The sequence below is a fragment of the Crassostrea angulata genome, chromosome 5, assembly GCF_025612915.1.
Source record: "Crassostrea angulata isolate pt1a10 chromosome 5, ASM2561291v2, whole genome shotgun sequence".
Lineage (NCBI taxonomy): Eukaryota > Metazoa > Mollusca > Bivalvia > Ostreida > Ostreidae > Magallana > Magallana angulata.
In genome coordinates this window covers 32,923,619-32,975,374 of record NC_069115.1, presented here as the reverse complement: position 1 = coordinate 32,975,374, position 51,756 = coordinate 32,923,619, and the positions used below count along the sequence as shown (strand labels likewise).

General features: G+C 33.8%; 1 protein-coding gene and 3 pseudogenes across 1 annotated transcript; 3 read left to right on the top strand and 1 right to left on the bottom strand.

The window, feature by feature from the left end:
• The first annotated feature begins 12,164 nt into the window (after positions 1 to 12,164).
• On the top strand, positions 12,165 to 19,387 carry LOC128183001 (uncharacterized). The gene is made up of 3 exons (XM_052851783.1): positions 12,165 to 12,439; positions 18,114 to 18,192; positions 18,332 to 19,387. The coding sequence occupies exons 1-3, from the start codon at positions 12,403 to 12,405 to the stop codon at positions 18,831 to 18,833; spliced, it is 618 nt and encodes a 205-aa protein (XP_052707743.1). The 5' UTR covers positions 12,165 to 12,402; the 3' UTR covers positions 18,834 to 19,387.
• Positions 19,388 to 25,090: 5,703 nt separating this feature from the next.
• LOC128183000 (uncharacterized) lies at positions 25,091 to 26,393 on the top strand (annotated as a pseudogene).
• Positions 26,394 to 27,219: 826 nt separating this feature from the next.
• Positions 27,220 to 28,348, bottom strand: LOC128185334 (uncharacterized; annotated as a pseudogene).
• A 5,255-nt stretch (positions 28,349 to 33,603) lies between these two features.
• On the top strand, positions 33,604 to 45,219 carry LOC128182997 (uncharacterized; annotated as a pseudogene).
• Positions 45,220 to 51,756: the final 6,537 nt, after the last annotated feature.

Below are 51,756 nucleotides of genomic sequence, written 5' to 3'. Positions count from 1 at the left end.
CAGAGTTTTGATCTGAACTGGGACTTACTCTACACGGTTTAAATGTACAATGAAAAGGCATACAAAAAGTTGAATATATTAAGATATCTCAAGCATACAATTGATAGATTATTAACACTTGTTAAAATTCGGCTTTTATAAGACCTAGATTGGAATATGGTGATGATGTTTGGAACAGCTGTATCAGGGAAAATCCGAATTGCTTATTAAACATGTACAAATTGAAGCAACCAGGATAGTGACAGGGATCAGAGTTAATTCTTTTAAAATCATTTTATATAGCGAGCTTAATTTTGAAACCTTGCAATCTCGAAGGGATAAACATAAACTAATTATATTCTACAAGATTATAAATGGATTAGCAACACAAGATATGTTAGATTGAATTCAATCATATTTTCTTACTGAACATGCATATAATCTTAGGTCGAATGAGCTTTTTTCCTATCTACCACCATATACTTATTACAATAGCTTTGCTCCGTCTACATGTAAATTATGGAATAATCTTCATGCAGAAAAGAAAATTTCATCAACTTTATATTTCTTTTAAGCCAAAACTTAAAAAACAAAATATACCTAGAGCTTACAAACCTTTCAGTTAAGACAATAGGAAATATTATTTTACGTCAATTACGGAATAAAGATAGTAAAGCTTACTTATTTAAGGATTTTTTTAACTGATGAGAGTCGATGTTAATACTGTGAGAGTGAATCTGATGGAAATGTGATTTTTTTCCCTGGATATCCAAGGTAAACTCAACAAAGAGACGAACTTTTTAAACAACTTATTTACATTAGTGTACCTTTTTATATGAACTATGTACTCTATGGTAGTTCTGATTTTCATATAGATAAAATTGTAAAATTATTTTTCATGTTTATACTTATATTAGAGCTCCAAAGCGTTTTTGATTCTCTTAATCAAATAGTTATTACATATTTAAAGGGATAATATGTCATTTCAAAAAATAATTATTTAAGTCTCATTTTTTACCCCCCCCCCCCCTTTCCCCCGCCGAAACATGTAAACATGCAAGTCTAAAGAATAAATATGTAAAAACTGATAATTTTTAATTAAATAAACTCAAAATCTAGTTAAACTCAAGGTTAATTTGTGCTTCGTTGTTGTTGAATTTTGAACCGGTTTCATGATCAAAATTCCACGATGCGGGTCAATTTTCAACTGATGAGGGTCTTTATTCAACACCTTTGGTCTCAATATTTAACGTGGAAAAATGACCCCGGGGTCAATTTTCAACCCGGGTCAAAATTCTTTGTTACACCGGCTTTATTGAATAAGTTTAAAAGCTGTTTTGATCTTGTCATTTGGTGTAAGGTACAAGCATCGCATACACAATATCTTGAGCAACGCTCATTACTTTCTTTTGTCTAGAGCCTCCCGGATGGTTTGCATCAACAGCACATTCAAAAACCTCTTGCCCACTGTAAAGAAGACTCAGAAACATGAGAACACTATCTGGAACACAGTTTATGGCATTCTCCTCACTTCCATTTAAACCTTTATGTCCACTTTACTCTTGCAGATCTGACCTTAGTCTCAATGCAACATGTACAAGTTCATGGAAGGAGTTGTATGGAGGTTTATAACATGGCATAGTTAGAAATTCGTCATCTACAATATCTTGCCCTTCATGTAGTGTATCTACAAAGTGAGATTCAGACCAAATATGTGCCACTAAAAGTGTTTCACGTTCAGACACTGCTCTGTTGAGAGAACGAAGAAACAGAAAGATATTTTGCAGTTTTAGTTGTAGATTTTCTTTGAATGTGGATCTTCGAGTAATGTAAAACTGGGGAATCTCAGATTCTATTTCTTCAACCAATCCACAATATCTGTTCCAAATATCAGAGAGCTGTAAAATTTAGTGCTTATTTGCTTCATATTCAAGTTCATGAACAAGAATTATCATGCCTAGATCTTCACATTTGGAAGCTTTCTCTGTTTTCTGCGTTTCATATGTGCAGGTATTTAAGCACTTTGATGGTACTTACCTTCTGCGTCAATCAAGTCGCATACATTTCCTAATTTAACACGAAGTGTATTATCATATTTGCATTCTTTAGGATCATTCACTAACAGAAAATGTTGTTATATTAAAAAGTTTCTGTCGATTCTGTTCTTGGCAAAATAAACATAAATCCCAATCTACAGGTTTAAATGAATTCCGTGAAGATCAGGTTGTTGACGATATAACGTTGGAGGCTGTAGAAGAGGATGGCATTTCACATTTATTTTCATTTGATCTGGTTGATTTGATGGGTTCAAGAAAATTGGCTTTCTTTTCCATTACTCTTATAGATTTTGGATGTATAAAATCACTGTGACATTTCCTGTGACACAGAACTCTATCTGATGTATTCAATTGCTCTATTCTATCAATAACCTCATAGTATTTTGCATCTTTAATTTTTTTACGACGAGATGCCCTATCCAATAATGTCCTTATTGAATGTTCGCTTTTAAGCTCTAAAATGTCCGACTTTTTGTCCTGGCATATTATACACATATCAATATTGTGCTCATGTTTTCCTTTTCGTCTTAATGATTTATCAGTCATAGTGAACTCTTGTCAATGACTTGCTCCTATTACGTACTGAACAGCTATACTGAACTGATTTTTTTTTTCGATGAATCAGAATTTGTTAAATCGAACCACGATTTTGTCATTTGCGCTTTTTTATGTATTATGGTGCATTATATTAATCATCATTCATTTTTATAGAGTTAATATGAAAATAAATAATTATAGCTTGCGTAACTAGAAACAAGGTCATAGAAAGTAATTGTTAAAGGCCCTCGAATCATTTCGTCAAAAGCGGTCCTAATTAAGAAACTTGTGTAATTTAATTGATTATTCCGTTATCTAAACATTTACCATCGTACAACAAAATAAAAAGTTATTCATTTTTGCATATTCAGTTCTTTTATTTGATTTATTTACCGCAATTCGACTCCGAATTTAGCAGCATGACAAATTTGCGTAACTTTTACAAAACTAAGCCTCTCCCACCCCCATCCCCACTTTCTGTACTTCCTCCTAGATCACCATATTCTACGTTTGCACTTGAACAACTTTAGGAAGTGTATTATTTTTTTTATTTGAAATAATATTTTAGAGCGACAGAAACGCGCAAAAAAATAATTTGATGTTTGTTTTTATTCATAGTGTACAAATTAACATGTACTCATATATTTGATAAAAAAGTAGCATACATTTCATTCAAATGTTCTTATTTTTTTTTATATTAACTATAGATTTAACCTGTGCACGCACAAATTGATTGAGTTAGATAAAAAGAATTTGAGAAGGGGGGTAGCTAAAGTGTTGACACAACCATGCCCTTTCTACCACTCTTTCTCTGCAAAAGATTATTCCAACAGACTTAAGAGGCAAAGATCATTAAAGAAAGCTCTACTTCCCTATGCTGGATGGTCTTCACATGGTTTAAAATATCAATTTTTGTGCGTTTGTGGGATATTTTCTCTTTTGACTTTTGCCACGCTTTTTCAAACTAAAATGATCCAAACACTTTTTATTGGTGTGACTACGCCACTGCAAATAGGAAAATAAATGCACTGGACTGAGATTGATTTTGTGTTTTAATGTCTCTTCCACTATTTGTTTAAAATGAGAAATAAACATATTCGTTCCGTGTTTTAACTCTAGTGCGCCCGTCAAACCAGGCTCTTAGGCGTGCACGTAAGGAAACCGCTGGTGCGCTGTCCTTGTTGTATTGCTACATTGCAGTTTTCATGTGTTCTATAATTTTATTTATTTTCAATACACTGATGACTTCAAGATCCTTTGTAGAACTTATATTCTTCTCTTATTAAAACAGTAAATTGTGGATCAGCCCCATGACAAAATTAATCTATTGTAAACCAGATACTCAGGTATTGGCGATTAAAAAGTTGAAATTTGAACGCTTCAGATTCCGGATTTCTCTATTTTTGCTCATAAATAATTAACACTATTAAAATATAGCAATGTCCCGATCGATACAGATAAGTACAATGTTTTTAATACAGACTAAAACGATTTACCGGTATTCAAACCCTGAAATCGAATGTATTATTTCAGTAGACGTAAAGATTATTTTTTGTCATTAGTTTCACATTTAAAGCCCGTGCCATTGGCGTGTAGGGCAGTCTCTCTTTTTTTCTGCTCGAGTTAAATCACATCAGGAATGAGCACTCAAAAATAAACAAAAAACAAAATGAGATTTGTTTTCATCAGAATTAAATGATATTTATACACAGAATGCAATATCTTTGCTACACATTAAGAATTTCAAATATAAAAGAAACCATTATAAGATTTTTAACATTAAAATTTCCAGAATATATGTCAAGGTCTATATCCCATTTTTACTCTTGTTCATTCGGATGTAGAGTAAATTTGAACTATGTCGATTTTTTACCACAATTTTATGAATACAAAATATGTTTATTGAAAATTTCATATGCAAGTTGAACCAAAAAATACGTTTAAATACCACGTGCACAAAGTAAAAAAAATGTTTAAAATAATTTAAAATTGAAATTATAACTAAATTTAGTGAATATGAATAATCAAAAGCAATCTAGGGCGACTTCAGAGCAGCTGGTATTGACACATATAATTATTTGGGAACATATTTTGTTTAGTTGTACATGTAAATACCTGTGTATAATTTATAATGCATTTTAATATCACTGGAAAAAAAGTTTGCGTATTGTACGTTCGATCGAATGACGAATGATGGGTTTGGTGTAACAACTAATCTAACAACACTCATTAAATATTCACAACCCTACTCGTAAAATATTCACATGTGGAAATCTGGTGCGAAAAACTATTTACAATATCATTTGTTTAGATAAAATAGTACATTCTTTAATAAATACACAGAGATGTATAACAGCTTTGTTTACGCAAAAATGTTAAGAAAGGCAAAATCAACAATCATAAGAATATTAATTGTGCATTTAGAGCTCTTTTCAACAATTGTTCGCCATGAAACATTTAAAGAACATTTTAAATGTTAACGGATCAGTGACATAAGGAGATTACACACATACACTGTACTGACTGGATTTTAAATGTGTAATCTGAATCCACGCGTGACTGATTTCGTACAAAAACAACCAGGTTCTAAATTTAAACTTGTAAAACCGGTAGTATGAAAATTTTGTTTTCAACTTCCTGGTTTGTGCGACTTCACTCAGTTTAAAAATGAAGGGTCTATTTTGTGTGATTGTGATCGATATGTTTTTGACAGCAAACGGTACGTTGATATAATGTTTCTAAAGAGCTAAATATTACCTAGAGTATGAATTAATCTGCCAGGGATTCTTTGTTTATCTTACATCTTTTAATTTTAATTAATGATAAACATGAGCTTTAGAATTTTACTTCCTTTCTACATTAATTAATTTATAAACTGTGTATCTATTTTCTTCATTATTACTTCCAGCACTTGGTTTGATGATTCGAAACAAATAACCTCTTAATGGATATCATATGTCACAGTATACATGTATCATGCACGAAATCGAATGTCAAACTAAAGCATGCGCGGATCCCATAAATGATTATTTATTCTTCGGAGGGGTCGAAGGGATATCTTGTTCGCCAGGTGGGACTTTGGGAGTTAGGGGGTTCAAGACCTATTATTTTTTTAGTATCATAACTATTGGTAGATAGGATGTTCTATCGTTAAAATGACAGATGTCCTACGGACTCGGTTTAACGATAGAATTCGTCCCATATACTCACTTCTTACCAGATTAAAAAAAAATTAATCGCGCTGTATCTCCCCTAAATTTTCATATGATTGGTCTAAAATACCTACAGTGTTGCTCTTTTATAATCACATTTTACCACATTAACTGTTTTTGCAGCAAAATCACTCCCGTTTAAACATCACGTTTGAAAATTCGCTGTTTACGGTCGCAATGTTATGATAAAACTCGAGACGTTCCGAGTGCGATTTCCAACAAAATGGCAGGCAAAATCAAACGTGTATATTAACAAAATGCCTTTAGTTAGTACGACATATAAAATGGATATTTTGTGGAATTAAATATATCTGCATGTTCAAAAAGGTTTGTAAAGAATCAAAATGTGTTTTCCCCTGCACATTCCTTTTAACAGACTTCGCGGCTGCTACATTTGCAAGTACATGTATATGGAACGAATTCTTACTGTGACCTGAGCGTAGCCTGGTCACGGTAAGGTTATTTTATCTAAACTATTTGATTTTCATAAGATTGAATTTTTCAACAGGGTAACGATCTGTGCAGTGAAAGGGTATTGCATGAGCATATTTAATGTAACGGTTATTATTATGTAACACGTTGTGTCGTGTTTTTTATTCCAGTCAGTAACAGACAATAAGTAATCATGATATCCATCGCGATGAAAATACAATGTCCTGATTTACGGTGTACTTATTGGTTAAGAATAACAAATTAAAATAGCCTTTAGTTAATAGATATGGTCTAATTTTTACCCTTAAAAATATGGTCACATGGTTCACCTACTGTTTCCAAAATCACAAACAGCCATATTAATTTTTATATTATCCATAAACCATGTGTTTCATTTTTTCTTTATTTTGAAATCGGTTTGCATCGTTTTTTTCTTATTGTTTTGACTTTGTTTATTACAATTTAAAAAAAGCAATCTATTTCTTGCTTATTATAATTTACTAGGGATGCAAACTGTACTCCTATAGCCTTGCCTTCTATGATTGTGATAAACGTAAATGTAATATTATGATAGTTACGTAATGATATTTAGTAATGTACACTGAACCAAAGTTTAAAGTGTTCACCCAGTATATCTTTACTTTTGATGAAAAAATATATTGTCCATAAACCTATAACCATTTTCAACTGTATGGCCATATTTACTCCGCCCTAGAACCTGACCCTCTGACCATGACATGTTCATAAATTTTACAAATTGTTTAGAAGTTTTCATCAACTTCATAATCATGCATTTAGTTGGGGTTTTTTCCTCCTGCGTGGGGGTAGAGAATATATATTTTTTTAATTGTGCCGTTTTGCTTATTTTGCGGAGTGAGGCGATCAATTTTACAATTTAAACTCTTTAAATTTTAGAAGGGTTTCAAACAAAAAATAACAACAGTTGCCGTTGTTGTTTCTAAGATGTTAAAAATGTAAAATCATTTATAATGACGGAAGACCCTTAAACAAACATTATTTATTCATAAAAAAAATCGTTGCTATGTTCGTATACTCTTATATAAAGATGCGTTGTTGCTATCTGTAGCTTACCACTAAATAGGTGTTTTTGAAAGAAAAAGTTAACCCTGATACCCAAAGAACAGTTTTTTAATTACTGATTTTATATTTACTTACTACAACAAACAGCAACTTCATTACTAATCTCGAATTATACCTAGAATTGGCAATAACTTATTTTAGACTTGTCAAACTTGTATATATCAGATGCTTCACTTCCCTGTTAGTAAATACAATTTGAAAGGAATTGAAATGAATGATTTTATTTGTATAATTGTGGCCAATGTTTTTCTTATGCCAACAAAAGGTAAGATTTGGTAGTACATATGGTTTATTTCTGCTGTTTATGGGAACTTCAGGTGTGGGTCTTCATTAGTTTTAGTTTTAATTTCTACAAGCAAATTCCCTGTGTTTATTTCTTAACTTAATTAAAGCCGAATACAACTGGTAAAATGCATTGTCTGGCATGTTTCACGCATAAAAGTTTTTTTCTCTAATTTTTGCTTCATGCAGGCTGCGGGTATGAAAGTAGCTCTCAATGCAGGAAAAAATTTGTAATTTTTTTGGGCGATGCAAGCTATTTTGATAGCCCGAATGATGCACCAAAGAATGCATTTTATTGTTTATCTTTACATCTTTCTTTTAAGCATCTAATCAATTATTCATTAAAAGTGAGTAAAAGTGCGTTAATTATTAATATTTATTATTGTCGTTCAAAAATGTTACATAAGTTGAGAAGGAACGGTCAATTTTTCCTTACATGTAAAGGTTGCCATATGAGTAACTACAGTTTATTTGGTAGTGTGATGTCAGTCCGTGGTTCAAATTCGCAGAGTTCGTGCTCTCAGTGTAGCTTTAGTTTCGCTCGTTCGCAAAGTAAGCATAAAAAGTATTAAGAAGACATTATTGAACGACGTGAAACTTATCAATTATGGTAACTTATTACTAAATTAAACTTGACATTTTTAAAAGTAAACAATGCATCTTTTACAATATTTGAAAATTAGAAGAATGCGTAATATTCTAACGCTGACAACTAGGTTGTTCTTTGGAGGGCGTAGATTTCTGTCTAGTCAGGCATCTATGAATTACGATCAATTTTCGTAAGAAATTCAGGTAAACCTAATAAGTGGAGTTGCTATTGCTATCATTTTAAACACCATGATTGATACATGTACCAGGAGGAGGGAAGTATTAAGAAAATAAATCAACTATTTCAAAAATGGTTGAAATGTTAAGATGTATGTGAAACATTTCAAATGTATGTGCGCAATGTTCAACCTATCTAACCATTGTATATGAATTAAAATTCGATATAATGATAACCTCTTCCATATAAATCCTACCTACATATTTTTAAAAAAAAAAAAAATAAATCGATATATTGAATAACTTCAATCTTTCTTTCATTTGTGTATTTATTTGTAAATATATACGCATGTTTATCTGTTAACGGTAAAAAACATTATGTTATTGTTAATATATATGTATTTAAAATTTATTCAAAATAGCCGTTATATGAAAAAGGGTGTCGATAAAAATTATTTGATTTTTTTTTATTCTTTTTCTTTGAAAAAAGGACAGTGTCCCTTTACTGGTAAGTAAAATTCATAATGTTTTCTAGTGTCTGTTCAATTTAAATATCAATATTGTTGAGAGTGATTTGACCATTTATATGTGCCGAATGGATATATTTTGTAGTTAGAAACACGTCAGTAAAAAATTGCGAAGGATCAATTACATATGGACCATCTATTTATATTGACTTCAAGGAAATAAACCAGCCATGTACTTGCACTGTGACTTCGTTTGGCGGGAATATAGTTATGACAGCAGCAGAACAACAAATAACATCGTGTAATACTTACGTTATAGTCGAAAAGACATTTAAGTTTGGCTGTCCAATTGAAATAACAGGTCAGACGCTAGGCAGTTCAGTGTACCTACAATCCAAATACGAACAACCTCAAACGTCTGGGACGTTTTATCAGTGTCTTGGATTTAAACAAACAGGTAACTTCAATTATTTATAACTATTTAAGATAAAATTTCCATAGTTTGGGAAATTGGCACACAGAACAACTTACTTTTAGACATGAATTCATAAAGAAATACAGGTTTTTTGGACCAGGTCTCCTTTGATAAACATATCTACATTATTACAGGGTTTATCTTGAAAAAACCTGTGTGGCTGGTGAAATGTATAATACTTACATCTAATAATCTTGACCGGCTGTAATGCTAAACCTTAGCCTTGTATACGTAGGTTCGGATGCTAAATGGGCTTTACGTTTTTGGAGCAGGTGCCATTTGATAACTATAACTAAGATTATACTTTTCCTATCTTCAAAATACTTCCATGGTTAGTTCATCGTGTTATACTTATTCACTTGACAAGCTAATTAAATTATGGTCTTTGTCATTCGTTTCGGATGCTGGAGGAGATTTAGGTTTTGTGCCGTTTGATTTTTGGTTCCTTGAATGAATGATGCATTTAGTGATACGTACTATGCACTCGACAGGCTTGGTTAATTTACAAAATCTAAATCATAGGTCACGTATGCCGGAGGCCATTTAGGTTTTTGGAGCAGATTGAGGTCACGTATTTAGGTCAATAATGATCCAAACTTATTCTTTGCATTGTTGATTAAGGAAGGAGTCTTCTCGTAATCAAACATACTTCTTATTGTAAGAAATTCATGAAATTTTGACACAGTCAAACAGATCATATTACCAAATGATTCTATCAGTTCAATCAAATTTGACCTTTTTGTTTTTTTGCATAGAGGTCATGTCGAGGTCACTACCTTTTATCTCAACGTAAAGGATGATTAAAATAAGTGTAGCTCTTTGTAGTTCTGTAGACATTTGTTTAAGATTTAAAGATTATATTCTTCAATGAAATGATAGAAAATCAGAATGTCTTACAGCTTATACTACTAAATTGGAATAAATATTTGTACTAACATTAATATTACTTAACCCGCATTTCCTCTATTTTTTTTATAAATTTTGAAGAAATTTTGATTATTTTTTTATGCTTCAAATAATAAAATATTTCTGAATTTTATGTATAATGAAGACTATATATAAAGATATAAATTGACAGAAAAGCTAATATATTGACCATTTAATAAGAGAGAAAATCTGATTTTAGTGATTTTTTCACAAAAATCAATGTATAGAATGGACGCTTTAAAAAGCTTATCAAAATGTAATATTACTTTTTTTTATTCAAAGTTGTATGATAATAAAAAAAGAAAGAAAAATATACTATCTTAATTTCCTTTCATCTTGATTTAATAAACAATTAATCAAATTTACGTTTGACAAGATGAAAACCAGAAAAGACTCCTTCCTTAAGCTTTGTTAATGAAGTACAGACTGAGGTAGTTTTAGGTCAAGTGTGATCTTGATTATTTTGACTGGAACTAAGGCATAAAATTGACATGGTTTTGATAAGATCGCGGCTATTGATTTTTTTCTGAACGGATAATTTACTTGATGACGTTCGTGGTATATTGGAGGGTAATGTGCGCGTCATCTCTTTGATCGCGGTAATAACTTTAGTATTTTAAGTTTGTTAAATGATATGTATTAGAATTTTATCATATGATGTATCCGAAAATAGAGTATATCATATGTAACACAAGTGAGCCATATAATGTAATATGATATTTAATGATATTAATCCTAATATACATCATATTGAGCTACATGTACATTAATCACCAAATATGATGTGTCTTGTTTCCAGGTAAATCATTGACCCGTATATTATTAAGATTTAAAGTTAAAGACATATAATTTCAGATAACTGATTATATGATTAAATTTTATACAATCGCGTTTTAACAAATACATCTATAAGACACATTTCAAAAAACATCATTTTATTAGGCACGTATTTTTGTCTTTCCAAAACATGATTTTGCTAAATCAGAACCGATGTTGGACGCCAATAGTCTTCATGCAGCTGTTTAAAAAAAAAATCATATTATTAATAGAGGCACCGTTCCCCGAACATACTCAAATTTACAGAAAATGAATCTCAAAAAAGAAACTGGTTAATATTATACAATTATTGCTGCTTTTTAGGTCAATAGGACGATTTAGCTACCCGAGAAGTACAATATTCAACTCGCCTTCGGCTCGGTAAATATTGTACTTCTCGGGTAGCTAAATCATCGTATTGATCGAAAAAACAGCAATAATTATTTTATTATATAATTCAGCGACAAATTGATACAAACATAATAAATTGCTTGTTATCAAGCAACGTTTTAGTTTGAATCCATAGCAGAACAAATTGAGAAATGCGACGTTTCATTGGACGAGCTATTTTTAGTCCGATGTAGAGAAAATCAAATGTTATATTGACCCCCCCTAGGTCACGTGCCTGTGAATATAACGTTGTTTTTTTTTTCAAGATAGTTGGATTTGAGCCAATCAAAGAGCTAGGAATTAATCATTCATATAATAAATTCATTAATTGCACAAACTCTAAGAAAAATAATTTGACATTTCCAATTTTATCATGTCGATAATTAGTATGACCGAACAGTAAACGAGTACTCCTTGACATCCTTAATATTGGTATTTGGTATTGTATTTTTCAAACAAAGGGCTAAATGTAACCACATGCAATAAATATGAATGACCTCTCAATGTCCGACAATTGTTAAATATAGGTTATTGTGATTACGAAGGTTTGGTTTTGGTTGTTTGTGAAAGGGTAAGGTGGTCGCCCGCTTAGAAACGTGGGTTTTCTCCAGGCACTACGGCTTCCTCCCGCATTAATGACCCCCTCGCGCTTACATCTGTGCAACGAGAGATATAAAGTTATAAAACTTGTTTTGGTATGGTTTTCAGGATTTAGCGAAAGTAATGTGAGTGTAGTATGCGGAGCTCCAGCAACAACATCAATAGCTACTACTCCAACTGCTGATCCTAATCCTAGAACTACTACTATCATAGCCTCGGGAAAAACTTTAACAGCAACAAAAACTGTAACTTTTACTAATGCAGGGCTATCGCAGGCATCATCAACCACTTTTGTAACACCAGAATCGACATCCTCAGATTTCACTCTATCAACAAAATTTTCAAATTTTGTTGCTTCGACAATGGATACGACGAAAGATGATCCAGAGAAAGCGATATGTAAATATCCATTTGTATAATCGAAGAGAAGTACAGCTTTCTTTTAAAAATTTTGGTTGGCATATCATTTTGATTGATTGAAGATTTTTTAAGAGATATATAGTTTTCATTGAAAATTTTGGTTGGCATATCATTTTAATTTTCATACAAGGCAAGTTAAACAAATATAATGTGGGTGTTGCATACAGTCGGATGAATGAAATCAGTCAACTAGATACTGTCATTAGACAGTAATACCCGCACCAAGTGTTTGCCCCTAAATAACACTGTTTTGTACCAATTTAAGTAAAAATGAATTCCACAAGTTCCGGTAATATATTGAAAAATCATAATTTTCATAAAGGATGAGATCCCTTCCCATATGATAATACACATTATCGGCACTTTATGTACAATTTGGGATTGAACTGTTTGCATGTTAATTTTAAGTTTATCAATAATCTTAACATGTCATGTCATAGAGAGTAAAATGGTCTAGTATATAATTATATATAAGCGGTTGCCGGCTTTTGATTTGCTGCTGTGTTTGTACATGTACATGTACATCATCATGCGCACGAATTTAGGAAAGGGATGGGAGTAAAGGGTCCAGACCCTCCCGCCCATCCAGAAATTTCATTTATATCAATACCAAAAATACACCTCTGACCACAATGCCCTTACAGACATGTAAATGTTCTAACCCATTGCCCTTCCCTGTAACTGTGGTTTCATCAATATGCGTTTAGTACATCTACCAATTTTCGTGGATTTCGTTGTCAAGTTGAACCACGAAATTCAATGTTCATTGAAGTTGAATTTCTACTCACACACTTTGTATTGATAGGGTCTTTGGCCACAAATTTACGTATCCTTGAATTTGTGATTTTCCCTTTATCTACGGAAATTGATACCCTTGAATATTTAGTAGGTAACATTATTTTAGGGGAAAATAATGTTACCGAATAATAATAATAATAATAATAATAATAATAGTAATAATAATAATAATAATAATAAAAATATGACCTACTACCTACTACTTTATACTTCATTGTTTATTACAATAGGGAGTATACATCACAATATGCAGGTGTCCTGTACCACCTTAAAGCTCAAATGTGTGCTTTACATAATTTTTTAATCAAAAAACAAAATAAAACAAGAGGCCCATGGGGCCACATCGCTCACTTGAGCAACATTGACTTTATATGGGCTTTCAAAGAATATTGTGCCATATGGCCCCTCGGTAGAATAACAAAATAAAAATACGTTAAAATATCCAAATTTTTCACTTATTTTTGCACTTAATCTTTGACATTGTACCTTTATGAAATACCATTTTTACTAAAAATACGATCCTATGCAAGATATTTAACTAATTTTATGGTAGAAGTTCACGGTTACCCCTGGTTTTCTTTATTTTATTCCCCCCCCCCCCCCCTCCAACCACTTTATAAAGAGATCAAAATATATGAGAGCCTATAGGTACATCTCCCTCATTTACTAACTAGTTATTGTATATCATTTTTAAAAAAATCCTATATCTGAAAGAAGAAAATTGTACCTCAATGCGCTCAATTCTCGAACCAAAAACATTCAAAAATGTAATTGGTCTTCTCCATTTGAAATGATTGTCGTTTACCTGGCGTGAATTCATTTCGTATGACATTTCATAACCTTACTCACTAAACTGATGAATAAACTATAAAACTGTACAATGTTGTCACATGATAATTCTAATCAATGTATTGACAGGCATATCGCTCTATTGTACATGTACTAAGACCCATCCATTTTTTTTCTCCCCCGCCGCAACGCGGAGCGGGGACATAGAAATGCCGGGCGTCCGTCCGTGTGTCCGCGTGTCCGTCCGTCACACTTTTTTGTAAGCGCTCTCATGCCTACAAATTTTGACGGATTTTCATTAAATTTTAACCAAATGTTTATACCACTATTACCTTGGTCAAGTTTGAAAATCAGCATTGGTCGATACTTTTTGTTGGAGTTACGTGAACATGTCAACGCATTGAAATATCAAACCTCAATTTACTTCACAAAATCGGCACAAAAACATTATGCAAGTTCCATATATCCATTTCGCACGTAAACTTTTGCAAAACGAGCAAATTCATGTTTGTCAGTTTGACACGTTTTCGTGCGTCGAACATGGCTGCCTAGTTTTCGATGGGATGGTGTAAAAGTAGTCCGGGACATATGTCGAATCAACACTTTTGGCGAAGAAAAACCGGCGATTTTAAACTTATAAGCGTTTCATATGAATCAGAAATGATACAATCGACTTAAACTAGGATGCTCTTTGATATCTGATTAATGGTATTCGAAAAAATAGCTGAAAAAAGTTAGACGCCAAATAGGAAATTGAGACAGCGCTGGGCATAAAGCCCAGACCACTTTTACACCGTCCCGTTTTCGATATACGAAATGCCGAACCCGAAGTTTTAAACTGATCGACCCCCTTTCTTTCTTAGGTATCATTTTTGTAAATTACTCATTTTGAAACAGAATTAGCCCTTGATTTTTGCAATTTACATTTTCCTTTCAATAAAAGTATTTAGGCTAAATTACGTTGAATTTGACTCCGTAGTTTTTTTAAAGAAGATTTTTAAAAATGCACCGCCTTTTTCTACAGTTTCGAGGTTTTCTCCGCTTTGAATAAAGATCGGTCTTTCATTTCTGCAATTTATATTAGAATTACATAAGGATGCTTTGTGTCAAATTTGGTTGAAATTGGCCAAGTGGTTTTAGAGAAGTTCAAAATGTAAAAGTTTACAGACGGACGGACGGACAGACAGACGGATGACGGACAAAATCACAGGATGAATCTCTGCCATTCAATCAATTGCAAGGTGACTGAAAGGTAACTGAAAAGTGACTGAATGGCATATTTGTGCCATTCAGTCACCTTTCCAGACCATTCAGTTATCATTCAGTTGACTGAATGGCAGAGCTTCATCCTGTGAATGTGATCAGAAAAGCTCACTTGAGCTTTCAGCTCAGGTGAGCTTAAACGTCATTTTAAGCCACTAAAAGACCCCCAGGACAAAATTGAAATTTCTGAAACCTTATTGCGCATATATAGAACACCCCTAAACATATTTCAAACGAAACCAAGATGGTTTGTTATTGTTGAAAATGTAGGAGGAGTTTGAGTAAGAAGGTTTTTTTTTTTTTTAGGAAAAACGTCTTTTTCCTAACTATTTGACCCCCAGGGTTACCAGAAGTCTTTTTACAAAACAACATGACACCCCCAATCAAACTCCAAGAGTTCAGTTTGCTAGTTTAAAAGATGTAAGAGCAGTTTGAGAAAGTAAAACGTGACAGAAGTACGGACAGACGGAAACAACAGTTTACTCGAGCTTTATTTAGAAAGTGCGAGTAAAATAATGGACATATTCCCTAAAATATGAATATGAGGGTCAATCAAAAAATACGAAGACAATGTGGCTGCCTATCATATATTTTTCATGAAAGTCATACTGAACATATTAATCTGTGCACCAACACTTATGTTATTGATATGCGAAGTTTAAGTCCATTTGAAGAAACGGTATTTTTATTACCCCTTTTGAAAAACAACATGTTTTTTTCACCACGGCGCACGATAAAGTTCAACACATGACGTCAAGATTAAACACGAACAGTTAATGAATATACCCCATTTGTATATCACGCTAAGTCTCTTGTACCTCTCTCCTTACAATTTAAAAAGGCACTGAACGACTTAACATCTTATTTGCACACATTTGTTCGAGAATCATAAGTTATTTCTTCAAAGTTTTCATTTTCTAACCGTGTATCTCTTAGTTTACAGTAAGGATAACCATGAACGTCGGTTGACGTTACTTTTTTTTTGGACCAAATATTTACAGATATTCTACTCTCTTTCGGACAGTTGATATTCAAAATACAATTAGCACCATCCCAACAAAATTAAGTACAGTTAAACACAAACTTGCATATAATTGTTGACTTAATTTTTACACCACTAAGCATTTTCACAGCATGTATCGACCTTTTCCTGAGTTAAATCCATTTTGTGTGTACTTCTCGTTGCGCCGTGACGTCCGGCGACGTCGATGTTTTTGATCAATTCTAAAGAGGACTATCTGTCTTTAGTTACTAATATCTGTTCGAAAAAAAACAATATATCCCGTCATTATTTGGAACATAGAATACTATGACTATACTTATTTTGAGGTTTCAATACTATTTGTTTTTAAGCCCAATCTGTAGAGATATTATTTTCAACATTATATGGTTAATTGTTAAAATAACACAAATTTTGACCGTGCGCCGTGACCTCATTTTTGCAGGATAAGATTTTAAATAATTCTTTGAAGTAAAAGAATGTATCAACTTTTTTTCTTGCAAATTGTTTCAAACTATTGCTAAATTATGTCTACCAGATTAAGTAATGATATGACGTTAAGTAACATAGCTAAGTCAAAAGTCTTCGTATTTTTTGATTGACCCTCGTATATCAGATATTTAGTTGTATTTCAATTTATTATTGTAGACATTGATCGATTAACAATATATTCATAAACTAAACAAATATACTATTTTAAAATTGAGTTTTATTCATCCTTTTAATAGGTTACTGTTGATAAAGCTAAATGTTATTTACTTAAATATAAAAAAAATGTTCTATGACGATTCTACTTTGGAACAATCATATAAATATGACGAATTTACTTTGGAACAATCATAAAAAATTTAAGAAATAACAACTTAACCAAACGGTTAAGTGTTTAACCTGATATATAGAATAAATTGAAAACTGCGATATTAAAAATATGTGAAATTTTTATCTTTCGGAACTAATATGTCTTCTCATCAATAATACACATAGAATAAGACAATACTGATTGACATTAATTACAAGAAATAAGTGATTTTTCAGCGCATGCATAATATAAATGGTAAATTTTAATATTAATATTAGTCTTTCGTAACAGTATCAAAAGTAAAACACTTAAAATAGGCAGAATGATCATTGAGGAGAGCCAGAACCGTGGGAATTTTGTTCATACCACGAGTTGAACTGATTTTAAATCTGCTGTTCATTTAGTCCTCGGTATTTTTATTTAATAAGCAATATAGATAAAAAGTTATCTTAACATAAAATTTCTCTTCTATAAATGTTTTGGCGCCTAAAGTAATCCAAAAGATCAGGGCAAAGTTAAAACAAAAGCGGAAGTGTTCGTAGTATCCATCGTATATCATTTGACGTAACAAAATAAACTTAAAATACTAATGGAGAATGAATTGTTTATCTAAACAAGCCAAATCGTTTTGATAGTTATTTCTATTTAATAATACATACCGAAACACAAAACTTATCTACTCTGGCCAAAGTTAGACTTATTGGATAATATTCAATAAAAAGACAAATCATTTGAAATAATTAAATAAAACTTAGATTGCCCATTCTTTTATATTTATATTAACAACGACATAGCGCCTATGACCATCAAAACTTTTACAGAAGGACAGTTTGCAGATTAATTTATACTGGATTCCATTTTTTTAATTCAGAACAGAGTACCTCACTATATTCCTTTTTTTAATCAATTTGCCAAACGCATTTTGAAAAAAGATTTCATTTAATTAAGGTATTTAACATATTTTTCAAGATTTAGTAACAAAAGGCTTACAAAATTTTTTTCAGACATTGTTGCTGGCTCTGTGGCTGGAGGCATACTAATACTTATTGTACTGGGGATTTTCATTTTCGTAATTCTAAACAGGTAATCATCTAATTAAATCAGGTCATGTTATTTTTATCAAATATCTTAGTTTCAGTTTTTACATTGACATGTATTGTTTTAACGTTATTCAGAGAAAAAAAGTGTAAGCCTGCTGTATAATTGTTATATCTCCATTTAGGAAGAGAAAAAGGCAAAGTAATGGTGAATCTCGGAACGAGGACATATCACATGCAAATAACGCCTTTGAAAACAACCAAGACTTGCCTGACAATCCTTTATATCTCTCTTCGCAACCTGTGGACGAATTAGGGTACAGTTCGGATCAGGAAAAGCAACTAGGTCTACCACCGACGGATTCAAAAACGAAGAAAAAAATTAACTCAGACTATGATGTTCCTCCTAACAATAAACCAATACCTGATGGTACGTCTTCAATGCCAGTCTATGCTGTTCCAAAAAGGAGTCAGAACCGTACACCTGAGGTTAGCACAGGCGATATGTATGCAGAGGTATGTAAACCAAACAGAAGCACTGCAAAGGATCCGGTAAGAAAAAGTAATGAAGAAGGTCTCTTGTACATGGAAGTTGAACAAGACACTGCTGCCACAAAACAAACTAACATCAATGACAAAAATAAAATCACTGAAGGTGTCTGTTATGCCGAAATTAAGCACACATAAGAAAAGTACATTTTATGACATTGTTTAATGTAGTGTTATGTTTTTCGTTTCTATATTTTTTTGTATATGCAGCTTTGCTATATCTGGTTCATGCAATATGTATTTCTGTAAAACTTCTATCAGTTGTAATCTTTATTGATGTAGTGATCCTCTAAAAAATGCACCACAACTAATTACTAGTCGCAGTTCTCGTGTTAATGAACACAAGAGTCTTATATGTTAACATTGAAATGAAAGTATACATATATCTTAAAATGTTTATCTAAGCACATGTATTATAGGATTTTCTCTATAACACTAAAGTATGTTTTTCATGTTTTTATCTTGAGCTTTGTCTTTAATGTCATACACGTATGTAAAAAAACCAAACTCTTCTTTTCATCAATGCAATGTCTACTTGACACATGAGAATGTATTAATAGTAGTCAATAAATGCATATTTTTCACGATTAATTATGTATGTATGAATTATCAAAATTATTTGTCTCAACATTCAAAAACATCAAATATTTGAAAATGAAAAGAAATAATAACGATAACTGAAAGCAATACCATCCATTATATAAAGTCGGCATTAGTAAAGGTACAGTGACTAGATATATTCAAAAAACGACGATAAGCATCAATGATTAATATGTTTCTTTTGAATGTTATAAAAATGTTGAAAATATAAAAGAAAAATATTAAAGAGGTGTAATTTACAGCTTTGCATAATATTTAAGCTGATTTCCGTTCGATACATTATAAGGTACCTGTTGTAAGAAGTCTTACTCATTTAACGAAATTAACATTAAACGATGTGTGTTAAATCCACTATATAAAAAAATGCCGAAATAAATAGATAAATGGTGCAAAATATACTTCCTTCTTTCAGCTAGAAAAAAATATCGTTTAAAGAAAAGAGTAATACATATTTTAGCATTCTTAAATCTCGTACCGTAATATAATTTGTACAAATGCTGCATTTTTGGATCTTGTTGCTATCTGAACAAGGAAATCCTCCTCGTTGTCATCAAACACTTTCAACAAACACATTTTTTTTCAAAAATCGCCGCCACTTTATCAGTTGATTACTTTATCAGATCGAGTTCGAGCTCCATTGTAAGCCAGACATGCGTAGTAAAAAACAGAAAGTTCTACTATAATGGTTTGAGTTTAGGTTGTATGTATTTTCCTTAATTACTTATTTTTTTAGAAACAAACCTGGGACTCAGAATGATACAAGAATGTTATATATTATAATGAACCTTCGAGGTGGGAATGAACGAATTGCCGAAATCTACACAGAACATGGAAATACGGTGTCGGGAGAAGGTTAAAACCAGTACGACTCTATCTCACGAGGGTATAATTATGTGAACACAAATATCTTATAAACCGTGTGTCGATTCTATCAGGAGCAAATTAATGCTGTTTTTCCTGCAAAATCAGTATTTATACATTTTAACGATTTGGATTTTTTTCTTTGTATACATGCAACGAGATATTTTCTTGAATTAAAAATAGGACGTTGTCATTCAAATGTACTGCCAGCTTATTCATATAAATATTTATTTCATTATCATTTTTGAATATAACAATTATATCATCATAAATAAATTGAAAGAAACCCCTTTTAATCTAAAACTAAATATTTCTAAAAACTGGCAGGAAACGTTGTGATCTGTTTAAAAAGGCCAAAATTATTTGATTTGATAGGTTTGCCTGAAATGGAAAAAAAACAGTTCTGTTTGGGTTTTTAATATATTTAATATAAAGGTGACATACCAAACTGCTACGATGTCATCTATGCTGTTTGTCTGTTAGAAACCAATATAACAAGTAATAAACTTTTAGAACGTGCATGTAAGAACGCAAAACGGTTAAATTTATTCACTAAATTATGTATGTGCTTACAACTCTCATCCAGCTTTCTAAGTTATAATAGGGAAACAAATCGTTCTCCATTCTTCTCCCTATTTGTGTTCTTCCTTCTTTTTTATATTCGTGTTCTTCCTTCTTCTCTCTAGTCATGCAAAAAGAAAAGTTATACATGAAATATAGACGATTAATGTGATCGATCGTCATGTGAATTTAAATCTAATACAAAATGCACAAACAATCTTATGAACCACCACTTCAATGATCTAGGCGGTTTTGACAACCATATTATTAATCTTATTCAAGTAATTGTCTTAATTTGTGCCTTTATAATTGTTTTAATCATTTGCTTTTCGATCCGTTTGGTATGCACACACCCATACCTCGGTTTTACACTTAATATTGAATGGTTTTTGTGTGTGTAGCCTTAAAACACACATAGTTGCTCTCATATAAAAACAACCAAGTTTTATATTTAAACTTGTTTAACCGGTATTATGAAAATACATGTATAAAATTTTGATTTATGCATGAACTTCCTGGTTTGTGTGTTAACGTTCAGATACAGTGATAAATGAAAGGCCTTCTTAGTGTGTTTGTTCTCACTGTATTTTTTGTGACAGCAAAAGCTACGATTAATTGATTTATGATTCCTTGAGCATTATATAATAAGAGGGATTATACCGTATAACGGGTATTTTCTGCGGCTTGAAATTTTTGCGGTTTAACCCCTAAAAAGTATCAAATTATATTCTGCGTTTTCAATTTCTGCGGTTACATTAGACCGCAAAAAAAAAATTACATATGTTTACTGGATTTTGATCGATCTAGGGGATAAACTTGCCGATAACTGTCCGTTAGGATTTGGAAGAATACTTCCGCGCTTTACACATCTTAAAATCGACATTCTTACCGTGTTCACGGTAAAATCAGAACTAACTCTCAAATGTTTTACAAGTCTACTAAATACTGCTTGTGAACTTTTCTCAGATCATTTATATTTCATACTCGACTAAACACACAGTCCTTATATCTGTTCAGCTATAATTGATATCGCACAGGTGAGATAATTAGGTGTGAAATACGACCTAATAACGGACTGATCACGTTTGAAAATTATAGCTTGTATTTTAAATAGTGTCAAAATTAGAGATTTTTTAAAAACAATATTTTGCGTTTTGAATTTTTGCGGATTTTTCTTATCCGCAAAATACCGCAGAAAATAAACAACCGCAGAAAATACCCGTTATACGGTATATCTCCCTAAAATAGAATTGTCCCTCTTTTACAGAAATAACATTCCCGTTAATGTGAGATACTGAAACATTTGTTCCTTTGATACATGTGTATTGCTTTCGTTAAACAGAAGAATATTCACAAGAATATTTTTACATTTTTAATGATAAGAACAAACTTCCAAGTCTGCTTCAAACATTAACATTGACAGCAGCTTGATTTAAATTAAAAGCTACTCAATGGACTTTTTACGGAAGCCATTTTAGGTCATAAACCAGCCCTCGGGCTAACATTATTTTTGTTTACATTTATTTCGATTTTTGAAATTTGAAATACAAGAAGTTAAGAAAATCTCGCATTTCATACGGGATAGTTTTATTTATTGTATAGAGGGATATTTCCCTTTTAGCGAGGATTTGATGCGTCCTATTCATTCTTTAACAATAGCCTTCAAGTTGTATTTAATTCAATCGAATAAAGAATAAACAAAATGAATTTGGTTTTACCTTGTTTGGTGCATCAATTTATTCCTGCGGGTATAAGGTTGCTAGCATTGCAGAAAATGCATTTTCCGGATATGCGGTTATATAAATCACTAATAAAATCACAAAAAATGTCATTGTTTTACTACTGTTGAATGAACAAACCCGATTCTATTTTTTTTTTTTTACGAAAGATAATTTTATAAAATTCTTTTTTATAATTTTACTTCTATATCAATTATTTTTAATTAGTAAGATCAATTTTTATATACCGGTCCGATTTCCTATGGGGGCCTTCTCGAAAGTAATCAAATATAGATATTAAGGAACTTTCTGCGCTCAATATTCATATTTTCCCAATATTTTTGTCTTTCTGCTATAGGGATTTCTTTTTCTTTTAAATATATGAAAACTATTGTAAAAAATCGCCAAAGAGTAAAAAATTAAAAAAAAATGTTAACCTCGTAGTTTGGTCCAGCGACCATATCAGAAATGTTCAATCCCCCCCCCCCCCCCCCCCAAAAAAAAAAAAATATTGCGGTGAATAATTGCGCATAGAAATTGATTTTAAACGCAAAAAAAAACTTTTAAAATGATATATATTTTTCTGAAATCTCTATCAATTCTTCGATTAAAAATTTATCGCTGCCTCGAATAAATGTGCGAATTATACTTTTTTCTTTACTTTTCTTTTTGCATTATTTCCAATATCGGCAAACGATGACGCGTAAGCGCCATTTTAGCAACATACCCTATTAAAGTAAAAAAAAATTACAATTTCTTAACCAATAAACGTTGCATATTTTGTTAGTTTTGCATAAAACGCAATACAAAAGAATGTTATAACTTTGTAACTACGGCTGCGCGAAAGTAAAAATATGCACAAAGTCATGCGTACTCATAGGTACTCGGCCTCCTTAATGCAAGGTAATATGAAGTCAATTTAATGGTAGTGCTTTATTTTCCATTGTGCAGTCAAAAAAGTGTCTCATTTATGGGCGATACATGTTACACAAAAGGACCAGCAAATATTCTTTGTTAATTTAGTCATAAGGAATCTAAATTTTTGGACTCGTTATAAGCCTTTTCGCGATAAATCTTGCACATGTACACAAACGCTTCCGGACGGCAACTATTTATATCCGCATTCCATACCTGTTGTGTACATTAATTAGTAACACAGCTCAGTATGGCAAAGCGGGAAAGTTTGAAGAAACTGAAAATAAGTTCGTTGAGAAATTTAGCCACAGAGCACGGAATCGACATATGTAAGACGAAAAAGAAGATCTCATACAAGAATTACTTTTATGTCAAACGCCAACTTCTGTTTTGACGCCGATCATCCAACAAGCTTCGGCTGAAGGATCATTGACCCTACCCTTTCAGGACAGTTTGCCACCTTTTCACGCCGTAATCTATGACTGTTTGGACCAGAGTTAAATTCCAACATTAACTTTCAGTGATATTTACAGTTTTATCATTGAAAGACCTACTTCACATGATATTGCTGTGAAAAATTTCAAGGGCTTAGACAAATCCATTTAACACTTCGAAGCTGGTGACGTGCAAGATATCAGAGTGTCAAAGGTAGAATTTTTATTACATTTTTTTATTTTGTAAAGAACACACCTTAATATTATTATTATTTTTTTTAATGATCAGATAAAAGCATGATCAGATTAATGCATGTAGAAAAATCTGCTTTACACTTGTAACTGTTATGTATTTTTTTTCGCTGATATCAGAGACATACATGTCTCTGCTGATATTATTTTGTTTTAATTGTTCATAATATATAATATATTTTACATTTTTATTTAGGTCAATTAATCTATAATATATGTGAGGGCAACATGCCAAGATTCTATGAAGAAGCAGCAATATCAAATGTATATCTGCATGCCAACACCAAACACTGGCAGACCACATGTACAGCATGCATATATATATATATATATATATAAATATATATATATATATATATATATATATATATATATATATATATATATATATATATATATATGAATTGATAAACATTTTCTCCAAGTTTTTTTTTTACAATCTTATAAAAGTCCACATCCCAGTGAACTTTAAATCAGGCATTGCTATTGCTATTTATTGTTTAAATTACAATTTCATTTTTTTCAATGGATCAACACAAGAACTTAGTTTTCAACTGCACTATTCTATCCTTTTGATTCGTAGGTTAGCACAGTCATGTAGTCACACAGGTGCCTTACTCTTTGCATGAAGTCATGCAAAACCCAGCAAGTCCTCTTCAGAAAGCTGTACATCTCAGCCATGTACATGGATAATTCCTGGACGCCAGGTGAAGCCTACTGGACCAATTAGTTCTTTGCCTAATAAGCGTAAGGGCCAATTGAAAGAGTCTGCAGATTTTACAGAAAATCTTGATCCTCTTGCCGCTTATGACCCTCGGCATTCAGACGACAGACATTTTGATCTTAATCGCACACTGCAGCATTTACAGGATCTAAAAAATGTCTTTCCACAAACAGGTAGATGATATGAAAGGTTTAATTGATTTTTTTTTTAAATTATAATTCGTTTTACTTACTTTTTGGCAGTGTAATTTGATAATTGGATTTTTGAAATACTAATTAGGTCTTTAGAATCTGTCAGTCTGACAAATCTATGCATTTATTATCATAAGGAATGTCACACTTGTGGAATATACCTGACCATGCTCCAGAGGCTGTCCAAGAGATGGAGGTGCAGGATGTGGAAGATGTTATGTTCGCAAGGATGAAAAGTTTCATAAAAGGGGAATGGTAAGAATTTAAATTTAATAAATATGTTGATAAAAAATTAAGTAACGTTAACTATACTATGAAAACCTAAATTAAAACATTTTTTTTCGAAATGAACATTATTTTTTAATTATATTTTCTTATGTTTATGTTATTATCATTTATAAACAAAAGTTTCAAAACTCTTTAAATCCTTGAGTTTCATAGTTGTTATGATATCCTAATTAACTTCAAATTTTTAGAGCCCGAACTGTCGATAAACCAGGACTTAGTTGAGTTTATTGAGAGCTGCACAAGAGACCAGAGAACATCAGACATGTGGCAAAAACTACATATTGGTCGTCTCACCAGTTCTCTTTTTGGTGATGTCTTAAAAGCTGGATCCAATCCGAATTCTTTGATCAAGCAAATTATGGAGGGTTTCAGTCTTAATAAGTAAGCTCAAAAATTATGACAATGACTAATTCTTATCTTATTCCATAGAAACTATCATATATAGGATTTTTTATTTTTTTAATGGAAGAAAATACATTTTGTGTGTGTGTGTGTGTGTGTGTGTGTGTGCGTGTGTGTGTGTGGATAAATATATATGTATGTGTGTGTATCTGAATGTCTGTGTGTACATGTATACCCTGATTAAGCTGAAAAATTTGATCCATTTTGTTAAAATCAAGTTTTGTTTAAAAATTAAAGTATGCAGTTCTACCACCAGGAGTTCAATGGGGACACGAAATGGAGGCTAAGGCACGGTCAGACTATGTCATTCTTAAGTCGGCTATCAACAGGAATTTCACAGTTGAGGATACAGGTCTCACTTTATGTGCAGAACACTCTTCTCTGGGCGCCTCTTGCGATGGGAATTTCCATGATGGGGAAAGCATTGGTTTATTAGAATTAAAGTGTCCGTACGCCATCCAGGGAACTCGTGTTACAATGAAAGAAGTGGGTGAAATCATGGCAAATGGGATATTCCAATTTTTGTCTGGAGGAGAGTATGAAAGGACCACAAATTTTATGCTCAAGTTCAAGGGGAGATGGCAATTAAGGCATTTATAATACCATGGTGTGACTTTGTAGTTTGGACCAATGCAGCACAAAACAATATTTGTATTGACAGAGTTTATTTTGATTCAGAGTTTGTGTCCTCTATGATGCCTAAACTTATTGCATTTTATATGCATCACATTGTCCATAAATTGCACATTTAACTAATGAATTATCTGTTATTGATGGGCCAATAAAAAATGCTGTCAGACAAGAAATCTGAATTGTTCATGTATATTATTGTGAATGTTCATCTGGATGAAATCGTTTAAATACATGCACACGGTTCAAATGAAAACAAATTTTGTTGTTGTTGTAAAATTCACCTTTAAAAACAGTAGTTACTTAACTCAGAAATATTATATTTGCAAAGATTGTTACCAAATTATTTAGTCACTTTTACAATGTCGAGGAACACTTTTTATATATTAAAAAACCCATTTTAATAATAAGAATAACTGGCAACAAGATAAGGAATTCACATCAAAAGTTTTTCATCAGATAATGTTCTTTTTCAAACATGTTAAAAATATGGTAAATTATAAAAATTATTTAATTTGAGTAGATTTTCCATAATACAGTACATGTAAATATTAAACAAAATTATTCAAGCCAGTGGTTATCAATTTATGACTCACATTCCATGTTTAAAGGAGTTCATTCATATTGCATGTACATTGTACATGTAATATGTTATATAGTCTAAGAAAAATTGATATTACATGAACATCAATATCATGTGTTAAAAAAAATGAAAAACTAGTTGCTAGCCCAGGAACGTAGCACAAATAAGTGTTGCAAGATAATATTAAAGTTGTATTTCATGGTGTAAAAGTTTACATGCTACAGAAAAAAATGCATTTATTTCCTTAAAGCCAAATAAGTACACAACTTTTTCTTCCTGGCTATTGTAATGATTTAATATAATATAAATTAATTTGATTTTTGTTTAATATAATATACATGTACATTTGTACTGTATGAGACAAACTAGTTGTTAACCATAGAAACATCAAGGTTTGTTAGCCAACAAACAACCTGGAAAATTTTGGTCAAAAGAGGCTTAAGTGTAATTGGCATAACACCATCAAAAATGTGAAATCTTTTAATTCTACCAATGCTTCTCTCAACATGTATTCTCAAAGAAGCAATTTCTTGAGTATCAAAAATTTCATCAGTGGAGAACTGTGGTGCACAACCTCTAAATGGGGGAATATTCAATTGACAGTTCTTTTTCAACAAAACATCTCTAATAGTGAAACCTTAATCAGCAATTACACTGTCATTCTCATCTAATAAATCAATTAAACCTGATGATATTGTAAGTTCTCTGTCAGAGGTTTTCCCAGGCCAGCCTTCAGATACAAATGATATAACACCAGATGGAGTAATACCAACTAAAAATTTTACAGTTGTATGGTGTTTGTAATTTGAAAAAGTCAAAATCTGGTTAACAAGGCTAGACGGTTTTTGAATATAACTTTCTGTACACTCAATAATGACTCGAACTGATAGTATCTCTTTTTAAATGAAGGTGGCGTTGTTCTCTGAACTATATCATGTGATGGAAAAGGATTAAGGCATTTCAATTCTTGCCAAAGTAAACAAATCCACGAAGAAACAAATTTCGAAAAAGTACTCTCTGAAATTTGGAAGCGTTCTGCTATATCGCTGATCAAAAGTCCAACACGCAGTCTGATTAGTACGGCAAACAGCTGATCAATTAGGTCCAAGGATCCTGCTGATGTTCGCTTGCGATCAGAAGACTGGTCGGTGTTTGGTCCAGACCAATACTTCATCCTCTCTGCCTTTCAATTGGTCGTAGAATACTATAAATGTGAACAGTTTAAAATGTAATTTTATGTATTTTCAAATACATACATGTAAATTATACTGTATGCCAAAAAAATCAAATAAAAAAGTAAAAGAAATCAGCATACTTGAAGAGCCACATGAACACAGCGAATGAGGGAAGTCCAGTGTAAAATCGAGTCTTGGAGTCATCATCAGATATTTTCTGGAAACTCCACTTATGCCGAATCACCTCTTTTTGGAGCTCTTCCACCTCTTTCTTCAGTGCCATATTTTCCATCAACAAAGGGTCCTGGTCACACTGCATACCTTTATTAAAATTTAATACATTTCATTCATTTGATTATTTATGATTAATAAATATGAAAAATCTGCATGCATGTTTATTAACAAATATAGGTTATCCTTAATTGAAATAGAAATTCAAATGACATTATCTAAAGTGGATATATATATATATATATATATATATATATATATATATATATATATATATATATATATATATATATATATATATATATATATAATAATTTAATGACATGCATCCAATGTTTTCATTAATACATGATTTTAATATTTTAAGATATTTTAAAAATGATTTAAATCAGTTTTACATTAACTTTGTTTTCTGCCCTTTACAATAAATATATATAAATAATTTTTAAGAAAATTTATGCAATGAGTAATTAAAATATATTATACAATGGAGCTCGATCAATCTGTACCTTCATCTTTCAATATCTTGATGTTAACATCATCTACAGGTAAATCTGGATTAAAGATACATGTGTTCTCTGTCAAGGATGAGACATCATCAGTTGTTGTAGTATCTGTGCAGCAATAGCTATGGCTAAACAAACTGCATGAAGTCGTGGTGCCTTTTTAATATTAGAGTTTCTTTTTCTTCCTGCTCTTTGAATTCCTATTTAAGTTTCAGATAAATAAAAACAATTACAATTTGTGCATTTTATGTAGTACTGTACATAAATGTACATGTACATATGCATGTATATTACTACCTTATATAGATAAAAAAATATATATATGTATAGGGTTTCAGCATGAATTAATCATAACTTTAACACGTTATGTTACCTGTTTACTTTGAGTAAAGAAAGCAAATATGGGTTATCCCAATACATATGTATGTAAGTTAATTTATCGCAAAAGTTTAATTGTGTTGGCCTTCTTTAAAAAAAATCACCTGAAGTAAATTTCTTTTGCCGAGTCTTTCATTTCGGGCGGTTTGTGACTCTGATGGTTGCTGGGATTTATAGGCAATAACGTGAGACGATAGTTGATGTCCGTCGGATCGTCACTATGCCACGAATCAACAAAATGTTCAGAACACACTCGACTGTACTCGTTTGGAGTCCAATCGTCCCTATTTATGGCTCTAATCCAGGCTAATCGCTTCTCTCTGTCCTTGGGGAATCGAAAAAAACTTACATCCTTCTCCTTCGCTTTACTTCCCTGTTTGTTTGAACATTTAAATACCACTCACTAAATCACCATATTTACGTTGCTAATGTAAACTGGGGTATGCCGTCCGGAAGCGTTTGTGCGCGTGCGCTAAAATCAGGACCGGAGTTAACGTGAAAAGGCTTATAACGAATTTAAGGAGTCATCGGACAGAATGTTTCAAACATGCGATTTCCTTTAATTGTGTTACATTGAAAGGTCAGTTTATAAGTAAACTATGTGCAAAATATAAAGTAAATTGATTGAATATTTCATTTGTTTACCGCGCTCGAATTTTAGTCCTATGTCCGAATCATCCCTGACATTTTATATAGGAATTTATAGGAAAAAGGGTGTTTTCATTTTCAATTTCATATGTAAAAAAATTACAAAAATACGATTTTCTTATAATTTTCAGCGATGGAAGGTCATTGTATAAGAAAAGGTTTTGCCAAATTAAAATGAAATTGACCAGATAGTTTTAATGCTTTCCGCCTAAATAGTTTGATTTTATAAACTTGTCGTGCCTGTCAGATTACATTATAGAATTGTATAGAATAAAAGAAATGTTTTTGAATCAAATATAATTTTTTTTAATAGATGAAAAAAATACCTTTCCACTCCCACAGTACCTGAAAGGATTGGGCAAATGTTTTCATTTTGCAAATTATATTTCAAATTCTAATTATTGAAACTAGTATAAAAACAAGATTAGTTTTGTCAATTGTTACGTCAAAGTCTTAACTGAGGCCATCGTAAGACGTTGACTCCGACGTGGATAACGTCGATTTCAAAGAATCGGCGAAATGATTAATTAAAATACTTTTAAACATTATGCTAAAGATTAATTTTATTGAAAATGCTTTTTATGATAATCTTTTTTTTTTTTTTTTTAAAAACGGTCCATGATAACCTGTATATTTGAACACTTCACTCTGCAGTTGCGTTTTACGACAGTAATGCGCAAAGGGCGCACAATTTTAAACCCGCGACCACCTTAAATTGTTATAACAAATATTTCATATTTTACATAAAGGAATTTATCCTTCTCTGCTCTGAGGCCCATGTACTCTGCTTGTTGACGCAGAACAATTTCGTTTCCTTCTTAGACATGACATATTTTTTATTTACTTTAACAATGTTATTTTAGCAAAACATTTATAAGAAAGCTCATATTACGGGACATCACGTCCAGTTGGGAAAAAAATTCAAGAGAGGTATACTTCTCATTCATCGATAAAAGAGAACATACAGGTGCTGTACATCCAAAGTCAGTTAAAGTGCCCCAAAACCAGTTTTCGTTGTCACAAGCGATTTTTGAAAACAAAATTCTCCATCTTTAATTGTTAAGGGGATTAAATTTAATATATAGGTATGACTGACTTATGAATTAAGATATTACGATGTATTAATCCCATTTACTGTACTAAAATAAAGAATTTATAAGCCAAATTTGATCAAAACCAAATGTCACAAACGAGAGTGGTCGTATTCAGGTACAAAAAAAATAATCTAAAAGCACCAATATAGGAAGCAAAGTGATGAATATTATTATGATCAGGGGATAGACTTTACATTTTTTGTCTATAATTTTCTCCCTGTTGGCCGAAGAAAAAAATACAATCCAAAATTTGAGTGTCCCATTTAATGCTGTGAATTACGTTACGATTTTCTTGCATCAATAATGAAATTGTAATAGGCGTTTACCGTGAGGTTAAATGGATAAAACTGATCACAAAGTTACCAAGATATGAAAAAAATTATGACTCACTAACAAAAGATACCATTTTTGAAAAAAGAATAACAAATTTCGAAAAATTTCCATATTTACATGAAATTGTGAATTACGTTACGCAATCTTGCAAACAGTTCCTGAATGCTACAAACTTCAACTATCCAGACTGATGTACACACCGATGCCTATCATTGTTACTACATACACAATGCTTCTAACTGCCACAGTTTTATTTCGTATTCTGATTAAAAGTCAAGACTGTGAACTACGTTACAGTGAATTACGTTATGACCGATTTACTTTATATTGTAAAATAATCCTAAAGGGGGGCAAAATCACCATGAATCTTTATTCATTGACACCGCTTAACATACACGCACTTGTAGAAAGAAAGTTTACATGCGGTAACCATTTTGACTACTACAGTTGTGTACGCAATCGTCAGAAGTGTGATTATGCTTATTTGTGACTGAAGAAAACTTTTTGGTTTTTAATGATGTTATTGGAATTTTATATTGAGAATGAAGAATAAAGGTTAAACTTTGATATCATAAATATGAAACATTGATTCGTTTGGTGTTTAAATGAGGTATAAGTCTATATTAGAGTGTAACGTAATTTACAACAGTGTAACGTAATTCACGAACAAACATAACTACTGTTTTAATTTAATATAATGACTAGAATGAAATATGCAAAGCTTTAAAAGAAATCCTGGGAACAAAAAAGACCAAAGGTTAGAGAAAACTATCGCAAAAAAGAGGTTATTATGCTGTTATTTCACGGGGTGGGGGAGGGGGGGTGCGAGTTGTAATAGCCGTGCAGATCATGTTTCTGGGACGCAAGTTTCAAAAACGTCAATTTGGTACCATGTGGCTTGCAAAGAGTGGGTAACTTGCTGTATGAGCTCTGTTCCTTGGCAAGGCAGTGAGGGTAACACCCCTACCAACAGTTTTACCGAAAGCAAGCACTGGAACATATAATTATATTGTTGGTGATTAGGTGAACGCAAGTATCAAGTAGATGCGTGCATGTTGCCACCATGTACGATGGTTTATAGTACACTGTATGTTGAAATAATTATCGAATAAGACCAGGGATATCATATCACATTTATGATAGGTGGGGAAAAGTCCTTTAAATGCCCGAACAGACAGACAAAACTTGGATTCCTAGTACAGAAAAATAGTGATATTCTTTGCTCTTTGAACGACCCAGTATAGCAGGAAGAGACTAGAAATATGCTTAAATTTTCTGAAATATATGAAGAAAAGTTCAAAGTTTGTGTGATTAACTATTAAAATCCCTTCAATAAGTTAACTTTATTTACTTTTTATTTTTATTTCCATATTGACTCTTACAACTTCGTTTGTGAATTACGTTACGTTGCTTGTTTTATTCTACAGACTTATTTTGAAATATAATTCATTGCCCATTCCCATCAAATTAATATGGACACAAGAAAATATTGCTTTATTATCTGTAAGTAAGTAGTTATTATGTTCTTTAAGAACATGCAGCTTTTGAATTTCCCTGATATTTAACAAGATATGTGAAATGTGCCATAATCTGATTTGAAACAATCATAACACTTTGGAGATATATTTTATCATTTGCATAGGTATTGCAATATATTTTTTTTATTTCCCATAGTTTCATTTGTAAAAATACTGCTGTTTAATCATAAAAAAACGTATTGATTTGCACTTTAAAGAATTAATGTGAATTACGTTACAAAGAAGACCAAAAAAAAAAATGTCTAAAAAAAATATTTCCTCTGAGTTTCAACATAACAAAAACTTAAAAATCTCTTCGTAAAAGGTATACAAATGAAAGCAGATGCATAATTCTCTGTTGAATTTAGTATGTAAGTTTTAAAAAAGAATAAATAAAATAAGTTTCTTATAAGACAACATTTTTTTACTTTTTACCTTACAGATACTATGTGGTAAATGGACTATTTTAGAATTGATAGTCAATTTTCCATTGAACTATGGTTTTTAATTGGATAGTTACTCTATCTGCATCAAGTATTATTACTTAAAACACTATTTTGAATGCTACAATAAAAATTTATTTTACCTTTTGTATAGTATTCCATGAAGTTACGTAATTCACTTCTAAAATTACACTGGGTTTGTTAAATATGTCTGAAAAATATAATATCTGATTTTCCAGAGCTCATATATGTGTTTTCTGGTCATTCAGATATTGCTCTATCCAAATTTATACATTTCTTGCGATATCTGTTCTGAGCCGTTTTTTGAAAATTTTTGGGGCACTTTAACTGACTTTGGATGTGTATTTCTATTTCTGAAGCACGTTGCAAATGCCCATAAACAGCTTTTTTAGTTATACTGGTACTGTACCAGTTATCGGCTAAGACCAGTTATCGGCTAAACTGAGAGTTCGGGTTTATAGCGCGCGACTATCCGAGATTTTTTAATTTGGTCGTCTGCTCCGAATAAAGAAACGTAAGTTTGCTTAAAAACTTTCTTGAATATCCTTTAAACATTAGCTTAAACGATCATTGTTTACCTGTTGATTTACATCTTTGCACTTTCAGCAGTGGGGGAAGTGATGTAATAAGTTAAAAATAGACTATGACTTCTGTAATACGTTGTTATATATCCCTTCTTTGATTTGACATACAATATCAATGCATACAAACAAAAGGAAATCGCTGAATTATGAAAGATTCATATCGCAGTTAAACGACAAGTTAATTCGACAACATGTTTGAATATTCAGTACGATTTTGTGTATTACCGCATGATACCAAAGGATTAATTTTATGAGTTTTGTTTATGTATCATAACCCTTACGACCTTTAGTCTGACCCCACAAAGGGACATAATTCGAATTACAATTACATAAAATTAATTGCATCGATAAAATCAACAAACCAGTACATGCATGCCACTCTATCTAATCAACTTGAACTTAAAATACACTATCAAACTGTTTTAAAGGTAATGAAAGACAATAGATATTTTTTTTTAAAATTGTAATTATATAAACAAAAAAAAGAAAAATATATTAAGTCCCATATCCAATTCTCCGCCATCTCTATTGCCCCCGTAAAATAAAGTTGCATTCATATATTTTAATATTTATTTGTGTATAAAAAAAAAGAGAAAGATGAACAAAAGAAAAAGACACCAGTACCAAGAGGAATGCTTCCATCGGGCTGTGTCTGATGTAAGAACAAAAAAGTTAAATACTTATCAGGCTGCTCGAGAATACCAAGTGCCTAGGTCAACTGTGTTTGACCACATAAAAGAAGAAAACAAGATAGAGAGAACAACGCCAGGTCCACCACGTATGCTTACCGAGGAAGAAGAAGTGTCTCTATTAAATTACATTAAACACATGGGAACAAGAGGTTTTCCCGTGTCGAGAAAACTATTGAAGGTCTCTCTTTTATTGATATAATTATGTTGCTAAAACATAAGTACACGATTTCTTAAAATTATACACTATTTTATACACCAATTTCTACTTTAATCTGAATATTTTGAAGGGATCAGTCTAGTTAATTTTCTTCAATGTTTTTTTTTTAATTCAATTTAGTCGTTCGTGGTTGCAATAGTTAAAGAACGTGGACGAAACACATTGTTCAACCTAGAAAATGGCCCTTCAGATAAGTGGTGTCGGCAGTTTTTCAAAAGACATCCCGACATTTCGGAAAGAGTTCCCGAGGTGCTAGATAAATCTAGAGCTAGAATCCAACTGGACTGTCATGAACCAGTACTTCAATCTTTTGAATAAAACTGTTGAAGACTTTGGCCTTAAGGACAAACCTGCACAGATATTCAACTGTGATGAAAGCGGATTTAGCGGTTCTTTAAAAATGCTAACTCATATTGCATGACTATTAAAATACAATTTCATGGACTAAAAAACTGAAGATAACTATACAATAATTATATATTCAAAAGAAAAAGAAAAACTACGGTCACACCAATTTAATTGCATATTTGTAGGACATCAGATGAAAACAAGTACTTAACATGGAAGTGGAAATTAAATAGAATTTACAATTAATTAACGTGATTTTTTAAATATTATTTTATTTTGTTTTCTTTAAATATGAGCGCGTGAGTCCGACGCATGAAATTAAATTGGTATTGCCGAGTGGATGAAATAGCGGTATTTACAAATGTGATATTAAAAAATACAAAATTTCCCTCAAGTACAGGTAAAGAAAAATGTCGAAAGAAGGTTTTGGTTGGTAAAGGCACACATGCGTACCAGCAGTCAAATCTTGGACACTCGCATTGTACAGCGCATGTTTGTGTCGCAGCTGACGGCAGGGTGCTTCCAACTTACATAATCTTTGAAGGAGGTCTGCCCCACAGGAATTTTACGGACGGGGTTCCTCCAAGCTGGTTGTTTGGCTCGTCCGCCAGTGGCTACATGGATAGTGAGCTTTTCGAGTTGTGGTTCGATAATATTTTTCTGCCGCACTGCGGAAGTAGGAGACCAGTTCTTCTCATCTTCGACAACCACGATTCCCATATCTCACTGTCCCTTCTTAAAAAGGCAATGGCTAACGACGTCCATGTCATGGGTTTGCCGCAACACACAACCCATATTCTGCAACCCCTCGACGTTTCCATTTTTGGCCCTTTAAAACAAAAGGTAGCATCACTTGCGGCTTCTGTTGGATACGCTAATCCAAATACCATAATAGGGAAGTTCCCAATGCTTCTGAGGTACAGAATCACGAATATATGACGCAATGTAGATAGTGCTTCTAATACCGGTACAATAAACAACAGACACGTAGCATCATTTTTGAAAAGGAGGGGGGAGGGGGGCGCAGACTCCCCAAAACAATATTGACAAATAATAAAAGAATAAATTTACAACTTCTAAAAACCATGCAAATCCTTATCCGTGGGGCGGGGGGGGGGGGGGGGTTATCGTTCTGTACCTATAATACAATTTAACTCGATTTCACTATTGCATCCCTTCTTTTCCACTTCATTTTTTTACATGCTCCCAAAAAAGGGTGGTGGTAAGCAACTCGATCCATGTTTATTCACTTTTTATATGTGTAAATTTAAGAAATTGACTGCTGAGAGAAAATTGAATGGGGCAGCACCCCCCCCCCCCTTCATGATACGTGCCTGAGTAATCCTTAACTTATGGTATTGATATAAATACAAAGAGATTAGAGGATTTTAATAATTTTATTTGTTATTTTGCTGTTGATGAAAAGTTCCGCCATTGACCATATCTGCACGCCAGCACGGGTGAAATCGGGTTTCATGAAATGTGGCATTTATCCAATAGACATTGATGCCATCGACAAGACACAAATCCTACCAAGGGACTTTCCTGACACATCGAACAAAAAGCAAAGCGAAGATTTCATAGAGAGTAAATGAGCAATATCTTATTAACACATACAATATCTGAATATCTATACATGTACTTTGATACTTAATTAACCTTACAAACTCGTTAATATGCTATGCATGGTATATAAGAGAAAAAAAATCTATTCATTCTTTTATCGATCGATCTAACTGTTGATTGATTGATGATGTTTTGCTGAAGAAATTTTGACCGGAACAAGCAAATCATTTTCAAAATGATTTTTTGTCTTGAATTATTAGATGAGGCAACACCAGAAACTATCTTATGTCATAGCTGTGGAACAAGTCTCGAGATAGAGACGAAGAGACTTGTTGCTACGAACCCCCTGGTCACACAAGGTCGCATACCCGACTCCCTGGCAAACATTCTGATGCCTCCAATTGATCAGAACCAAAACGGCCAAAAGAAGAAAAGCTCTAAAATAATAACAGAAGCAAGAGTTCTTACAGGTTACCCGAACCATTTTCAATATCGTTTGCGTTATCCAGGCCTTTCAGTTTGTATTAAAGCCAGTTAACTATTTTTAGCAAATTGCATTTGTAAACTCCAACATTATGATAAACTCACTATCATTATTTTATCATTTTATTGAAATGCAATCTTTTCATGAATGTGTATTTGTAGTGTTACTTATTCCGGAAATATTATATCTGCGCTGTTTGTATTTTGTATTTTATGTTTGACCCACATGTTCCGGATAAGTTGTACAGTGTACATGCAACGGGTAGCCAAGCAGGGCTGCATTTATTTTCACATACTCATTTGTTTGACAAGCATTGGAGCACAATGGAGTGAGTAGAATTTGTAATATGTCTAATTTCTATGAATGCATATAGATGTTTTCTGATTTGCAAGGCGATATTTTTATGCAGGTTTTGACTTTGTTTATCTGCCACCAGTGTGCTATTTTTAGAATCTCTCTATAGCAATGTTTAGTGTATTCAAGCTTAATCAGGTTCATCATTAGACTTAACCTTTTGTAACTTTTTATAGTATTAAGATTAAACACATTGACAGAAAACTGTAGGAAGAATTAAGTGCATTATGACAAGTATACATGTGTATTAGGCTGTTTATTTACATTCAGAAACCGCGCGAAAATGTAGTGCAAATGGCATGTTGTAAAATGTGGATTTTCCTTATCAAATAGATCAGGTTCATTTGTTTTACACCAAAATAGTCAAATATCTAGTCATGCAATCTTTCTTGTATTGCACAGTACATCTGTACTTTTTTAGTTGTATTTTTGTATGTTAATGAACGCTTTGTTATGTTTTCAGATTTAACCACTTATACACACATCAATAAAGGTTAAACTACTGCAATTGATCTTGCTCAGTTGTTGTGAAGGTCATAGGCAGCATAGTTAAATTCCATTTCCAAATGGCGTCAAACAAGGACGGAACCCCTCAAACCCCTCAAGAGACGAAAGATTCTACAGAACAGGATCGTGTGCGAACTCTTACGGAAAGGGGAGAACAACATTATGAAGACAAGAGGGAACATCATAAGGACAGAGTGGAAAAGGCTTGGACCAGATTTCAAGAAACGTTAAACAGGATTTCTAATTGTGGAATCAATGATGCGAATGACTTGGAGTTGGAGTTACAACAGAACTACCAAGGTTATAATAAGACTTGTTTAGACTTTTTTGATTTTCTGAAAAGAGAGAGAACAACAGAAAGCACGAAAGAGTGGAGAATCTTTGAACAGTCATGTGCAAACTGTGAGAAGATTTTCAAGGCTGCAACGACGCAGATGAAAATCATCAAAAATGTGGACGCAAAGTCGGTCGCCTCGTCATCTTCAAGGAAACTAAGAGCCACCATAAAATTGGAGGAAGTTCAAGCCAAATTGAAATTAGCAGAGGAAGAGGCATCAATTCAGAAGAAGAAAGCAGAAATTAAACACAAAAAGGAAGAGGAGCAACTTGACGCTGAGCTATCGGTTCTTAAACTGAAGAAAGAGGCAGTAGAAATGGAGGCGGAAGTTAAAGCTGCTTCTATCTATGATGAAGATGAACGTCCTCCCTCTTTAGCTATTCCTGTGGACCAAACTCGTACTGAGCGATATATCACTGAACATTTTTCCCATCAATCGGAGAATGTTATTCAGCCGAGGACTGTGAATCCGGTACCCATCCAGCACAATTCTGAAGATAGGACCGAGCCATATATCGCTGAACATTTTTCCCGTCAACCAGATAATGTTATTCAGCCAAGGACTATGAACCCAGTACCCATCCAGAACAATTCTGTATATAGAACAGTGCCTGTTGTTCACGAACATTCAGTCATTCCCAATCATGACAACAAAGTTACGTCAGAGTTGACTTCCTTCCTTCTAAAGAAAGACCTACTAATGACAAGACTTTCAACATTTGATGAAAAGCCAGAGAATTACTCTGCGTGGAAGACTAATTTCAGGAGCATCATGTTTGAGCTACATGTGAGCCCTTCTGAAGAAATGGATCTACTTATTCGCTGGCTGGGACCAGATTCAGCTAGACACGCTAAGACTATCAGATCATCACTAGGTTCTGATCCATCACAGGGAGTTAAGAGGATATGGGAACGTATGGATGAGCGGTTCGGTGCCCCGGAAATGGTGGAGGCATCCATCAAGCACAAACTTAATTCATTTCCAAGACTTGGGAACAAGGAGAATAAAAAGTTATATGAGTTAGTGGATAATATGATAGAGATTGAATCATTAATGGAAAATCCGCATTACTCCACATTACTATCATATTTCAACTCTTCCTCGGGAGTTTCACCCATCATCCACAAGCTTCCTTTTAATCTACAGGAGAAATGGACGACAAGAGCGGCAAATTACAAAAGGCAACACAACGTATCCTATCCACCCTTCTCCTTTGCATTGGATTTCGTACGTGAGTTGAGCAGAATTCGCAATGACCCCGCATTTTTTCACATAGAGACTCAAACAACCACAGGTAAACCATCTACCACGTCACGCATGACTACAGACCAGAGGTCAGTGATTGTCCGGAAGACAGATGTCCATACTAACACTTCAGGACCTCCAGACAAAGTGTGTCCAATACATTTATTATATCATTCTTTAAACCACTGCAGGGAATTCTCAAGATGGGATATGAAAAAGCGCAAGGACTTGCTAAAGAAGAAGGGCATCTGTTTTAAGTGCTGTGCATCAAATAACCATCTGATGAAAAGCTGCAAACAACCCATACAGTGTGAGAGATGTGACAGTGAACTACACCCAACAGCACTGCATGTTATGGAGTCCAATACTAGAAGAACAACCTTCAACAGTTCAGAAACGGCAAACAATTATGGCGGGGAGGGAACAGAGGTATCCTCTAAATGTACTTCACTCTGCGGCTTTGTTAATGGTGGACGCTCCTGTGCTAAGATCGTTCTAGCGAAGGTATTTCCCACTGATCGTCCGCAAGATGCTGTGACTGTGTATGTGTTGCTTGACGACCAGAGCAATCACACCCTAGCGCGCTCTGAACTTTTGAACCAACTTGGGGTCACATCTGATCCTATCCCTTATAGACTTAAATCCTGTGCTGGAGTGACTGAGGCATCTGGGAGAAGAGCAGTTGGATTCTGCATTCAGTCTATGGACGGACTTGCTTATCACAAGCTGCCGCCCATTATAGAGTGTAATGACATTCCAGATAATGTGATGGAAATTCCTACCCCAGAGGTTGCCCGTGCTCATCCTCACTTACGACACATCGCCAATGAACTCCCCCCACTCCGCAAAGATGTCAGCATACAGCTCTTGATTGGTAGGGACTTGGTGGACGTACATCAGGTGCAAGGTCAAGTGACAGGACCCTCAGCATCTCCCTTCGCACAAAAACTGAGCCTTGGATGGGTGATAATTGGTGATGTTTGTTTGGATGGTCGTCACAAGCCGAGCGATCTCAGTGTTCTAAAGACTAACATTCAGCATGATGGTAGAGGGACAATATTTACTCCATGCCAAAACAGTCTTCATGTTAAGGTTCAAGGCCCTCTAAACAACGGATCTTCTCAGACCCTAGATTTTAAGGGGGATAGTGTGTTTTACACAGATAGACATGACAACAAGATTGGAAATTCAGTAGAGGATCGAGAGTTTCTATCAATGATGGATCAAACGTTTCATATGGACTCCAGGGGAAATTGGACGTCTCCCCTCCCCTTCAAGAACACGCGTCCAACCTTGACGAACAACAAGGCTCAAGTTTTCAGACGGGCCATCAACCTAGACAACAGTTTGAAGAGAAATCCTGAAAAACTAAAGCAGATGTGTGAATTCATGGAAAACATATTCAACACAGGAGCCGCAGAGAGGGCACCAGAGATACCAAATGGACACGAGTGCTGGTACATCCCAATATTTGCTGTGACACACCCAAAGAAACCTGGCAAGGTTCGTGCTGTGTTTGATTCCTCGATAGTACATCAGGGATGTTCACTTAACGATGCTCTTTTGTCTGGACCCAACTTAACCAATAACTTGCTCGGAATCTTGTTGCGATTTCGCAAGGATTCATGTGCCATAGCTGGTGACATCCAGCAGATGTTTTACCGTTTCTTTGTGAATGAGAGGGACAGAAACTACTTACGATTTTACTGGTACGAAGACAATGATCCACATCGTAAGATGATCGAGTATCGTATGACTGTCCACGTTTTTGGGAACAGACCTTCCCCTGCCGTGGCGACATACGGGTTAAGGCGTGCAGTACGAGATGCGGATACTGAGGTCGTTAGCTTTGTAAACCAGGACTTTTATGTTGATGATGCATTGACGTCTAGACCAACTCCTGTTGAAGTAATTGACCTGATGAGGCGAACTCAGAAGGCACTAGACAAAGAAGGTAAAATACGACTGCACAAGATCGTATCAAATGTACAAGAGGTATTGGATGCGTTCCCTCCAGATGACCTAGGAAAGGACATAAAGGATTTCTCAATTGGTGACGATGACAATTTGGTTCAGCACAGCCTAGGATTGGCCTGGAATTTGAGTTCTGACTGTTTCATCTTCCAGAAGCCAGATGCTGATGTCCCCTTTACTCGACGAGGAATACTCTCCAAGGTCAATAGTATTTTTGACCCCATAGGCTTCCTGTCTCCACTGACAATCTGTGGAAAGATGATTCTACGTGAGATGTGTACAAGAAGTCCAAGCTGGGATGATCCTTTACCCGAAGAGCACAGAGATAGATGGGAGAGTTGGAGCATGTCCCTAGACCAGCTGAGCACTCTAAGGATTCCCCGTATGTTTGTTCCAAGTTCGCTAAGCTTAGCCCCAGACCCACAAGTGCTGATATTCTCTGATGCATCCGAAACAGCGATTGCTGCCGCAGCTTACCTGAAGGTGAATCATTACATAGGATTCATAATGGGAAAGTCAAAGCTCGCTCCTTCAGCAGGACACAGTATTCCACGTTTGGAACTTTGTGGAGCCGTATTGGCAACGGAGATTGGAGAGTTCGTCTCAGATCATCTTTCTATCCCAACGTCCTCTATTAGGTACTTCACAGACAGCAAGGTGGTATTGGGGTACATTAGAAATAGAACAAGACGTTTTTACAATTATGTAAGCAATAGGATAGTACGTATTCATGCGGTGTCAACCCCTAGCCAGTGGAATTATGTACCTACTCACCTGAATCCAGCTGATGCAGCAACTATGGGATCAGTTTCTGATATGAGAACTATGTTGGACACCTGGCTCACTGGACCAGAGCAGTTTTGTTCAAAAGACTTAACAGAGATTGGACCAGAAGTTGACTATCCACTTGTCAGCCCTGACGAAGACAAGGATATTCGACCGGAAGTGAGTGCATTTAAAGCAGACCTATCAGAAAATCTGACTCCAATGGAGGATCGTTTCGCAAAATTCTCTACATGGGACAGTCTTTTGTCTGCACTGTCTACCCTTCGCCATGTGTCTGCCTCCTACAGAGGTTCAAATGACTGTACAGGCTGGCACTTGTGCCAGAACACCAAACATGAATCTGAGCTCAAAGACACGAAGCACTTCATCCTTAGATGTGTGCAACGTCAGGCCTTTAAGGCTGAACTCGAAGCAATTGAAGGAAAACATAACCTACCTAGGAACAGTCGCATTCAAGATTTATCTCCATACATTGATGATGTTTGCTTGCTGAGAGTTGGAGGCCGTCTCAACAACTTGCAGGGCAGTGGACTTGCTTCGTTCAACCCTGTTATAGTTCCAAATGGACATGTTGCTACTCTACTGGTACGTTTCTTCCACAATAAAGTTTTCCACCAGGGAAGAGCAATTACTGAAGGCGCCGTGCGTTCTCATGGCTTTTGGATCCTTGGAGGAAAGAGACTTATTTCGTCCATTATCTATTCATGTGTTGTTTACCGGAAACTCCGCAGGACACCCCAGGAGCAGAAGATGGCAGATCTTCCTTTGGATCGGCTCACCCCAGGACCCCCATTTACATCTGTAGGACTTGACGTTTTTGGTCCGTGGCCGGTGGTTACCAGAAAGACGCGTGGTGGGTCCGCTCATAGCAAAAGATGGGCTGTGTTATTTTCTTGTCTAACCACACGTGCGGTTCACATCGAAGTTATAGAGGACATGTCTAGCTCATGTTTCACCAATGCCCTACGACGCTTTGTAGCCTTGCGCGGACCAGTTAAACTCTTTCGCTCTGATAAGGGCACTAATTTTATTGGAGCCGTGAACGACCTCAATGTGAATGCGGTAAATGTCGACCACAAGATGGTCCAGACCTACCTGAAGGATAACAGAGCAACCTGGTTGTTTAATGCTCCCCATGCATCTCACATGGGGGGTGTTTGGGAGCGGGCTATTGGCAGTGCTCGCAAGATCTTGGATTCTATGCTTCTTCAAGAAGGGCCTAAAGATCTGACACATGAGGTGCTAGTTACGCTTATGGCCGAAGTCTGTGCAATTCTCAACTCCCGCCCGATAGCGGCAATTGATACAGACCCATCGTCTCCTATGGTATTGAGTCCAAACATTTTACTGACCCAGAAGCAGGGAGAGATTGGAACAATCTCGGACCATTTGAGCATCAAAGATATGTACTCTGCAAGTTGGAAACATGTCCAAGTGTTATCTGATATGTTTTGGAAAAAGTGGCGTGCCACCTATTTGGAGAGCTTACAGAGGAGACGTAAGTGGTGTTCTAGCAAACAGAATCTGAAGACCGGAGACATTGTTTTGTTGCGCGAGAAAGATGTTCATAGGAATATGTGGCCATTGGGGATAGTCGAGCGCCCAATTGAGAGCAACGACAGATTGGTCCGAAAGGCTGTCATTCGTGTCGTCAAGGATGGAAAGGTGACGACCTACACCAGACCTATTGCGGAGATGGTACTTCTTCTGGAATAGTGATTACATGTACATGTACATGTATTTACGTTGTGTATCAGTTTCATTTTAGTGATATATTTGTGTTAGTTCAATATCAGTTATTTGTTATATCAATATGATATAAGACGGGGAGTGTAGTGTTACTTATTCCGGAAATATTATATCTGCGCTGTTTGTATTTTGTATTTTATGTTTGACCCACATGTTCCGGATAAGTTGTACAGTGTACATGCAACGGGTAGCCAAGCAGGGCTGCATTTATTTTCACATACTCATTTGTTTGACAAGCATTGGAGCACAATGGAGTGAGTAGAATTTGTAATATGTCTAATTTCTATGAATGCATATAGATGTTTTCTGATTTGCAAGGCGATATTTTTATGCAGGTTTTGACTTTGTTTATCTGCCACCAGTGTGCTATTTTTAGAATCTCTCTATAGCAATGTTTAGTGTATTCAAGCTTAATCAGGTTCATCATTAGACTTAACCTTTTGTAACTTTTTATAGTATTAAGATTAAACACATTGACAGAAAACTGTAGGAAGAATTAAGTGCATTATGACAAGTATACATGTGTATTAGGCTGTTTATTTACATTCAGAAACCGCGCGAAAATATAGTGCAAATGGCATGTTGTAAAATGTGGATTTTCCTTATCAAATAGATCAGGTTCATTTGTTTTACACCAAAATAGTCAAATATCTAGTCATGCAATCTTTCTTGTATTGCACAGTACATCTGTACTTTTTTAGTTGTATTTTTGTATGTTAATGAACGCTGTATGTTAATTGATCTTGCTCAGTTGTTGTGAAGGTCATAGGCAGCATAGTATTTAACACATAACAGGAGAAAACGTGATCAGGTTGCTGGAGGAAAAGGAAAATAAGGCTCGAGTTTTGGAGGAGGAAAAGGAAAAACGTAAAATTGACCGAATAAAAAAAAGAGAAGAAAAAGAGCGAGCGACATAGGAAAAAAGATTAATGACAGAGGAAAAGAAGAAAGAAAGAGAAAGGAAAAGACAAGAAAAAATGAACGGAAAAACCCAGAAGCAGACAACCAAGGGACAAAGAAAGAGAGAAAATGAAAGAGGAGAAGAGTAAAAAGAAACTCTGGATTAATTTGTATTCTCTATATAAACATAAAATAAATATTTTTATTGCAAGAGACCATTCTCGGAAATTTATTTCTTTACATGTACATATCAGTGACGTCGGAAGCAGATTAAAAGGGGGGGTTGTTAGACTCATCATAAATATTGACAAGAAAGAAATTGGGGAGGGGGGGGGGGGTAAGTTACATGTACCCCTTTTAATAGCCTCCCCCCCCCCCCCCCCCCCCCGGTTCCGACACCTATGTCTTTGCATATCGTACTAATTTTTTATTTTTTATAAATCAATGTGATTACATAACGTAAGGGAAATTATAGATGAGATCCGAAAGAATGACCTCGGGATTTTACGTCTTTTATCATGTAGCCGATAACTGGTACAGTGAATCGTCAAAACTCGGCAAATTCGGGTTGTGCTAAAAAGCACAAAAACAATATATTTTGGGTTCTGGGTAACGATATAACCTTACAGATGGATTAACAAGGAGTACACTATTTAAAGTATGTCAAGTTTTATCAAAAAAAATTAAGAAATAAGAAAATACGAAAAGAAAACGTTAAATTTTAGCCGATAACTGGTACAGTGCCAGTATGACCTCAAACTTATCTTGAATCTTTATATTATTGATAATGATACATTTTAGAAAAATAAATTTATGGGGGGGGGGGGGGGGGAGTTACAGTTACGTGGTTGTAAAGTTTTCCTATTCCCAGCAGAAACTCAACACATTTGCTTTAAAGTTTATTAATTTAGATTAATTTAGTGACATTCATTATTATATAAGCATACATTTAGCGATCTGTAGTCGGTTCCGATATTCAATTCTAGTTGCTTATCGAATGTCAACCCATAGTAGTAGATATGCAGCTATCATTAATATGAAACAATTTTCCGGTGATAAATCTTCTAACCCTCCATCACTACATCTTTTAACCCTCAATTACAAAAAAAAGTTTTGATTTTTTATTACCTATACTAGATTTAAATTCAAAAAAAATATCAAGTTGTTGATTTGAATTGAATACGATAATGATTTTCGTACATAACGTTACCGGAAATGTCTATTGACAAGTTGTATATAAAACTCCGGATTTTTTACGATATTTAAATTTTATATTGACTTGATAATCAATAGGGTTTGTCCTTTTAAAAAGCAAAAAGGTGTACAGAGTTTGATAAACATTTATGAGAGGGTTTTCTTTGAATTTGACTATAAAGCTGACATACAATCACACGCACGATAAAAAAGGTTGTTGGCCAAAATGATAAGAGTACAATATTGCTGAGCAGTATAGTTTTTTTTATTACCTATCACATGGTCTGTGAGTCAGTAACTAACCTAATAAGTGTTTTGTTTTTCCCGAGGACTATCAAGCGACATATTTGTTCACAAAAAGCAATGATCTACGCAAAGCCAGGTTCAAGATGCCTAATATTTCGTCCAATTTAATAATTTAAACTCTTCAAAATTTTCAACCTCACTTTTCAAACACTCTTTAAAAACCTTTGCTTCACCCATGTTTACTTGCAATGTTTTGTTGCTATTCAATTTTAAATGTTTTCTTCCTTTCTCTGCAGAGATTTGAGCAAATTTTGACGCTGCCATTTTGTTCTGCTCCAGACAAACAATGTGACGTCAATATTTTAAGGGCAACTACTCTAATTTTAAAGAATTTCAAAGGGCAACTACTCCAGATACTTTAAGAACTTATGGCATGCGGTTTATGTATTATAACTATGAAATGTCGAAATGAGTAAGCGAAGCGTCGGCCAGTGACAGCCATATTGCCTAATATTATTTCTCACCGAACAAATATAGAGATATATGAGGCAATCACGTGCTATGTTTAAACCAATGAAAGTGTGACATTTCAGTCCGAGGGAAAACAATATTTCATAAGGTACATGTAAATATTAACCTTTTCATTTATACACATGTACTCTCCTGTTTATGTGATTTAAGGCGAACTTAACGGAAATTTAATCGTAAAATATGAACCTCCAGCAAACACAACTACATCAACAATTTCAACAATCCCACATTTATCACATGGGACCTCTTCTACTGAATCATCTATATCTGTGGTTAACGCCAACAAGAATGCAGATATCACTATATCCTTAAAGATGACCACTGCCAATTATCCATTACCAGTAGAGTCAGCACAGAATACATCAGAGATTACGATAAATGTAAATAAATGTATAAATAAATGTAAATATGTAAATATGCAGATGAATTAAATATATTATACTAATGTAACGATTTTGAAAAGGGAAGAACCTTTTAAGTTTAGTTGGGTTTTGAGGGTGTGGGGCGTGCGTGTGTTTGTGTGCGTGATTAGTCACGTCAATCATACACTGTAGCTCAAGATTTAACAGGCGAGATACGTTTCATTTTTTACACTCAACAAAGCTTCTAAGAGTTCACCCAGCATAATGTTTATACAGGCCAGTCTCAATATCATCACTTTACTAAGAATATAATGTCTAGATTGTGTTGATCTTAAACTTGTTACGTTTTGAATTTACGAGAAAAAAATAATTAAAAAAGTTTTCAATTTAATATTAGTTTGTAAAGATTACAAATTAAATGTTTCCTGGTAAATCTGTTAGATCAAGGAGTGAAGGAAACAAAAATAGATCTTTGGAAGCGAATATGGCGCATACAAATGAAGTTTTCGATATAAACACTGAATTGCCTGACAATCCTTTATATCTCTCGTCACAACCTTTAGACGAACTTGGGTACAGTTCGGATCAGGAAAAGCAACATGATATGCCACCGACGGATTCAAAATCGGAAACTAAAATTCTCTAAAACTATGACGTTCCTCCTAACGATTAACCTATTGATAATAATGAATCTCCAATGCCGGTGTATGCAGTTCCAAAAAAAAGTAAAGTACAAACGCCTTCGGTCAGTACTGGAGACGTTTATGCGCAGGTGTGTAAATCAAACAGAAGCACTGCGCAAATTTCGGTACGAAAACATGAAAGTTGAAAAAGACACCGCTGTAGCAAAGCAATCAAACACCGATGACAAAAATGAACTCACTAGAAGCACATGTTATGCCGAATTAAGTGTCATTGAAAAACGAACATTTTTGACATTGTTTATTAATGTGATCTTTTACTTTCTTTTTCCACAATTTTTATATGTGCAGCTTTATTGTCTCTTGTGCAAATCTTGTTTTTATGAAAATTCAATCTCTTAAGGATTTAAGACCAAACTTAGTCAATAATGTGTATAAAGCATAAAAGTTGCACTATTTATCGAAGTTCATCTACATACATGCATGCTTTTCTATCATAAACTTTAAATTTATAAAACATCATGGTTTATTGTTAATATTTTTATATAAATGAGCTTAATTGTCTGATCACCAATTTAATGGTTATCCAAGTGCATGTATTAATCATTTGGATTTTTAGAATTATTTATTGTTTATTTTTTTAATAACTTGCTCTGTGTCCTAAGATTATGTATTAAAAAAACATCTTGCGTTTTACCCAATGCAATGTCTATTGGACACATGGCAATGTATTTAGTCAATAAATGCACCATTTTCACAATTAGTGGGTTCTTTAATATTACCACAAAACCCCAAAATACATCAGATGTTTTACAAAAAACAAATATAAATTAAAAGAGAACTGAAAACCATACCTTCCATTGGATACGTGTGTTTATAGTCTGCGGTACACACCCACAGTCTTTAACGTAACAAGGAGGCATATGCACCACATAAAAGTACAACCTTTAGGATCACAAGAAACAAAAGATTTTTATTAGACAGTAAAGAAACCAAAAAAAAAACAAAAATTTAGAAAAAGAACACCAGAAGTGTAGTCGACAGCATTGCATAGCTATTAAGCTGATTTCTAATCGATTCAAAATTTTATTTTAGGAACCCAAACTCATCTATGATAAAGGTAATATAAAACGTTGTGCGTTAGGCACACAATTACAAAATTAAAAAAAATTATCGACAAATAGATATATAATATAAAGAACATTCATGAGTTCGTACAAAAAAGCCAAAGCCAAAAAATCTTAGGGAATCGACGAGTTGCATTAGAGAGTCCCGGTACACATGTAGTCTTGTTATCTGAACTATGTCCCCAGATGTTTATGCTACCAAACTTAGAATATTATTCAATATAATCAAAAGTAAACCTCAAAGTTATAACGATGTTCATTCAACAGTGTAAAAATAACGCCAAGACCTCTCTTTAAAGCGCCCATTTAGCTTTCACGTTTTATTACGGAGATTTTGCATTTCAAAAATCAGGTGTTCCGAGTGACTTCCAAAATGAAAAAAAGTTTTGAAATAAAAATATTTATTTTTAATTGATAAACGAAGTATATATTTCATTTAATGCTTTATTAAATCACTTGAGCAATATTCAATTTATATGATTAAAACTGACACCAAAGGCCATTACGGCCCTGATAACGTCTGATGAAATAATGTAATAATATCAGAAATCTGTTTTTGTTAGGTATTTAATTATTTTCATCAGTAAGTTACATTTGTGAATATTGGTATGAAACGTATTCCGATGTTGATGTAAACAAAGGGTTGTGGCTGGATTTACATTAGATGGGTATATCTATCTTAAAATTAAGAATACAGTGTAATATATAGGACAACAAAGTAGTGCCTTAAAGCGAAAAATTTCCTTTACTTGCAGGATGTTTACACTTTAAAGTTAAAGTATAGCAACTCGTATCACACAGAGTTCGACGCTTTAAAAATTAAATCAAATCAAAACAAGAGGCACTGTGAGCAAGCTCACAAATGATTCTCCCCGCTAATTAAAAACATCATAACTATTTAATTGAAAATAATGCATGCTATTTATTTCGCCGTCTAAGCTCCGTAAATAACTGCTCTCTGGTTTTTTTAAATTTAATACTAAATAAATACGAGTACACAAACCAATTTCTTTTCTTTAAATTCCATTTTATTTCAACTTAACTGCTAATGCATAAAGGCATTTGCATCCTTATGACAACGAACACGATTATCCACAAGTCAAGCAGCCTCTTGGAATACCGAGTTTTTTTTCATATTCCCCCCCCCCCCCCCCCCGCCCGCCAAAAAAAAAACATCGGGGCAGGCAATTCTCAGAGAAGCGGGCGGGTAAAAGAATCTAAAAATTAATTCATGTGGCTGACATAAGCAAGCTTTGTGTCAAATTCCAGCTTCGAATCATTTCCTTCATACAAAATATGACACAGAGAGGAATTAAGCATTATTTAATGACATTAAACTTGCCCAAATGACCTTAGGTCAAAACACACCTGCAGGTTCAATTTGACACTTTTCTGTCAGTGATCTTGACCTTGCCCAAATGACCTTGGTTCAATGTCTTGACCTAACCTTAGATCATAAGCAATCTATGTTTGAAATAAGAACTTCCAATGTTTCTACATAAAAAGAGATATGGACCGGACACGAATTTTGCACTTTTTTTCTGCCAGTGACCCTGACCTTTCTCCTTTTTCAAATGACTTAAGGTCAAGGTTATGACACATCCTAGGGTTATAGGCTATCGTTGTGTAAAGTAAGAACTTCCAATGTTTATTCATAAGAGGACATGGACAGGACACGTATTTTGCACAGACAGACGGACGGACAAGTTGATTCCTATTTACATCCCCAAACTTCGTTTTTGTTTTTTGTTTTTTTTTTTTGGGGGGGGGGGGGGGCACTGAACATAGATCTAGAAACGTATCATTTACAGTACCGATCAGTGCGTATAGTTGACTCCAAAAGCAATTCTCTAGTAAACCCCGAGTGGAACCAAATTTACAAAAAGTAAACCCAAAGTAAACCCAGATTGTAAACCCAGGGTTTAGTTGGGGTTTACTCTGGTGTTAGGTTGGGTCTGATCGGTACTGTATATAAAGTTTCAGGTCAATTCAAATTTTCAAGTCTTGTATATTTTTGCCCAACTTATCCATATGTATGTCATTTCATGATATTTTTCTACCTTATTTCATATGGAAATATAATATTCACATACACAAAGTCATTTTTACGCAAAGGTAAAAGTATATCATTCATATAAAGTTCCATATCATTCAGGTCTTTAGTATGTTCGGTCCAAACACTGTTTCAACTCCGGTTTGCCAAAGTACATGTAACTGCATAGGAGAGTTGATTAAAATCAACTTTTTGTATAGAAATATAACAAGCGTTTTGAGAGTATTGCATAAGCATTACACGTCCCTTACCGGTTTGTTTTATTCTATTAAAGCTTCGAAGCATACATTTTTTTTTAAACTGTTATAAAAGAGATGTAATGCTTTAATCAGAGATAAAAGAACAGAAGAAATTCAAATAATATAGTTGATATAGAAATGAAATAAAAAAATGGGTAAAATAATACTCTCTATTATATCTCCTGTAATTTCGCCAAGTCCATTAGGTATTTGCTGGTAGAAATTTGCGAAAACAATGCACTGTTATGCAGAATATCATTTCTTACCGTCTTCTGTACCCCGAATCAACAGACCAACCCGATAACGAACCCGATTGTAATAATACAACAAGTGAAAAGCTGTCAAAGTGACAGCAAACCGGGTTTTCTTTTATGTGAACTGTATCCATAATCCATGTCAACCTGTATCCAGTGAAATGG

Coding starts and splice junctions, on each gene's coding strand:
- LOC128183001 (XM_052851783.1), top strand. CDS start 12,403: ATGGATACGACGAAAGATGATCCAGAGAAAGCGATAT. Junction 12,440..18,113: donor TGATCCAGAGAAAGCGATAT/GTAAATATCCAT, acceptor AATTTTTTTCAG/ACATTGTTGCTGGCTCTGTG. Junction 18,193..18,331: donor ATTTTCGTAATTCTAAACAG/GTAATCATCTAA, acceptor ATCTCCATTTAG/GAAGAGAAAAAGGCAAAGTA.